This window comes from Pinus tabuliformis, chromosome 4_2, assembly GCF_031772625.1.
Source record: "Pinus tabuliformis cultivar Carrire ecotype Pingquan chromosome 4_2, CPIR1, whole genome shotgun sequence".
NCBI lineage: Eukaryota > Viridiplantae > Streptophyta > Pinopsida > Pinales > Pinaceae > Pinus > Pinus tabuliformis.
The window spans coordinates 498407587-498479675 of record NC_142304.1 but is presented as its reverse complement, the minus strand read 5'-3'; the positions used below and the strand labels follow the sequence as shown (position 1 = coordinate 498479675).

Genomic DNA, 72089 nt, shown 5'->3' with positions numbered 1-72089 from the left:
GTGGATCTCGTAGGTGCTGCAAAACAGAGATGATATTAGTGTACCAAAGGGAAGAGAGGAACCTTTCTCATATCTGCTGAACAACTTCCCCATCATTATCTTCTGATTGGGAAACAATGAAATTAATGTCCAATGCTTGTAGATTTGACTTAACCATCATTTTTGCTAGTCCCTGACCCTTTATTAGTTTAGTAGGCTTAATTTCAACATCGTATTCCAAAATGACTACTATTCACTTACCTCTCTTTCATTTTTTGTCAGCTTGAGTGAGAATCTCCTTTACTATAACATTAGCAATAAAGGCAATTATATGAGAATGCAATATGTAAACCTTGAAATCCTTTAAAGCCTTCACTAATGCAAAATATTTCTTTTCCATTATGTTATATTTCAGAGAAACATCCCTTAATCCCCTACTAAGAAATGCTATAGGCTACTCACAACTTCCTTATTTTTTTGCATCAATACTACTACAATAATATGCTTCGAGGTAAAGAAGAAAATAATGAAATATTTTGTGTAGTCAGGACTAGCCAAAACAAGAGCATGAGTTAAGGCTGACTTTAGCTCATTGAATGACTTCTTTGCTTTAACAATCCATTTGATTTCACTATCTTTTCTTAACATATTTGTGATGACCCTTAAGATTTCAACAAGATTTGGAATGAACCGCCTCAGAAAATTGATCCTGCCAATAAAAGAATACGCTTCCTTTCTATATATAGGATTATCAATCTTCTGAATTGCTTCAATTTTTCTTGGGTCAATTCTGATGCCATCTTTTGAAATTATATGTCCAAGTAGCTTACCTTTTTCCATTCCAAAAATGGACTTATTTGGGTTCAAATAGATACCATACTTCTTGCACTTCTTAAAAACAATCTTCAAATGTTGCAAGTGATCTTCCTTAGATTTGGAATATACACTAATGTCATCAAGATATATAACAATAAACCTGTCTTTCTCATCAGCAAAGGAAATATTCATCACCCTCTGGAAGGTTTCCCCTACATTCATTAGTCCAAAAGGCATATTTACATACATAAATATCCCCCATGGCGTGGTGAAAGATGTTTTATCCTGATCCTCTGGGTGTACCAAAATATGATTGTATCCGAAGAAGCCATCAATCAACTAAATCCTCTCGAAACAACCTACCCTCTATAATATATAATCAATCTTTGGCAAGGGGTAATTGTATTTGAGAGAGACCTTATTAAGGTTCCGGAAGTCAACATATAGTCTTATCTATCTGGCCTTTTTCCTCACTGGAAATAAATTTGATGAAAACCTCAAAGGGGCAATAATATTTGCATCAAAAAGTTTTCTTACCTACTTCTCAATTAAGGGAAGCTTATACTTGAATGGTTTATGTCCTTGCTTGATAGGAATGGTGTGTTGGATAGTGCTCGTATCATAGGCCTTCAAGTATTCATACCCCCGTGCAAAGACATCATATACTCTTTCATGATATAAATATATTTCGACTTCTCTTCAGGACTTGAAGATTTAGAAATTTTCACAATTTTAGTTCTGTCTTTAGTCCCTATGTTACAATATTCCACCTTAGTCTTAGTAGGTATTATTTTAGGTTTAAGAGCCACATCATTGAAATCAAACAATTCCTCTAGTGGAACTAAACCTCTCAGGATCACATTATCTTTCAAATCCAAAAGTTCAAGGTCTAATTCATGCTTGTGAAGACTCTCCCTAGTCTGATTTATGTCAACTCCCTCTTCACCATTATCAAAACTATTTCCAATAATTATGTGCAGATTTGAAAATTCTCCTTTCACTTGCAAAAAATTGTTCAACTATTTATCATTATCAAAAACTTTCCAATACCTTATTGATTCTAGTACAACTGGCCAATGCTTAACCTCGATTTCATACTTTATTCGGATGGATAGGAATCTTAAATGTACTTGCTGAGGTAGCTAACACATCACTAATTGCATTATGATCTCTAAAAATCATGGAGAAATTGTATTCTGGAAAACATTGCAAAAAATATAAAACAACATTTCTATATGCCCTCATTCTAGGATGCTTGGTTGAATACTCACCTTTAATTTTCTTTATGATCAGTTATGAGTCCCCATGGACTGAAATTCTTTTGGCTCCCAACCTTTTCAACAACTGTAGTCCCAAAATCATTGCCTCATATTCAACAACATTGTTTGTGCATTCGAAAGCAAGTTTATAATAATAGGTCTTTGACTTGCCTACTTCTTGGCTCCTAATCCATACACCAACCCCAGATCCCTCCTTACTAATTGCACCATCAAAGTCCATGTTCCACATGCCTTCTTCATCATCATCGGACTCTGCTTTTGCTTCCAACATTTTACCTTCATTATTTTCTTATTTGTTTTCCAAGTTTTGAGCATCTTCTTCCAAACATATATCATTGTATAGAATGAATGAATCCATATTTGAATGTACATAATAAACATGATAATTATTTGGTTTGTCTTGACTACTTACCATGTAATTCATGAGAGTTTCCCTATACAACTTCCTTGGTTGTCTGAACACTGAGATAGTGGCATATGACATGTCCATTTGTAGAGAGCCCTTTAATTTTGCACCCCAAGATCTCGATAACAACATACCATACTTCGGTGGGATGTCAGCAACAACCACATCCATAACTACACTCTTGGCTGGAATTTGTGTGAGAGTGAAACATAAATCTTTGATCAAACCAAGACACTTTACCTTGCTTGAGTCGAAAGAAAAAAGGTCTCTGTATGGCCTAGTTATATCCAAGCCAAGCTTGTCCATGATCACTTTAGGCATTAAGTTGTGTGAAGCACCTGAATCTAACATGGAATTATGAAATATCAAATCATGTATATTAAGGCTGACATAAAATGGTGGCACATTACCTTCCTGTGAACCTCCTTCAACTTCTGGACCAAAAAGAAATTCTGGGTGATCATCATTTAAATTGACAGTGTCTGACACTTCTCCCACCTTCAATGCCTTTAAAATTTGACTTTTATATGCATCCTTCTTCATCAATTCAACTAATGGAACAAAAATTTTAATCTTTGATATCTCATTTTCAAGACTAAAATATGATTGACTCCTTTCTACCTCCTTAACAATTGTATCTTTCTTTTGAGGAATTTCTTTGGGAGGATCAACCTTTGTCTGACTAGTAGAAGGTATATTAAGCTAGACCTTTTTAGGAGGATTTATTGGGACTTTCTTATTCCTCAAATTATATTGTTTTTGGACTTCCATAATAACATTTTGATAACCTTTCTTATAGTCTTTTGATTCTACAAGCATGCTTTCTTTTTTTTATTATAAGAACAACTCATGTTCTTCCTTTGTCAAGAAAATATTATCTACTTCTTCCTCACCAAAGAGATTAATTTGATCCTATTCTTTTTCTTCTGTTGCTTCTTGCTCTTCTTCTGCATAGTTATCTTGAAAAGGAGGTCTGATTTGTTGTTGGTCTGCTGGATTTATTTGGTCCCTCTTCTTAATTTGAATCTGTTGTCTTCTAAAATTAGGATTTCTGATTTGAGGACCTCCCTGTGGTTCTCTTGCAACAACTTTGTCTGTCAGAGTCATTTTCTCCATCATCTTTTCCATGGTTTTCACCAAAGTATCCAACTTAATATCTGATGATGTAGAAGGTTCCTCCTTGATGGTTACCCTCTTTTCAGTCTTCATCTTGGCTTTCTTGGCCAACAAGTTTGCTTCTACATTGACATCAATCTTCTACATGTCCTCCAGGGTAGCTGTGTTTCTTTCTCTTAGTTGGTAGGCCATGTCAGCATCGAATCTATCTGGATAGTGGAGTAAGACCGAACCTGATGGAGGATTTATTTATGCAGGGATGGATTATAAACATTATTGAATCTATTTGAATAATCTTGCATTGATTCTCCTAGAGCTCTCTTCAAGTTTTCATATTCTGCTAGAATTTGAAGAAGGTTCTTTTTGACCTCCCATCAAGAAAGAAAAAGTTGATGAAACTATTGAAGATCAACAATACTGCTTGCTGCTAGTCCCCTGTGTGAACAATTCTAAACAGAAATTCTATTACTACAGTAACTGATTTATTTTAGCTACTTATTTTTCAATAAGTTATTTATGAAATCCCTTCAGTAAATATTAAAATAAATTCTAGTGTATATATCACACCATTATAAAGAACCAAATACATGCACAAGAATCAAACACATCAACACATTTATTTTTTGACAATTGTCCCCAGAAAAACCCAATGTGGGAAAACCAATGCAACAGAGGGTTTTACTAATATTCAGCAAAAATCATTTTTACAAAAAAAACTCACATAGACACTGGGAGAAAACACTTAAGACTTTTCTCTAAGACTTTCTGAAACCCTATAGGACTTCCTTTCCCTGTTGCGTTAGCCCTGCATCATTCTGCTTGGCTCTACGCTACTATGTCCTTCTCTGTGTCATCCACTGCATCTCTATGATCTGTGTCTCCCTCTGCGCTTTCTATTAGTGTCCCTGCATCACCTCTTCTGAGCTTCCTGATTGCTACTAATCACACCCTCTTCCTCCACCTTGCAACTCTCCCTCTAAAATCGATTTTCTCTCTCTCTGAAAATCGATTTTACTTGGGATATTGAGTATCTGTTGGTGTATCTCCAAATGACCCTCAAGTCTTCTCTTATACTTTTCCTGTTGATGAATCAACAATCGAGATTAAATCCCTAATCAATGGCTAAGATTAAAATAGACATGATCCTCGTCTCTTAGAGGCTTCTCATCCTTATCTTTATTAACACCCATTAATATTTTTATTTTCCTAAGTTTAGACTTAGGAACCCATTAAAATATTAATTATTTTAATAACTCCTCATTCAGATGGAATTTCCCAAACGATTTCTGGTTCTTGGAGATCTCATGTTTTTTAGCCTCTCCACCAATTTTCATGGCTAAAAAACATCCGATGCTACCACAAATCAGCACTCCCTCTTAGTGAGGAATGTGCTCTAGTAATGCTCCACCACTAAACATCACACTGATCCTTCCACACCAGTATCTGTGATGATGTTGGGCCTGTTGCCCTACATCCAATGCCCTATTGCCTCCTGTACTATTTCCCATGGCTCTATCACTGCTACATTTGTACTAAAACTCACTCTGCATCCGTATTACTGCTAGTCCTTCCTCCCAACATTGCATCTGCACTGCAACTCTCTCTCAAATGTTGCATCATGTTGCCCATAACACTTCTAACTGTTGTGCTGCAACACCTAAGACTTATCCATTTATGACACTGAAATGGATTCTTTACCATCCCCATCTTCTCCCTGAAATAAATGAACTTTGTTCTTCCAAGGGCCTTGGTAAGGATGTCCGCCACCTATTCTCCTGTAGGAGTGTAGCTCAATTGTAAAGCTCCTTGTTGTACATAGTCTCTAACAAAGTGACACTAAATATCAATGTGCTTCAACCGGTCATGAAATATTGGATTCTCATAGAGCTTGATGTAACTCTAATTATCACACATGATCTTGGTTGCCTCCATCCTTCCTTTGAATAGGTTCACAAACAATTTTCTAAGTCATATGGGTTCACACAAAGTTGTGCAGCAGCCATATATTTTACTTCCGCTGAGCTCAGAGCTATATATTTTTGTTTCCTTCTGCACCAGGAGGTCATCCCCGATCCAATGTTGAAACAGTACCCAGAGGTACTTTTCCGATATACTAAACTTCCAACCCAATCTGCATCAGTAAACCCACTTAGTCTGATATCGTTACTTCTGGCGTAAAATAGTCCATACTCGACTGTTCCCGGTATATCTAAGAACATGTTTGGATGCTGCCCAATGCGCCCTCTTAGCTTCCACCATGAACTGACTGAGGGTGTTGACAACATAGTAAATGTTTGGCCTGGTATTGACCGGATACATTAGGGACCCTATGAGCTGCCTGTATAAGGTGGGACCAACATCTTTGTCTTCTGATGCATCAATTTTCTTCCAGTTGGTGATCATTGGAGTAGCCATAAGCCTACAATACTGCATCCTGAATCTCTTCAGGATTTTTGTAGCATATCTCCCTTATCCGAGGAAGATCTCACCCTTCTGTTGCCAAACTTCCAACCCCAGGAAATAACGCATCTGTCCCAAATCCTTCATGTCGAATTTTGTGGCTAAATTCTTCTTGTAGTCCTCGATGAGCCTGTATGACCCTGTCAGGAAGAGATCATCCACATATAATACTAGGACTAGAGGCTCATTCACTACAACTAGATAGTAGAGATTGGGATCTCCATCACTCTTGACGAACCCCATCTTCTGCAAGTAGCCATAAATTCAACCATACCATGCTGTAGGTGCTTGTTTGAGCCCATACAAGGCTTTCTTCAATCTACATACATGAGATTTCTTCTCATGTGTCTAAAAGCCCTCTGTCTATTCAATGTATACTTCCTCTTCTATCACCCTGTTCAAGAATGTCGTTTTGACATCCATCTGATGAACCTCCAACCCCATATGTGCTACAAGAGATATCACGGTTCTAATAGAAGTATACTTGGCTACTAGGGCAAAGGTCTCTTCATAGTCTATTCCTTCCTTCTGAGCATACCCCCTAGCCACAAACTTGGCTTTGTATTTTTCCACACTGTCATCTGCAGTGTATTTGATCTTGTAGATCCATCTCGAACCTACCATTGATCTATCCCGAGGCCTAGGCACTACTTCCCAGACATCATTCACCATTATAGAGTTGTATTCCTCCACCATTGCCTCCATACAAACTTGATGCTGAGCCGCCTCCTAAAAACTAGAAGGTTCCCCAACCTAAGCTACTAAAACCTAATATCTGTCTAGCTATCTTCACTCCATTTTATTGTTCCTGGGTGCACCAATGAAATCTTTTGCATCTCGTAGAATCTGTCGGAGTTCTCGGCTCATTCTTCCTCTGGTAGTAGGTGCATATGTTATCTCTTATTCTTCCTCTGATTCCTCCTTCTCTGAAGGAGAATTTCTAGTACCGGCTTCCACTGGTTGAAGTGGTTTGACCATCGACTCATCTTTTGAATGCTCCTTGGAAGGCATTTCTCGAGATTTTCTGAAGGCCCTATCCTCCATGAACTTTACATCTCGCTGAACTACTACCTTCATGCTCCCTGGAAGATAGATTCTATATGCCTTATCATTCTCGAAATATCCCACAAGATATCCTTTCTCTGCAATTTGATCTAACTTCTTCCTCTTCTCCTTAGGTATACGATAATATGCTAAACTCCCAAATTTCCTGAAATGAATAACTTCAGGCATCTTCCTGGTGAAGATCTTCTCTGGAGTAATCTTGCCCAATGAACTATGAGGAGTTCTATTCTGGACATAGACTGTTGTGTTGCATGCTTCTGCCCACAGGAATTTTGGCATATCCTGATCATACATCATTACCCTAGTTACTTCCACAATAGTCACGTTCTTCCTTTCTTCTACTCCATTCTGCTCCGGATTGTAGGGAGTTGTCCACTCCCTTCTGATGCCCTCCCTAGTACAAAAATCTATGAAGTCCTTGTCGACATACTCTCCACCATTGTCTGAGCGCAACACTTTTGTTTTACTTCCTGTCAGATTCTCCACTAGAGCCTTGAACTCTTCGAATCAACATAAAAACTCATCATTGGTTTTCAGAAAATAGATCCAAGTCTTTCCAAAATGGTCATCAATGAAGGTGACGAAGTATTTAGCACCACAAAAATTCTATTACTGCAACCACTGATTTATTTTACCTACTTATTTTTCAATAAATTATTTATGAAATCCCTTCAGTAAATATTAAAATAATTTCTACTGTAGATATCACACCATTATACAGAACCAAATACATGCACAAGAATCAAACACATGAACACAATTTTTTTGGGACAATTGTCCCTGGAAAAACCCAATGCAGGAAAACTAGTATAGTAGAGGAGGGTTTTATTAATCTTCAGCAACAATCGCTTTTACAGAAAAAAATTTGCAAAGACATTAGGAGAAAACACCTAAGACTTTTCTCTGAGAATTTCTGACACCTTGGAGGAGTTCCTTTCCCTACTGCATCAGCCCTGCGTCATTCTACTTAGCTCTACGATGCTCTGTCCTTCTCTGTGTCATCCATTGCATCTCTATGATTTGTGTGTCCCTCTGTTTTATCTCTCAGAGTCCCTGCGTCACCTCTTCTGAGCTTCCTGAGTGCTGCTAATCACCCCCTCTTCCTCCACCCTGCAACTCTCCCTTTGAAATTGATTTTCTCTCTCTGAAAATTTATTTTCCTTGGGATACTAAGTATCTGCTGGTGTATCTTCAAATGACCCTCAAGTATTCTCTTATACTTTTCCTATTTATTAATCAATGGCTGAGATTAACTCCCTAATCAACGACTGAGATTAAAATAGACTTGATCCTCATATCTTAGAGGCTTCTCATCCTTATCTTTATTAATACCCATTAATATTTTTATTTTCCTATGCTTAGACTTAGGAACCCATTAAAAATATTAATTATTTTAATAACTCCTCATCCGGATGGAATGTCCCAAAAAAATTTCTGGGTCTTGGAGATCTCATATGCTTTAGTCTCTCCACCAATTTTCATGGCTAGAGTACATCTGATGCTACCACAAATCAACACCCTGCACAATTTTTTTACTTCTCCAGCAAAGATCTAGGTAAAAAGCCTTATCTTAAGATCATCATGATCAACTTCTTCTAGGTCCATAAAGTCATTCATTTTGTACATGTCGTTGTGTTGTAATAGGTCCAATACCATCAAATTAAGGTAGGCATTGTCCATAATTCTGTGGCATATCATTCAATGGTGCTTGCAAGGCCAATGGAGCATAACGAGTTGCTGAATGTTTCTTTTTTGGTTGTTGTACTTGGTAATGAAGGTGAAAAAGATGGAGGAATTGTGATCTGATGAATTGGAACTGTAATCTGTTGGGTTGTTGTAATGGAAGGAGTAGGGACAACTAATATAATCGTGGAAGAACATGATGAAGGACTCAAAGGCAAGGTTGATAAAGGGGAAGAAGAGGTTGGGACAACCTACTGAAATACATATGACTTTTCAGCAGCCTCATGCAATTGACTGACCAAATGTTCAAGCTTACGAAATTCCTGTAAAATCTCTCTATCAGATTTCGAAATGCCAATTTTTTGAGATGGAATATATGATTTTATTTCAGATTCATCAATGACTATCTTAGACACAAAATATTCAGATTTGGATCTGAAAATACTTCGCTCAAATGGTAAGTCAAACTCAATATTTTCAACTGTTACAATGCTTTCAGGAAGGGTGTAAGATCTCTGTAAAGGGTTGTTACTTGCTTCACCTTCTTCAAACTTATTTTTCCTAAGCAATTTCTTAGGATCACTTACAACTTCAGGGGGATCAGGATTTGGATGTGATCTTGTATGGATCTTTCTAGAAGCCAGATTTCCAAACAAACTGCTTACAACTAGGCCAAACACAACTTCCAGGTGAAAAATTTCAGCCTAATGATTTGCTAACTCACTGTCACCTACAGGAACTAGGATTAAGTTTCTCAAACAAAGGATTTACCCAGGAATATTTAGCTTTCGATCCCCGACAATGACGCTAGAATGTTATCATTCAGTAAATTTCCCTAGGCTGAAGAGAGAAATTTCAAAGGTAACCACAAACCACTTCTAGACAAGAATCTAGCCCTTCTAGCCTTGGAGAGGGCTCTCTCACTGAAGTTTCTCAATTGATCTAATATTAGTCTAGGTAAATAAGGCTTGTTGATGAGAAAAGAGACAGATCCATTGGGCATGGAGTCATGTCAAAAATATTTTTTTTCTAGTGATATGATTAAGAGAGAAAGGGGTTTCTCCACAGGAGCAAGGTAGGCAATATTGGGGATGAAATCATGTTAAATTGTTGTATGAGGGTGAGTGTAAGAAGGTGCAAGATAAAAATTAGAGCATCAAAACTATAAATGAAAATTAAATGTTGCTTTAAGAGGAAAACATAGATCACTCAGAAAAACTGAATCAGAGCACCATTACGATGAATTCTGAGTTAAACATCTAGATTTTCCAAGAAATTAGACATACATTCAAGATATTTAAACACTTAATACAAAGTTACAAGAATAGATAAGCACACATCATCAAGATTTGACACAAAAATCCCTACAAATCACCTTCTGTCTTTCATTCATTCACTCACAAACTTTTCAGAAAATGCAATGCACAAAATTTTGTTTCTCTCTAATCTAACCAATAAAACCATTTACTATATTTTTCATCTATATATAGATCATTAGTTTAGATATACCGCTCTAGTTGGTTGAAATTATTAAACAAAACAAACTTCTAACTAGATACATCGAAAATTTGGTGCATATACTTAAAAATAAGAGTGGTTTTACTTACAACCAATCTATGCCTAAAACATCACCAACTTGGAATATTTGAAAATAAACATTAACTACACCTCCTAAGATAATATTCCACCTATAAACATGATCCAAACTACTTATAGAACCAAAAATTCAAAATATGAAGTGAAATGGTGTTGACTGTCGAGTTTCAGAGCGCATCATCCAGTTTCACAGCAAGTTGAAGTAGCCCTCCATGTTCTGTATGGTTCCAACCCTCATCTGATAATATGGAAAAAATGGGTATATTTAAAATGTATGATGGTACTGAAACTATGAGATAAGATTCATAGTGCCCGTAGACCTCTGTATTGACTAACCCCCAATTTCGCAACAAAACTGTCACCGTTCACAACACCTTCAAAATTATGAACATATGATAAATTTCTTGTGGTATAAATTCTAGAGGAATCAATATAAGTGTTGTGACATTCATATAACTCCTCTCATGACAATCAAAACTTCAAAACTCCACTATCTTATCAGCATCAAAGACTACATAAAAAGTGCAGCAAGTCCTTGCTGCATTTTCATAAGCTCCACCAAAACTTTAGAGTTGAGAGGTATCCTCCTAATGAAGGTTTACCTTTGTAATTTCCTCTACCAGTATATCCAACTTTCCCCTCTTCCTCTTTTTTCCAGATTCCTTGGCCTCAGTGAGCTTCTGCTTTACCAATCTGAGTCTTCTCTTTAATACCAAATTTTGTACATACAAACTTCTCACTTGCCTATGTAGAGGAAAGGTCCACTTCAACTTGTATTTAGCTTTTCCAAGGACAGGTTCAACAAATTCTAACTATTTAAACAAATTCAACTTATCCCTATGATCTTTTTCTGCAAGCTTTTCTACCTATTGTTGAACTCCTTCAAGTTGTTCCAACAGTTTTTCAAACTCCTTTTGCGCATCAAAAACCACCCTTTGTTTTGGTTGAATAGTCTCCTTTATCTGCATTTTCACCTTGGGAGAACACCTAGTTTTATGTCTCCTTGATTGTGCAACTATCTCCATTATCTCTTCAACATCAATGATTTGTTTTCTTTTTCCCTTAGTAGCATGTACCGATGTTTTCCTTGACGGTTCTCCTTCACTGGGCTGAACAACTTCTTGTGATACTTTATGCCCAAGTTATCTATTTTCTTGCTGCAAATATTCTATTGTCAGATGAGCCTTATCCAATTGATCTTGCAAACATTTAACACTTTGGCCCCTTTCATCAACTTCTGCTTCCTTATATGTACTTTCTGATTCAAAAATTTGAACAGGTATAGGTGTTGGATCTACAAGCAATCTCTTGGCTGAAGCTCTTATTCTCATTACCATAGCCCCTATTTCTGCCTCAGGTGAGAAGTGAAGCTTCTTAGCACTTATTTTATCAACTGATTTTTTCTTAGTCAAAGGATTTTTGACCGAGTTAGCTGCTGCAGGTGAAGCATCTTTGGTTACAACTGATGGGGTATCTTTCTTGGTGTCGAGCTGTAAAAAGGGTCTTTTTCACCTCTAATTACCTCACATTAACTTGTCAATCCAGGAATGACTTCTTATCTCAAAAAGTGTACTCAGTTTGAGGCTGTCATTTGTCAGAGTAATGCTAGTAGTATAGCTCAAGAAAATACAAGAGTAAACGGATGCTTGAAACAAGACCTACTTACAACAAAATACTTTAAAGACTAAATCATGCACTCAGAAAACTAAAAAATTTATCAGTCAAGGGTTCAATAACAATAACTCATCCCTTTGCAAACTGATGCAAATAAAGGTAATCAAGGAATAGATCATCAATCTGGGGGCTAGACAACAAATGCCAATGCCCACTACAGTTTCAGATCATTCTGCACACCAAAGCAACAATAACGCAGATAACAGGAAATGGAACAACAATTAAGAAATGGAACAACAACTAGAAAATGTAACAGCAACTAAGTCTGATAAACAACAACACCTTAATCTACAGGAACAAGTGCAGCAATCATATCCTATAGAAATCAGATGGCAATCTTTACTTAAAGGATAAATCGAACAACAAATAGAAATGGAACGACAACCAATTACCAATGAAATATAGAACAATGCTTAGAGCCAATTGTGAATATACAGTACCAAAATAAATAACACACATAACACACAGAGATATTAAGAGAAACAGTAATCTGCGTCTGATACCACAAATATTGATCTCAATTAGAAAGGATAACGATCACAATTCATAATGGAACAATAATGTCAATTGAAAAACAATCGTAATGAAGTATAAACCATAGACGAATACAGTAATACCAACTTAAGAATATTACAGCTCGGTTACTCTGCAATTGAACAGCAATAGCATTATGTAAAGAATAGTAAATGACTTAAAGGAACAACAATACATTATAAGGTCAGAATGAACAATACGACTTTCCTGTTGCAGAGAACAATATTGTAAATATAACAGAGCTGTGATATAAAATACACTAGATTACTGATCAAAGATGATAACGGAAACCACACACGCACTAAAGATAATGATACAGGAGCAAGTGTTCCACCAGGGTCGGGCCCTTAGCCTCCAGGGACACACCGCTTGAAATTATTCCAGGATCAAAGATGGAACAACAACCAGATTTATATTAAAGCATTAAAACAGAGTTATAGTGGATCACTTCTCAACGAGAGTCGATGATCAAAGTTTCAAATACATAGCAAAGTTACATAAAAATTAACAGTTCTCCCCCTCGGGCTAGCAGTGCTGCCCCTACTTATAACAGTTGAAGCGGAGATATCAAGGATGCAAAAATAGTTAAAGCAGCGATTCCTAAGGATCAAAGGATCCTGAGGGATTCGCCAAGCTCTTAATCCTCAGTTATCCGGTTGTTTTCTTGCGCCAAGTCGATATCTCCTGTTCCTTTCCTTAGCTGAGATGTTTTAATTTAGATCATCTTGTTTACATATGGTTCCCCGCCAAAGGGACAACAGTTAGCTTGGCCCTGTATTTTTCTTTGGAGCGATAATCTTTAGTTTTTCCCTTTTCCTGCATAAGAAATGGCAATTATTAGCATTTTCATGTTGCATATAAATCTTATAGATTTGTCATGATTTCTCATTATCTACCTAGTTCATGATGCAAAGATGTTACGAGTTCTAAAGAAAAGATGACAAAATAGTCAATAAAAACATACCTTCTTCAGTACTCCACACACCCCCCTGCTTACCCTTTTTCATGCCCTCATGAAAACTTTGTAGTTGACATGAAAGGCAGTGAGAGAGTAGGCTAGAGATGTGATCTCATGTGGTGGTCTACAACCATGATGCCTAACTAGGTGTTCGAAAAGATGGCTTGTTTGACCCTCAAGCATTTCATATAGGGCTTGATATCCAGGTGTAGGGTGCCAAATAGTTGGACTCCGAAACCTATATCCTAACCAAGATGGCCCTGCCCTCAAGATAATTTCGCCATAGAGGTTCAAACGATCAGCGGCTAACTTAAAGTTCTCATAATTAAATGGCTTCCTGAGTTGGATGTTCGGATTAGAGGTCTGCTATCGAAATTTAGCAGCTGCAATGGAAAGGTCCTTAATGGTAAAGAAGTATTCTATCCCTTGCCGATTGATTGTTGTATGAATGGGTCCTAGCGTCAATCATGCCCGGAGTCCTCATGAGGTTCCTGTGTTTATTCCATAACTGTAATGGATCTCTAGGCTCAGCTCTTACCCATAAATCTAATCTGTTTTCTTGTCTTTGGAAGGCATTATAGGCTTTAAGCCATTTGCTTTGATTAACTCCAAACGAAATAAATGCCTGCAGTTGGATATCCCCAACGAAACGGCAGGGGTTCTGCTCTGTCTCTTGATCTAACACAAGGTTATGCAGATAGAATTCACACAGTATTCTTTGAACCTTTACTCCATAGTGCTTACAAAAATTTATAAAATCATCAATGGTATTAATTCGTATAGGGGATCCTGCTTTGACAGCCTTAATTTTCAATTGCAAATATCGTTCCATTAAAAACAAGGAATAATTATTGGCAGGGGCTCTACATGCTAGGACGTCAGTGTACAAAGAGCATAAGGTATCCATCTATTTGATAACTACATCTAATCTATGAGTTACCTTTGCAACTTTTTCTTGTTCTTTTCGCCATCCTTCAAAGGCCTGGCTCTCAGATAAATTGACATTCCTTAGCTGATGTTGTAATTCTTCATACTTTTCTCGAGAAACTGTTTGTTCTGTGAGTTTTTCTACTGCTTGCTGAGCTTGCATCAAACCCTCTCGTAGGGTTACTGTCCTCGGATCGCTGTCCCACGTAGTAGTGGCCAATGGAAGATTTACTTGAATCTCCTTGTTGTGTCGCCTTGTGTTTATAGTTTGTATCCCTTCAGAGGATTGTGCCTCTATCTGAACTTCCTTGTCACAGGGCAATATATCATTTGTTTGCACTTCAACATGAACAACAGTGAAAAATTGTTCCTTTTGCTTTTGAACAGCAGTCTGCATTTCAACAGGGGTTTGAACATCAGACTGTTCTTCAACAACGATTTGAATAGCAGACTATTCTTCGATAGGGTTTTGAACAGCAAACTGTTCTTCGATAGGGTTTTGAACAACAGACTGTTCTTCGACAAGGTTTTGAATAGCAGGCCGAACAGGGGTCCTCCAAACCCTTTTCTTGGGGGGTCTTACCGGAGTGGTTGCATATCTTCCCCCTGAAGTTCTTTTTGCTCTCTTTCTCATTCTCAAAACCTTTGCTGTCAAAGTCGAGCTATCACACTTAGTAATCTTTGTTGTTCTTTTCGTAATTGTTTAATTTCTTCTATTTCCTTAGAAGGAACAGCTGTCTGTTTACTTGGACCTGGACTGTTATCTTGGCCAATTCCCTGGTTTTCCTCTTGGGGTGCTCCTTCGCTGTTTTATTCAGGTTGTTGAGGAGTAGAAACCCTAGCTGGCTCTGTTATCTCCTGGGTAACTTCTTTGTCCACCCCTTATTCTTCATGCAATTCTTTCGGTGTAGTATGGGTGGGAGCGATTTTTCCCTTTCTATATCTTCATCATTTTCTTCTCCTGTCATACTTTCATCATGAATAGAATGATTCTCTTCGTTTTCTTCCTCGTCGTGCAATTCTCCGAGTGCATTTTTGTCCTGAGCAGAATGCTCTTTTGGTTCTTCCTCAATATGGAGGCCTAGCGGGCTGAGAGGCTGGCCATATTCGCCCATATTAGCCAGAATTTTGGCCAGTTCATCCTCTTGCAATGGATTTTGCAATGGACTCTCTTCGCGTTGCTCTGTCTCCGCCTCCACCTTATCAGGTTGCTCGGTCTCTTCCTATGTTTCTCCTTCCTCATTTCCTCCCACTTCTTTCTCATTCTCTTCTCCTTCCAATTGCGGGGGTTGCTCGTCCCCTAAGTTGTCTATCTCCACAGGTTGGTTGGTACTCCCTTGGGTATTTTCTAACCTCCCTCTAATTCGTGCCAATCTAACTGATTTTCTCCATTTTGATGGTCTATTTGGTGTACTAGCAGTATGTTTGCGTTTTGGGGCTGGCGGAGTCGGTGCCCCATCTATCATAGAAATTAGCTCTTCCCAGCTGCTCTGCTGCTGAGCAAGACTGTGGCTAACTATCAGCCATATTAGTCCATAGTGACTTACTACTGATTCCACATGTTGTGACTTTTTCATGCTTTGAGAAACATCATGAAGTAATGAATTTAAAAATGCAGGTAGGTTCACAGAGCATTTCTCTTTTAATACATCTAAGATTTTAAGGTGCCGTGGTCTTACCACATCTTTCCTACCTTCACAGGTGATGTAGCTCTGGATGATCCTCACGAATTCTGCCCATGGTTCTCCTAATGCTGCTGGTAGGACTCCCTTTCCTCTGACTGTCAGGTTCTGGCCTTCATCCTGGAAGATCTTCATGATCTTTTGCAGTCTCTCCTTCTTTAGAATCCACACAGGTCCAGTGGCTGGCAGTCCCGAGACATCTGAAATTACGTCATCGGTAACTGTTATGTGTTTTCCCCTTACTGTGGAGTGGTATTCTTGCAAGTTCTGTAAGAATTCTATTGCCACGGTCTCGTTGGATTCCTGTAAATGATTAAGATAGACTAACCATCCTGCCCTTGGCAGGATTTCTTGTGCAGTGTCAGAAACTGTCAATACCTGTGGTTCTCTTCGAATTGACCTTCCTCCCATGCTTTAGCTCACTGTAAAAACGCAGAGATGGCAATGGAACAGTAGGCTGTTCAAACTGTTAGAAACACAGAGAAAATAACAAAATAGCAAGGCTCGTTCAAATCTTAATAATTGCTGCAGACTATGATACAAAAATATCTTAGGAACAACAAGGCATGCAAATTGAAAAACGAGATACCGTTAAGCCTTGCTATTCTTGAGTAAGAGTTTGCCGAATAATAGCCTGACACGTATGTCAGAAAATTATGAAGTCAGCCCCCCCCCCCCCGCAATGTGATAGGCCATCCTCGGCTGTCAAATGAAGGAGCGGCAGGCCGATCTGTTCTGGTACAGGGTCATAAAGGAACAACGTATGCCACGATGCCATGTTTAAAAAAGGAGCAGGTTACTGAAATCGAGGTGTATAATAGGATCGCTTAATAAATAAGAAAATGTAGTTACATGATGCGAGGCTGGGAGGATAGGACAACTAACATGCACAACAAGTGTAATGCGATCATTGTCTACTTTTCCCATCATGATTGGTTATGATGGATTTTCATGTGTTTAATGGTTCGGGGAAGTGATATGCATAATCTTATTTGACAGATTACAAAGGTATAAGACAGAGAAGGGTATTAATGATTACTATTGGTGTATAAAAAATGTGACTTCAATACCATTAACAGAGCTCTGCTGCCGACAGGTGTCCATAACCTTGGCAGAGTTGTTTGTTTCACCCATGGAACCATGATCCTTTGTGTATGCCTAGGAAGTATTGTTCAGTGTCAAAATGGAGGTCATTATGCTGGCTTGGTAACCAGTTAAATCATAATTCCATTCACCAGGAAGGAGTGAAAGGTGGACAAGCCAGCTCATGATGAGACCTCCTGTTCCAAGGACTCTTTATTTTTTCTGATGTGCCTCTTGGACCATATCCTTGGTGTGGTGGCCATAGTGGGAATGCCACTTCACTTTCTTCCTTATGATCATGGTAGGCTGGCTCTTGATGAGACCCCCTATCCTACATTTGGCAATTCAAAACATTTTTTTTTTTTTTTATAAAATGCTTTCCTATTTATACACAAAGGGTGGTTCGGCCCTCCTTAAGAGTAGGAATGGTGGAAGAAGTCTTAAAATCTCAATAGAAAAATATAAACCCTTTGTTCTTATTCCTTAATAATGATCAAAGAAGATTATGGGAATTTAAAAATAACCAGCATGATAAAAATGACCAATCATGTCAGTATTAGTAGGGTAATGACAGCAAAAGTGATGAATAATTGTGTCCTTTCTTCGTTCCTCTTTATCAATTCACAACAATTTCTTGTAAAAGTAGCGATTTTATATAATTTGTTGATTTCAGTATGCTCTAGCTTTGTATCCATTGTATGAGTGTATAGTTGTGCTCCAAAAGACCTGAAACAAGAGGAACAACAAGTATCTTTAGGCATAAGTAAAAGGAATACGAGAATGTTGTTGTTTGAAAAAGGAAGGGCAAAGGAATACAAGTGTTGTTCCTTTGAAAAAGGAACAACAAAAACCGAAAGTGTCGTTCCTTTGGAAAAAGGAACATCAGAAACCGAACATGTCGTTCCTTTAGAAAAGGAACAGCAGAAATGCAAGTGCTAAAAAGTGTCGTTCCTTTGGAAAAGGAACAACAAAAACGCAAATGTCGTTCCTTTGGAAAAGGAACAGCAAAAATCAAAAGTGTTGTTCCTTTGGAAAAGGAACAACAGAAAACTCAAATGCCATTCCTTTGGAAAAGGAACAACAAAAATCAAAAGTGTTGTTCCTTTAGAAAATGAATAGCAGAAAACTCAAATGTCGTTCCTTTGGAAAAGGAACAGCAAAAATCAAAAGTGTTGTTCCTTTAGAAAAGGAACAACAGAAAACTCAAATGCCGTTCCTTTGGAAAAGGAACAGCAAAAATCAAAAGTGTTGTTCCTTTAGAAAAGGAACAACAGAAAACTCAAATGCCATTCCTTTGGAAAAGGAACAGCAAAAATCAAAATTGATGTTCCTTTAGAAAAGGAACAGCAGAAAACTCAAATGTCGTTCCTTTGGAAAAAGAACAGCAAAATTAAAAGTGTTGTTCCTTTAGAAAAGGAACATCAGAAAACTCAAATGTCGTTCCTTTGGAAAATGAATAGCAAAATGAAAATTGTTGTTCCTTTAGAAAAGGAACAGCAGAAAACTCAAATGTCGTTCCTTTGGAAAAGGAACAAAAAAAATCAAAAGTGTTGTTCCTTTAGAAAAGGAACAACATAAAACTCAAATGTCGTTCCTTTGGAAAAGGAACAACGAAATTAAAATAAAAAAAGAATGGCTGAAACAAAAGGTGTTGTTCTTTTGAAAATGGAACAAAAAAAATATATATATACAGAACAAAGAAATTATGTACAAAGTATAAAAATAGGTGAATCACTTAATGAATCACAGGTGAGGAAGATTGCTCTTCCTCCTGTAGAATTTGCATGTCAGAGTCCTCGCGTAGTTGCTAGCAGAAGGATTCCCGTGTAAGTGGTTTGCTGTATAATCAAACTCGGTGGCCATTTAGTTTGAAGGTATGTCTAGATCCGTCAATAGTGACTAGAGTTAGGGTGCCATTATCATGTACCTTCTGGATTTCATATGGCCCTAGCCAGCGAGTCTAAAGTTTCCCGAGAAATTCCCGAAACCTAGAATCGTATAAGAGCGCCCAGTCTCCTTCACGGAAGATTTTGTTTTTAATGAGAGCGTCATGCCATTTAGATCATTGCTATTGGATTAATGCAGTATGTTGAAGGGTAGAGAGCCTGATTTCATCTAGCTCATTGATCTGTTGTAATCTATTAGTTTGTGCCTCGTTTAGATCTAGGCCTATTTCTTGTGTTGTTCGCAGTGTTTGGATTTCGAATTCTATGGGGAAAATAGGTTGCTTTCCAAACACCAATTGGTATGGTGAATAGCCAGTAGTGCTTCTCCATGTTGTTCTGTAGGCCCACAAGGCTTTTGGTAGTCTTGCAGCCCAATCGCATCTATTTGACGCAATGGTTTTTGTCAAGATTGCTTCTATTATTTTGTTGTTGCTTTCTACTTGACCGTTTGCTTGTGGTTGGTATGGAGTAGTAATTTTATGCTGGATATGATAGTTCTTAAGTGTTGCAGAAATCTTGTTACCAGCAAACTGTGGTCCACCATTTGTAATTATGTCTCTTGGAATCCTATATCACACAAATATATGAAACAGGAACTGTATGACAGAATCCTCTGTAGCTCTCAGTAATGCTTCTGCTTCAACACATTTGGTGACATATTCTGTTGCCACTAGAATATATGTTTTTTGGTTCGAGGATGGGTTAATCAGACCAAAAAAATCAAGTGCCCATCGCTTGAATGGTTCAATAACTAGTTGTGGGTTCAAGGGAATTTTGTCGGACTGGCCACGGCATCCTGCCCTTTAACAACTGTCACAAGCTTAAACAAACTTGTTTGCGTCTTTGAAGATCGTAGGCCAATAATACCCTGTTTGCAGCACCTTATGTCCAGTTCTCTTATTGGAAAATTTTCCGCCACATGGTCCGTCGTGACAAGCTTTCAAAATATCAAAAATTTCATCCTCTGGGACACATCTCCTGATGTGAATATCTGCTCCTGTATGGAACAGGTAGCCCCCAATCCAATAAAATCGAGCACTTAGCTGGACAATTTGTTTTCATTCATTAGGGGTCAAATGTTTTGGTAATTTACCTACTGCTGAGTAATTCGCAACATCAGCATACCAGGGTGTTTTAACAGTGACAACAAACAAATGCTCATCTAGAAATTGATCTTCAACTGCTGCTGCGTCCACTGGTTTCGACATTCGCGAGTGAAAGCCAGCTACAGGATTTTCTTTTCCTGGTCTGTCCTTGATTGTAATATCAAATTCCTGCAATAAAATCAGCCATCTAGTTATTCTACCATTTGTGATTGGTTTATTTGCATAATATTTTATGGCAGAGTGATCTATATACAAAATAACAGGATATCCAATAATGTAATGCTTGAACTTATTGACAGCATGTATTACAGCTAGAAATTCCTTTTCGGTAACAGTATAATTCAATTCAGTAGGGGATAAGTTCATGCTAATTTAATAAATTACATATGGTTTTTTATTTTCTTCCTGCCCAAGGACTGCTCCAATTGCTGTATTTGAGGCATCTGATGAAATTTGGAATGGCGGGTCCCAATTTGGTCCTCGAAGGACTGGAGCTGTGGACACAAGCTTCTTTAGATCCTGAAAAGCACAGTCACATTTTTCTGTCCAAAGAAAGTCAACATTACCTGTCAGTGCATATAGAGGTGCAACAATATGTGAAAAATGTTCTATAAACCTTCTATCATAACAAGAGAATCCGAGAAAACTACGTACCTCTGTTTGAGTGGTAGGAGTGGGAATTAGCAGAACTATTTGAATTTTGGTTGGGTCTACTTGTATGCCAGCTGCTGAGATATAATGGCCTAGAATAAGTCCTTCAGTCATCATCATATAGCATTTTTCATGGCTTAAGCAAAGCCTGGTGGCAATGCAGCGCTGCAGGACGTTTTACAGTGTGCCCAATGCTGGGTCAAAATCATCTCCATATGGTGTAAAATCATCCATGTAGACTTCAAGCCCCTCATTTCTAGGTCTGAAAAAACGCTGAGGATAGCTCTTTGAAATGTGGCAGGAGCATTGCATAATCCAAAAGTAGAACTCTGTAGGAAAATGTTCCCCAGGGACAAGTAAAAGTGGTTTTGTCTTGGTCTTCAGGGGCAATCTGAATCTAATTGTATCCACTGAAGCCATCTAAGAAAGAAAAGAATTTCTTTCCTGCTAGAGTTTCTAATACTTGATCAATGAATGGAAGGGGAAAGTGGTCTTTTTGTGTTGCTTTGTTTAATTCTCTATAGTCTACACAAATCCTCCACTTTCCATTCTTCTTTGGTACCACAACAAGTGGAGAGACCCATTTACTATTGGAGATAGGGTAGATGAAGTTAACATCTAAAAGTTTTTGAAGTTCAGCTTTTACAACGTCTTTTAGATGAGGATTAAGTCTCCTTTGTGGTTGGCGAACAAGTCTCGCATCCTTTTCTATGTAAATGTGGTGTGTACATAACTGGGGGTCAATTCCTTTCATATCAGGGTAGTCCCATGCAAATGCTTCTTTATGTTTCCTCAATAATTGGATGAGCTTCTTTTCTTGTTCGGAAGTCAGGTTGGAATTAATGTTTAAAGTCTTTCCTGGCTCAATTTCCACAATTTTTCTATTCGAAACAGAGGTAGTAGGTATTGTTTGATCATGTGTATCTTTAAGAAGATCCTCTTCTAATTCATTATCAAATGCTGCTTCTATCATGTGACATTGTACGTGGGATCTGGGTTTAGCTTGGCTAATGAAATTATTAATGGCATCATCTTCTGTTTGGTCTTTGAAATCGAGGGCCTCTTGTATGGTTAATGGAGATCTAATATTTTCGGTGAGGTATGATACAGGATGCTTGTTAGTTTTTATTATTGTGACACTTGGCTGCGCTGGGGGGTATAAAGCTAGATTCTTAATATTTGTCCCCCTAGTAATGGTCATATTACCTTGTCGGCAGCCAATATAAGCATCGGCAGTTGCGAGCCAAGGTCTGCCTAAGATCAATGGATGTCCATCAAGTCAGTTTTTGGGGTTTATTATCAGAAAATCAGTCAGATACTCCCAGGAGTCAACAGATACCATAACATCATGTAGTGTGCCCTCTAGCCTAACTACAAATCGATCAGCCAATTCTAATAAAGTGGAGGTCGGTTCTACTGATGTAATGCCCGGTTTTTGGGAAGTAGTGGTTGTTAAGATGTTAATTGCAGCTCCTAGATCAACTAGGGAATTTGAGAAGGTTTGACCATAGATTTGTACGGTTACTATTGGATTTCCTGGGTCTTCGTATTTAACAGGTGTTTCTTTTCCTGATAATAACTCAGATAAAGTGCCAACTACTTGGACTTTTGGGTTATTTGTTATTGTCCTCCTTGGTTTCTTTATACATAGTTCTTTGATAGGTTTTGCATATATCGGGATGTCTTGAATGGCTTGTAGGAGCAGGATTTTTGTGTACAGATTTTGTAATTCTCCCAGAATGTCAAAATCAAGATATTGTATAGGTCGAGGTATAATTAAGCGTTCTGGGAATGGAGGAGAGGATGTGGTTGCTGGATCATGACTTTGTTGTTTGGCCACGTCCTCTTCTTGTAATGGTTGTTCTACAGGCAACTGATTTTCAACTTGAACTGTTTTATCTCCCTTTGTTTCAATGATACGCCCAGATCTTAATTGAAGGTCATTAAACTCCCTTAGATCGGTTCCTACCTCTGGTGTTTCAATTATTTGAATGGACTGGATGAGTCTATTATTTGGATTGGGGTTGGGTTGGGCTCGGAGTTGCGGTATTAAGTTAGACTAGGGGTTTTGTTGTAGGGTTGGCAGTGTAGGTTGAGGGAGCAGGATGGTTCCTACTGGCTGATTCATTGGTCTTTGCCAGTTTGTCTGCCAGGTTTGAATCTGTGAAGTAGGAGGATTCCATTGTGGTGGAAAAACATTGTTTTGCCAAGATGGTGGGGTATAGGGAAAATTTAGCCAATTGGGTTGGCTTGCTTGATTCGGCCATGGAGATGATGAAGGGAATGATTGTTGTGACCAATTCGGGAAGGGAGGTTGATTTTGCCACATTGAATTATATTGTTGAGAATGATATTGCGGAGGCTGGAAAGAAGAAGCTGGGTCTGAAAACATACCTGTTTGTTGTGGCTGTCGTTGATGGCACTGATTAAGTAGATACATCGATTCTGGCTCTTCTTCTACCTCCTTGTATACTGCTTTCAATCCAGGAAGTGACGGGCAGCTTTCTGTGGAGTGGTCTTTTGTACAAATGGCGCAAACTTGAACTGCATCTAATGGACACTCCTTGTGGCTATGTTTCCTTCTACATCTGGGATAGAAGATTGCAAAATTCTGTTCTACTTTTGCTTGCTTTTGTTTGGCCTGCATAACATCAAGTTGTGTTGTCAGTTTCCCCAATATGTCAGTTTTAAAATTTTCCAATAAACTTCCAATTTTTGCACGAGTTACTCCCTCTGCTGAAATTCTATTATCTCTTACAAATCGATCATGTTCTGCTTGTTTTAGCCTTGTGCTGCCTCTCGAGCTCCTGATACATAAATCAATAATGTCAGCAAAATTTTCTTGATAAATATCTTCTTTCCCCATAATGTTTAATGTCTCAATCCATTGTTCGTTCATTCCCCTAATTAATGATGTTTCTAACACATTATCAGGTAAAGGTAATGATGCATAAGGAGATCTTTGAAGATTATACTGGAATCGTTCAACATACTCTTCTAATGTTTCATTTGGTTTAGCTACCATCTGAAATATTTCATCTTTTAACTCTCGAGACCTGCAATAGTCCTGATATTTTTTTAGAAAAGACTCTTTCATTTGATCCCAATTATTTATAACACCACCACCTAATCCCATAAACCATCTTAAAGCAGCTCCTTTTAATGTAGAGGGAAATAATTTCAGTTTCTGGGGATTGGTGGTATAGTCATATCCTCTACACAGCACATCAAATTCAAACAGGAATGCATCCGGATCTTCTGATGTAAGGCCATGGAATGTAGGGATATGCTGGAGGGGAATTTCTTTCATAGGTGCATTAGCTGCAGTATCCACAATGGGGTATTGCAGTGTAGAGGTTTGGGTGTTAGGCTGATTCTGGGCCATTTGGTCAAATATGTGTCAATAGCCTTCTGGGATATCTAGGAGGGTATTCCTAGGTTGTCGAGAGGGAATGGCCCTAATGGGGATGGCCTTGATAGCACTTTCTTTATCTGGGATGATGAGAGTGCCTAATGTCTGGGGGGATTCAGGTTCTTGAATTTCGTTATAAATGATTTTTGCAGCACTTCCCTTATCTGGGCTGCTTAATGGCTGAATTACCCTAAGAGGGGATTTTGGTTCTTCAGCTTCTCCTGTTTCTCCTCTTCCTTCACATAGATTGCTAAGGTTCCCTTCCTGCAATGATTTTAGGCTAAAATTTTCAATTTCTTGAAAATATTGCTCTTCGGTTTGACTATGTACCTCAGCAAAGGCTACAGATGGTGATCCTGTGGCCTGAAGGGAACTAGTAGGATGTATAGAAGTAACTTTTCTAGGTCCTACTAAACGCTGAGATTCTGCTTTCTTAAGGATTTCATCTATAAAGGTCGATCGGCCAAGGGTCACTGGCCCCTTAGCTTTATCAGACTTGGGTAGAGGTTTGGGATTCTTTTCTGGCTTTTTCTGCTTAGTCATGCACACAAATCAACTACTAGGTTCTACCCAAACAAAATAGCAACAAATCTGCAGGAAAGTGGGCAAGGGAGTAGGGCTATTACATACTCCACACGTAGGTTCTTACCTTCTATTTTTAAAACCCAGCTCTTTCCTAACAGGTTCTTACACTACTCTGGAAAAGAAACAAATGGCTACACTCTTCCCCGGTAATAGCGCCAAAATGTCGAGCCGTAAAAAGGGTCTTTTTCACCTCTAATTACCTCACATTAACTTGTCAATCTAGGAACAACTTGTTATCTCAAAGAGTGTACTCAATTTGAGGTTGTCATTTGTCAGAGTAATGCTAGTAGTATAGCTCAAGAAAATACAAGAGTAAATGAATGCTTGAAACAAGACCTACTTACAATAAAATACTTTAAAGACTAAATCATGCACTTAGAAAACTAAACAATTTATCAGTCAATGGTTCAGTAACAATAACTCATCCCTTTGGAAACTAATGTAAATAAAGGTAATCAAGGAATAGATCATCAATCTGGGGGCTAGACAACAAATTCCAATGCCCACTACAGTTTTAGATCGTTCTAGACACCAAAGCAATAATAACGCAGATAACAGGAAATGGAACAACAATTAAGAAATGGAACAACAACTAGAAAATGTAACAACAACTAAATCTGATAAACAACAACACCTTAATCTACAAGAATGAGTGCAACAATCGTATTCTACAGAAATCAAATGACAATCTTTATTTAAAGGATAAATCAGACAACAAATAGAAATGGAATGGAAACCAATTACCAATGAAATATAAAACAACTCTTAGAGCCAATTGTGAATATATAGTACCGAAATAAATAACACACACAGCACATAGAGATATTAAGAGAAACAGTAATCTGCATCTGATACCACAAATATTGATCTCAGTGAGAGAGGATAACAATCGCAATTCATAATGGAACAGTAATGTCAATTGAACAACAATCGTAATGAAGTATAAACCATATACGAATACAGTAATACCAACTTAAGAATATTACACCTCGGTTACTCTGCAATTGAACAACAATAGCATTCTGTAAAGAACAGTAAATGACTTAAAGGAACAACAATACGTTATAAGGTCAGAATGAACACTATGACTTTCCTGTTGCAGAGAGCGATATTGTAAATATAACAGAGCTGTGATATAAAATACACCATATTACTGATCAAAGCTGATAACGAAAACCACACATGAACTAAAGATAATGATACAGGAGCAAGTGTCCCACCAGGGCCGGGCCCTTAGCCTCTAGGAACACATCGCTTGAAATTATTCTAGGATCAAAGATGGAACAACAACCAGATTTATATTAAAGCATTAAAACAAAGTTACAGTGGATCACTTCTCAACGAGAGTCGATGATCAAAGTTTCAAATACAGAGCAAAGTTACATAAAAATTAACAGTTCTCCCCCTCGGGCTAGCAGTGCTGCCCCTACTTATAATAGTTGAAGCGGAGATATCAAGGATGCGAAAATAGTTAAAGCAGCAATCCCTCAGGATCAAAGGATCTTGAGGGATTTGCCAAGCTGTTAATCCTCAGTTATCCAGTCGTTTTCTTGCGCCGAGTCGATATCTCCTTTTCCTTTCCTTAGCTGAGATGTTTTAATTTAGATCGTCTTGTTTGCATATGGTTCCCCGCCAAAGGGACAACGGTTAGCTTGGCCCTGTCTTTTTCTTTGGAGCGGTAATCTTTAGTTTTTCCCTTTTCCTGCATAATAAATGGCAATTATTAGCATTTTCATGTTGCATATAAATCTTATAGATTTGTCATGATTTCCCATTATCTACCTAGTTTATGATGCAAATATGTTACGAGTTCTAAAGAAAAGATGACAGAATAGTCAATAAAAACATACCTTCTTCAGTACTCCACACTTGGTCCTCTGGATATTAGAAGATTGTATCATCCACCCTGAAGATATTATAAATTCTTGCAATGAATTCTCTTTCTTGTCAAGTTCCTTTACCACCAACAGTTTAATTAATGAGAAATGAAACATACTAGGTTCAATAGGACTTCCTTTGGCTTGAAATCTATCAACCATCTTACAAAGACTCCTAAATAAGTAGTAAGGAAGATTCAAAATTTTTATGCTTGTAAAATTAATTAGGAGCCTAATATGACAACGATAAACCTTATTGAACCTCCCTTCACATGTGAAATACCTTTGAATCGCCTCCAACAGTTTACTATGGTGGTCTTGTAGATAACTTCTTGAAACAACACACCTATACCCTTTCTGGTATTTTGGTTTGAAAAAATATTTGAAATGAACCAAATCAAACTCCATACCCTTAAACCATTCCTCACAATTCAAATGGATCTTAATGGCTGTAGGAATTGATTGGTTTGTGATTGGAAAAGTAAGTTTCCCCACCTTTGCCTGAAAACCATCAAAATCCTTGGAAAACTCCTTAGTCAGTTGTAAATGACACCCCTGAATCTTTTCACAAAACCTCATATGCCCCACATGTTCAAAATCCATTCTGATGGTTGGGTCTACATTGATAATTGTGACATCTTGTGGCTCAAAATGAACAATGGCACTTCCCTTGTGCTTCTTGTCTTCTAGAGTTGACATGATTTTTCTCTTGCAATAGTAAATAGTTTAGGGTTATAAGCAATTTGTTTTGTGTAACAATGGAGGATTTATGATATTTTAAACCTTTGATGATGACTTAAGAGACAACAAGCATTACACAGAAGACTAAATAATGTAGAATTTCTCAAGAAAACCCTAAAAAACTTGCAAATTCACAACGATTGACAAAGAACCTTAATGGGACAGTCATAGCGGAAAGGCAAAAACACAACGCTCAAGATATTTTGGTTTTTAACCATTTTAAGCATAAACACTTAGGGCAAGAAGCTTCAATTTAGTTTTAAGACCATGACATACATTTTATGTGGAGGCTACACAGAGAAAAACACGGATTTGGCAGCAGACAATGTGAAATATAGACCATTGTGTGGAATCATAGTGACTAGGATAAAACACAACAAAAGGAAGAAACATAACGATTTCAAAAAAAGGTAGTGACAATGAATTTATCTCTCTTGCAGGCTTTTTACGATTTTTTCTAGCTCCTACATGAAATTTGAGGATTCATCCAGGATTGAGGAACAAATATAGACTTGGATTTGCACCTATGAAGGAGGTTTGACCACAGATATGCGAGAATTGCAGCACTGTGAATTTGTGGTGCTCATGCCTCCCTTTCATAGCGAACCAAAACGAGCATACCACAGATTCTGATTGAAATGGAGAAGAACTGAGCGATATGGAATGAAGAGGAAAGTTCAAATAATCTTGCAAAACGTCTTCGAGCTGAAATGATGTTGATAATCATGATTGGAAATGGAAATTATGAATGCGCAACACCTCCTGGAAAACGCAGCGCTTGGGGAAAAGAAAAGGATTGTCCTTCTAACCATTATCTTCTCACTAAAATCATAACCTGTCATTGAAATGACATTTAAACTGACTCACCACAACCTCCAAATCTATGCCTAATCCATATCATGATTTCTTTGATGTAGAAAATTAAAGCATATTTGATTTTAAAAAGTTAACATTGAATTTCCATTGTCATAATGTGGAAGCCAATCAAAATCCTTTAAAATTCAAAAGAGATACATGTGTGACTAGGCATCGACAATTTTTTTAATAATATAATTTACCTAGCTTAAGCGTGAATGGTGTCCAAGTGACCCAAAGCTACATTAAATATTAAAAATAAAATTAATATCTTATTCTATAAAAGTTATAATATTGAGAATATTTTTAATGAAGGGTAAAATATGGGTTGAGTGTGTTTTTAATGATGCATAACTAATTTAAATTTTAAATTTTAAATTAACATTTTGAATTTAAATTTTATTAAATCTCGTGTTAATAAATTAATTTAAATATAAAATATATGCATATGGTTACTTTCGATAAAAGTGCATTTAATTGAGTATTTTAAATTTAATTTAAAATTAAAATTTTATTAAATCTTGTGCTAATAAATTAATTTATATATATATATATATATATATATATATATATATATATATATATATATATATATATATATATGGTTTTTTTTCCCGTGGAAAAAGTCGTAATTTTATTCATAATGACAAAATTACATTTTGTAGATGCTTAATAGCATATGCATATGGCATGTACCTGTTTTCACAGGATACAAGGCAGACAAAGAGAACAGTAAAAAGTAAAAAAATAAAAAATATGAGAAGGTTAAACTATGGTTCTTTTCTCCCCTTCTTCTTTTCCACCTTACGCCAACCTCCAGTATTTGGGGTGGCCGTTACGATGGAAAGCTGGTTTTCAGTGAGCGTGTCCTTGTCAGATTTGGATCCCTCTGATCCATGAGTTCGCTTGATGCCTGTTATTTCCTTTCCTGTTGGTTGAAGTGTGTTTTGTTGTGGTTGTTTGCTGTATTCTTCTTCCTCCTTTGGTGGGCTCTTTTGATTCTTTTGTTCCTCAGTTCCTGCTTGGTGTATTGCTGTTTCTGCATTTTCGATTTCTTCCTCCAAGGGGGCTGTACATTGCCATCCTTTTGGCTGTTTCTGTTGCTTCTTGTTTCCCTTGGGGGTTTGCTTTGCTTTAGGACAGGCACTGTGGAGGTGTCCTGTTTGTAGACACCCACGACATCAGAAAGCTGTGTTTTCATAATCTAGTGGTTGTATCCACTGTGTGTCATTAAAATTCAGGATGATGCTATCTGGTAGCCCCTCACTTAGATCTACCTCGACACATATCCTGGCAAATGTTAATATCCCCCTTGAGATTCTGTCCTCATCAGTCTTGAGGTATTTCCCCAATGCATTCCCTATAGCTATTAATGCTTTATGATGCCAAAAGTGTAGCGGGAGGTTGTGCAACCTGACCCAGACTGGCATCTTTGATACCACCATTGTATTAGCATCGAACTTCGGAAACCATGGGGACATAAATAGTCCTGCATTGCCCCAGAACCATGGCCCTTTATTGAGAATGTATTCTCTTTCTTGTTCTGTTCTGAATCTGACTATGAAAAAACCTTTTGGACATAAGTAAATCTCACATTCTGGTGACCAGACCTCATAAATCCATTGGTGTAAAGCATCAGATTTTGGCCAAAACCCATTAAATCTACATATGACAGAAGTGGAATAAAGATCTGTGTACAGGTTTTTTACCTCAGGCATGGCAATGGTGAGCGTGGGGTTCTCAGATTTTTGTTCTACTATGTAGGGTCCTGGAAGCTCCACTGATGCTGTAGTTTTGACTTGTTCCTTGCCTTTGACTGCTTCCTTGAAGGAGCCTGTGCTTTTAGAGCTGGCTCCAGCACTTCCCCCCTTCAGTCGCAGATTGATTGTTATGGTTGCATCCGCATTGATACCATAGTCCTTGAGTGTAAGGTTGTCCTGTAAGTTGTTCCCGGAGTAGATTAGATTTTGTAGATGTGCAGGAATACCCAACTGGTTCTGGATTCTATTCTTTAGCTCTTGGATTTTCCTCCCGTCCCAGATCCTCCAACAAACTGACTTGCCTTCCAGGGTTTTTATGAAAATCTTTGTCAGGTCCTCTTCTTTTGTGTGTATATCCATCTGCATTCTAGCGGGATTTGCTGCCCTGACGCCTGATTTTATCAAATCCATTTGTCCATTGTTGTTCTACAGTGCTTCGTCCTGTACTAGCCTTCAATGGTGCCTTCGATCCGCTTGCCCCTCAGATCTGTTGAGTTTTTGAGGTCCTCTTTTGTCAGATCTGGTACATGGGCTGTGAGGGTTAGCGTTAATATTGGGGATTGCCAGGCTCCAGACCGCCCTACCCATATTTTATCTTCCTCTGCACGTTGGACTGTAAATCAGGGCAGATGGGAGACTTTGTATGTACAGGCCTCCAGATCTGTTGGATCGATGCCAGATCTAAGGTTGTAGCGCCCTGCCTTGGTGAAAGGGATCAGCCCGGATCCGTGCAGAAGCCTTACCAGAGCAACGATATCAGACCCTGATTTATAGTGAAGGTGCGAGAAGGACAGGTTGTCCCAGATCTCAGATCCGGTAGCATAGTGGCCAGCAAAACTGACGTTGTCTTCGTCGTTGGTCCCTTTCCTCCTCTCGTCGTTTTTGTTACTCAGGGAACCTAGTGCAGCTGCGAAGCACTGGAGGTGTCGTGTGTTGGCTTTCCCTGCGGTGGGCATGGGTGCTTCATGACCTTTGGATCTGCTGCTAAATGTCTCCTCCCGTCCCCTATAGCCAGAGTACAGTGCAGATGTGGGCACGTAGGGTTCCATGGCTCTATTACTAGGGTTTCCGCAGAGATCTGATCCAGTGATCATCTTTTTAGGTCCTACAAACCAATATATATATATATATATATATATATATATATATATATATAGATGGTTATTTTGATAAAAGTCACATTTCTTTATTTGGGTAATTTAAATTTAAATTGTATTAAATATTATGCTAATAAATTAATTTAAATATAAAAAATATATATGAATATATTGATAAACGTGACATTTATTTGGGTAATTTTGATAAAAGTAAAATAATAAGAATGATATATTGAAAAAATTGTCTACTTGGCATTATTTTATTATTTTCTTAATTTTTTCTTAAGTGGCTATTTTTGAGCTGAAATTTCCTCTAATAAGTTAACCTTTAAACTTAGGTGACCCACTTATGACAACCAAGGATGGTGACTAACCTATAATAACCAAGGATTTTATGATATGACCTTTGTACTCTTTCCATGGTGACCAAAACTTACCTATGATTACCTTTTAATAAGGAAACGTCATGGCTTTAGACATTTGGACCTATAACAAAATAAACAACTTTACATGACACTTAATATAAATCTAAATATCTTTAAACCATAATAGTCAGGTCATCATGACTAATATTTACAAAGTGACTTTAGATAAATAGAAAGACTAACATGACCAAGATTCCTAGACATAAAACCCTAACAGATGATACACACTAATGACACCTGTATCCACTATAAAATGGTAGGTCCATGCCCCTCCCTTTGCATCTATCATGTTTTACATTTCCCAATGACCCCAAGGTTGCTAATGATAGAATTAAAGGTGGTCCTTAGATTCAAAGAAGGGATGAATAAAAGGTTTCATTATAATATTGTTAAAGGGATATGACCTTTCATAAGATTTGAGAATGGGAACTTGCTAATATTAATAAGAAACTTTTCACAATTCCAATTGCGATATTTTTTTTTAATGAATTGAATATAAGCTATGTGGTTAATTGTGTCAGTTTGGATTTTGTGATCAAGTCTAATGTACAAAGAAAACATTGTTGTTAATGACTTTTATTTCAAGAAGTAGGGAAGACTTTTATAAAGTTATGGTGTATTGTGTTTAATATGTATATAACATCATTTTTTAATTTCTTAACATGGATTAGATTGTCTATTTTCCCATGAAGTATTTGAGCTGCCTAATTTTACAAGTCTTATTATTGCTTAATCTTATAAATAATATTATTATTCACTAAAAAGTTATAGTTGTTCCTTTTCTCAATTTAAAAAAAATACCACAATACTCAATACCACTAATTTTACAAGTCTTATTATTGCTTAATCTTATAAATAATATTATTATTCACTAAAAAGTTATAGTTGTTCCTTTTCTCAATTTAAAAAAAATACCACAATACTCAATACCACTAATTTACTATTTATTGAAATAATCTCAAAACTTTCACTTGCATCTAAATCATCATTTAGAAATAAATAATTCGTATCTAAACTAACACATTCATAGTTAGAAAAGAAACAAATCACTACTGCCGTCATGTCGAAATTTCACTGTTAACTTATTTTCTTATGGTTTTATTACAATATATTTTACACCTTTTCAAATTATTATTAATAATAAACCTTTATCCTTTTATATTATAATATTGTCTATCAATCATTTTTGACCAAAAAAAATAATAAATAAAACTAAAGTCCTCATTCAATTACATAAATATAACATCTTACAGAAAAAAATTATGAATCCTATTTAATTACTTTGTCTTTCTATAAGCCTTTATTCTTTTTGTCCTTACAAGATTTTCAATCAATCAATTTTAACATAAAGATGATAAAGAATAAATATACAAAAAGAATAAATCTACAAAAAATAGTGTGACAAATACAGATGCAATGTCCTCAATCAATCATTTTTAACATAAAGGTAATAAAGAGAAACATAGACCCGGGAATGTTTCACAACAATAATGTTTGAGATACAGAGAAACATAGATTAGAAAAGAGGTGAAGTTTTTATTATATTATATATATAAAATTAATTGCTAATCTAATTTTATTTTTTATTTTTATAATATTATATTTGTATATTGATTATTATTTTTTTAAAATAATTTCCAAAAACTTTTTCCTTATTTTACTTAAAAAATTATAAATCAAATTTAATTATTTTTTTATTTTTTTTTAATATTATTATTTTAAAAATATTATATAATTTATTTAATAAAATTTTCACATTTGATGATTTATCTCATTTTAAGTTATTTATAAAAATCGTAATATTACCATTTTATTTTAATAGTATAAATATAAAATTTAAATAGTAAATAAATATTATAATTTTTTAAAAATAAAATTCTGATTATTAAAATGTTTAAATTTCACCCTAATTAGGGTGTGTGTTGGAGGTTGGAAAGGACGACAGACAGTCATGACAGTTATGAAGATTAATGGAAGGGTACCCTCCACTGCCCCCCACACGCTCATGGCGATGGGTGCGGTGGCCTCCCACATGCATACATGCAGAGGTGGTAGGAAAGGTGGCGAGCATGGCAAGGACAAGGTGGGAGGCGCTGCAGGTAAGGAAGGATAGGGGAGAGGTTATGGTATGATAGATTGTGGAGTTAAGGCAGTGCAGGGGAGTGATAACTGCATTATTGCGAACGTTGGTGGGAGCTGAAGCACTGGAGCAAGGAGGCGGAGGTATTGTCGATGGCATCAGTGGAGTGAATTCGGGTATGTTTCTTGGTCCTGCAACCCTCTTGCTATGGAAACATTGTTTGTTTATGGATGGAGGGCTCGAGAGAAGCCAGGGGAGGGGAATTGGGGGGCTAGCCGGGGAGAACACCGCAAGCTTGGGTTGGCTGTTGTCTGGTTTAGTGTTATGGCTTGGAGAGTCTTGAGTGTTGACCTGGTCAGCGGATGGGAAGCCTCCCTTGAGAGCAGCAGAGTGAATTCGCATGACTGTTTTGGTGGAGTGGAAGAAGCACTGCAATGGGGAAGGGTAGGCATGAGGGAAAGTCGAGGAGTGGCACAACTTAACTAGGCAGAGGGGAATGGGAAGGCTCAACCATGTTGGGGGACCCTTGACTAGGTAGAGGGGAATGGGAAGGCTCACCTGTGCATGGGAACTCTTGCTTGGTCGCGAGAGGGGTGGGTCAACTGAACTGTGTATGAGTGGCAGCGGGAAGGGAGTAGAGAGCAGCAAGACAGGGCAAGGCGACTGGCCTCGTTCCCTGAACGGGTTATCACCCAACCTGCGTCTGTCTCTGAAAGCATTAGGGATAGGCAAAGGAATAAGGTTAAAGGTGGTATTGAAATTCACCGCCAGAGGTTAACTCATCGTGCCTTTGAACAGGGTGTGGACAAAGCGGAGATGGCTCGACTGACAAGAGGAAGAGGGCGTGGAAGATGTGGGAGGGAGCCTGCATGGGAAAATGGCCCGAGCACCTCGGAACTGAGAAGAGGAAGAAAACCGGTAGAACACCTCATCAGCGAAGCTATGGCGGCTTGCAGGGAGGGAACGAATGTTGGTATTCGTAAGTTGTTGGAAGAATGGGAGGGAGAAATTAAACAGGAAGGTGAGACTGAAGAGGAGATTGAGAACTGGAGGACTGTAATCCTGGATCCCGGGAATGCTAGAGGAAAAATAACCTAGTTTAAATAGACCCTTTATCTATATTGGCTTATGAAGAGCCTAATGGGGAAGGTGATGGAGCAAATATCAGTGGGGATGGCGTTGACCATCCAAGATATGCCCAACTATAAAAAATATTTGCAACAAATTCAATTTCAGCTTCACAAGCAGGACATCCGCCTGGACAGAATTCAAAGGCACATCCCTTGCATCATCGAACTAGTTGAGATGCTTAGTGATTTTGCCAAGGACCCAGCTCCGGTCGAGTCAGCTTCAGAAGAGCAACAAGAATATCCAATTAATCTGGGTGCTTTTTGTTTTTATGGGTATCATTTACTTTCAAAATATGCATGCTTATGATAGATAGAAATATAGAGTCCTACCATGAAATTGAAACTTATCTAGCTTGATTAAAAAGGCTGATACTTTACTGTTTTTGGATGGCGTATAACAAGGATAGGTGGCTAACAGACTTGGTTTCCCACTGGGCAAGTTGAGGCCACCTATCTCACCTAAGTGGTGTAAATTTGTTGTTTATAAATAGAAAATGAAGGACCTTCCAAGCTTAACAAAAAAAATGTTTAAATTTCAATTATTTACAATAATAATAATATTTCAGTGTTTTTTTTAATTAATATTTCAATTTATTATATTTTTAAATATAATTATTTTTATATAATAATAATAATAAGAAATTATAAAAGTCTTTCTCGGGAGTTTACCTAGTAAGTCCATGAAAATGTAAAGTAAATGTGAATATAAGGTCTTACATTCAAATCCCTGGTTTCTTACTTGTGGTAATGTGTTATGAATTAGTATAATTCAACTATGGGTTATAGTGGTAGTGGTCAAAATCGACCTTGTGTCACATAAGTACGAGAGCGACCCAATTATATGTTTTTTCTTCCAAAAGAAAAAAAATCTAATACTTTTATTACTAGCAACAAAATTACATCAATATATATCAAATGTATTCTAATTAGATTTATATCCATCAAAAAAAGAAAGAAAAAAGGAAAACAAAAGTTGTATGATGAGGCTCCTCCATTCCTTATATTTCTTTATGTTTAGAGTTTTACAAAAGGTCATTAACTCATAAAATAATAATGATTTTGTAGCTTTCTCTGATGAATAGTCATCTTTTCTGATTAACAATAACTTGAGGTTATATATATATATATATATATAAACAAAATCACTTGAGGCTTGCTTTTTATGTAATTTTCCATATTCCTTTATCTATCTTCATTCTAGCTTTTGATAACATAATGTAGACATGATAAAAGAGACGAAAGACATTCACAATAAGTCTGTTTTGAATTTCTTGAAATAATGGGAATAAAGTGAAGTTTTGAATGTTGAAAGCATCTTTCATTTATTGGATGATCACCATAGAATCACCTAAAAGTGGAGTTGGGAGATGTCTCTTTCCTGAGCCAAGTTAAATTAAGGGCCATTAGTTCACCAAAAATATCGGTTTCACTTTCAATGTTTGTTAAAAAGGATATGTAATGATTATTTGATAAGAAAATAATTACTTGCACACCCCCATATGGCTAGTCTCTCTAGGAAGCTCCATAAACAAATGTCTGTGGCATGTCCATGATTATGAGGTCTAACATGGTCCTTGCAATCGAATGTGATTTGGTAGTCTCCAGGAAGGAAAAGAGGATATTTGTACATTGCAAAGTACTTTTTAGAGAAAGAGTTTCTATGTCTTCAAATAATGATTGGTTCTTAACTATCCAAATGCCCCAAGCAATGGTGAGTGGAAGAACTTTATAGTTGAAGGGGGATCATAAAGCTAGAATTTGAGAGCTCCTTCAATATTGGTGCCTTTCTAGGCATTTCATATCCTTATAGCTCTATCCACTTATTTTCATACTTCTAAGGTGAACTCGTAGAAAAGGAGGAGATGAATTTAGTTTACACTTATTACTTATAGATGCAACATCTTCCTAGCCCTTCAAAACTCCTCTTTTATAGATTGTCCTAGATGAGAGTTTTATTGTTTTAAAGAAGGCACGTGAATTTTTTTACTTTTGCTAGACATTTGAGTTTCCACAGTGTTTTCCTCACCATATCCATGATTCATCTATTCTCTTGGGATATTTCTTTATATCTGATCTTTGGTTCATTATTGCATGTTGGGTTTATGAACTAGATGAGTTAGTCTTCTGATTTGAGAGAGTTATAAAATAACCTTGGAGGGATTTTATGTAGGATTTCTATGTGTTTGCATTATCTTCTCTTAGTTTGATTTCTCTCAACCACGTTTGTTTACTCATGACTTGATTCTTGTGGGCTATTTTTTTAATGTGTGGAGCTCTTTTCTATGAAGCTCACAAATTAGATGAGCAATGATTTTATTGTTTTCCTTGCAACCAATCTAAGGATCTATTTTGACGAGTACCTAATCTCCATCTTCAATTCTCTAAATTATCCAATTCCCAATTAGGGGAAACACATACATAATTGTTTCCCAAATGATTGAGGAATTTGTAGTTTCTTTTGGGGCTTAGGAATTCAATCCATAATATATTCTAAAGGGATATATTTTTCCTTAGTCAATTGTGCCCAAACACAGTTCCCTGGAAGAGCCTCAAAAGATTTTTAGCTTCCAACATTTTAGAGAATAGGAATATGTTTCTCAACCCCCAACCTCCCATTGATTTTGGAATTACAAGCCTTTTCCAAAAGGTTAGAACCTTTTTTTTCCAACTTCCCTAGACCAAAGAAACAAAAAGAAAATTTGTTTGATCTTCCCTAAATTTCCATTTAGGACCCACCAATATAGCAGGATGCATTTAAGCATTGCTTTGAACAAGACCAATTTCCCTTCTCTACATAGCCATTTATTACACTACACAATATGTTTTATTCTATTGCTATCACATTTATTACTAAAAAATTATTAAAGTGCATTCATTTTTTTATTTTTTTTTGTATTGAGAAGATTCGACAACTGGGTTAGTCTCATACTCGTGCGACATGAGGTTGATTCTGGATGCTTCCACTATACCTCTAGGGCCTACGACCTATCCCCCTCTCTGTAGACTAGGCTACTTTGGGGGATTTGAACTTGGATATTTTGGTTTAGACAAGAGTACATTTCACAATGATCGCTAATTGAGATGCATCTTGGGGACTAAAATTCTTTATTATTATTATATATTTTAATAAATATCGTATATTATTGTTTTGGAGTAAGACTTAAAATCATTTTTTATCGATTAAGAGTTTGTATTATTTGAATGTAAGGGGATAAATTAACAATCCAATACATATTTTTTTCATATTGGGGGATGGATGGGGTGGTGGGAATGGGATGGGAGTGACACATGGGGAGGGGTGGAGTTTTTTGGTTGCCCCTCCCAACACTAATGTGAGGGAATGTGCTAGGAAACCCACCTTAGAGCTCTTAATTCTTCCATATGTCGATGGGACCTCCACCATGATTCATAATAAGAGGCAACTCTCCATGGCATGAGATATGCCTTTTTTGTCCTATGAAATTTACTCCACCATCGGTCGCATATGCTTTCATGATTTACTAGTATCTTGTTTATCTATGAGTTCTTGGCCCTGTCATGGTGTTGTTGCTTGAATGGTTTTCCTTAGCAACTAGACCTTCAAGCTATGATGTTTGGTTTTCCTCCAGGCCTGGTTATTTCCTCTAATCCTCTTGCAAATTGGGTTGTGGGAGTTAGTAATTCTATGACATTTCCTCTCTACTAGTGTTTATTCTCTTATGCCTTTTCCTCCTTTGTAAGAGCTTTTTTGTCTTCATATTATTATTGGAGTAGCTTCCCCTTTTTAACTAGTCCTTTTGGCTCCTCTTGTGATGTTATTATTAGTCTCCTTGACCTCAACCTCACCACCTTTACTTTCCCCCCATTTCTTAGATAATCTTGTTAAGGTTCTTAGTTTCTCATCGTGCCAACATAATTCTCTAGAAGTTGTTGAGGGGTGGCTTACTATGAGGCCTAGATGAGTTTGCAAGTAAGCATAAAAGCTTGATTAGGCTAATGAATTGAAACATTTCATGCTTAGATGTCGACTTCCTTACAAGTGGGATAACAAAGGTAAAGAGAAACATAAGATTTGATCACAATTGTCTCTTAGATATAGATGTTGTAGGAGAAGTGGTTGCTTGGATCCCTGATACAACACACTCTTTAGTTAGACATAGCTAATATATGCAAATGGTTGACCTCTACTGATAGTTGGAGAAATTGGTGGGCAGAGTTCCATTGAATTGTAAGAAAGTGGGGAGATTCTTCTAGTGTTGGACAAGATATTCCTATCAACCATCACATGTAGTGAATTGAAGGTCATCTAGGCCTCACTCCGAACTAAAGAGGCTCTTTGGGGGAAGGTAAGAAACACATAGAAACAATCCCCTTTGATTCATCTCCTTCAACATGATTTGTTGGTTTTCTTTGGGTTTAATCTCTGGTATTTATGTAAAGTTGTCTAATTTAGATTCTAGGATAGTTAGAGTAGGTCTTAGGATCAAACTTTCATCTCTTTTTGATAGTTTTGAACTCTTGTACATAGTTCTTGGAAAACTTAAGGTTTTTCCATTAGTCTGGTTTCCCTAGTGGCAAACTGAAATGACCTATATTATATTTTGATAACTCATCAATAGAATCTAAAAAGAAATCCAATACAAATTTGGTAAAAGTGGAAGTTTGCCATTACAATCCACCATGATAATAAATCAACACACAATCACACATATTAGCAAGCAATGATTATCTTACGAATTCTACTACTTAAAAAAAAAATGAAAAATCATCACAAACTTTAAACAACCTATTACTATATCACATCATTTAATTATTAACTCATATTTTAATAATTTTATATTGAAATATTATCCACTTTGTACACTATTCAATAGTATTTCTCCATTAATGACACTTTGTGCATCAATCAATCAATTTTGTTTTATAAAAACAAGATATTATAGGATTTTATATTGAAATATGCAAGAGTAAGCTTTTAATTTGGATGATTGAAAATTATTATATAATTGCAAAATTTGATGGTCCCATAGAATATATTTGTTTGTCGTGGTGTAATCCATTGTAAATTCTTTTATAAATACTAAGTTTAATGGTCCCATAGAATATATTTTGGTTTTATAGAATATATTTGTCTCTTTTTGATAGTTTTGAACTCTCGTACATGGTTCTCGGAAAACTTAAGGTTTTTCCATTGGTCTGGTTTCCCTAGTGGCAAACTGAAATGACCTCTATTATATTTTGATAACTCATCAATAGAATCTAAAAAAAAGTTCCAATACAAATTTGGTAAAAGTGGAAGTTTGCCATTACAATCCACCATGATAATAAATCAACACACAATCACACATATTAGCAAGTAATGATTATCTTATAAATTCTACTACTTAAAAAAAAATGAAAAATCATCACAAACTTTAAACGACCTATTACTATATCACATCATTTAATTATTAACTCATATTTTAATAATTTTATATTGAAATATTATCCACTTTGTACATTATTCAATAGTATTTCTCCATTAATGACACTTTGTGCATCAATCAATCAATTTTGTTTTATAAAAACCAGATATTATAGGATTTTATATTGAAATATGCAAGAGTAAGCTTTTAATTTGGATGATTGAAGATTATTATATTATTGCAAAATTTGATAGTCCCATAGAATATATTTGTTTGTTGTGGTGTAATCTATTGTAAATTATTTTATAAATACTAAGTTTAATGGTCCCATAGAATATATTGTGATTTTATAGAATATATTTGTCCTTTGTCTTTTTTGACTTATAGATTTTAAAATAAAATTAAGAATTTCTTAAATTTTAAACTTTAATTAATTGTGATAATTATTTTTATAATTTAAATAATAGGTTTTTTAACAATCTAATAGATTGATAAATAGAATAAAAAATAACTTTTTAAAAATTTAAAATCAAAGTGAAATATATTTTTGTTACTGAAAAGTTACATATAAACTTGAACCCATGATATGTTTATATTTTTCCAAATGTGAACGCATAAACATGAACAGTTCTAGAAAAGTTACGTTTTTCTTGTCTGAAGTGAAAAGTTTTAACGACCAAAGTCCCAAATCCACACTTCGACTCCCAAAGCAGAGAATTTCCAAATTTGACTGGCGAATTCCCATCGCCCAACGAGTATCATGTGGGCCGGAAATTACTTACAATCCAAAATTCGATTTAATTATTTCTGGCTTCTTGTCGCGATCTGAAATTCGAATTTAAAGGTAGTATTCACTTCCTCCGGATCCAATTAAAATTTGTCAATCTGTTTTCATATACCGAGCTCGCACACAGCCTGCAACAAGGAGTCGGAATCTGCCATGGAATCCGAGGGCTCAAAAGATGTCTTGCGAACAGGTATGGTATTTATCCATTTCATTATATTTCTCTTCGATGATTTTTTTATAAGGATGTCTTAGTTTTTTCCATGACTGAATTTTGAAGTTGTGGATGAGAATGGAATGAACAGGCACACTTTGGACAGCAGTGGCTCATATCATCACAACCATCATAGGGGCAGGAGTGTTATCCTTGGCATGGGCTGTTGCCCAATTGGGATGGATTGCAGGCCCTGTGGCCATGGTTGTCTTTGCTCTTGTCACGTTGTATTCCACTTTCTTGATCTCGGATTGTTCTAGGTTCCCAGATCCAGTCTCCGGGCCTCACAGAAACAGTTGTTACAGGGATGCAGTTCGAGCTAATTTGGGTGCTATATCTACCAGATTGATTAAAATCTCTGTTATTTCTTTGAGTTTAAATATACTTAACACAAATGCAACTGAACTCTGGACTTATTAAAAATTTATATATTAAAAAAATAAAAAATATAAATAAATAGAAAATGATAAAGGTATCTTGATTTATTTTATCATTTTTATTATTATTTTTATTCTCATTTTTAGATATATATTTTTCTCAATTTCACATATAAAACACATTTATGTAAACTGAAAATGCACCTCTCTATTCCCTACCTTACCCTGAACATTTTTTCCAGAGTCCCTACCCTGAACATAGTAATTATGTGTCTTGCTTTTCAGGTGCAAAAAGAGCATGGATATGTGGCCTAATTCAGTATAGCAGCTTCTATGGAATTTGTGTCGCTTACACAATCACTACTTCAACCAGCATCAGGTCACTTTCCATTGAAAGAGCTTTGAAACCATAATGCCCTTTGATCTAAACAAACCACCTACTCTAATTTACTTTCATCGCTCAATCCCCTGCTTTGCAGGGAGTTTCCTAAACAGTAATTTTGTAGAGGCCTTCTGCCCATTTTTAAAAGTAGGTTTTCCAGTTACTTGTGTTGGAAGGTTGTAAAGCTGACTCTGATTGATTGAATTATGTAACATTGCAGAGCAATCAGGCGATCAAATTGTTACCACAAGACTGGACATGGCTCAGCAGCATGTCATTTTCCAGATCTCATCTATATGATCCTCTTTGGAGTTACACAAGTTATGTTGTGTCAAATACTAAACTTTCATAAACTATGGGGCCTTTCAATACTTGCAGCAACCATGTCCTTTACCTACGCAACAGTAGGATTTGGTCTTGGCATGGCTAAAGTTATTGGTATTGTTTTATCTTACTCTCTTTTATTACTTTCAGGGCTTCAACCATTGCCCCAGTTGGCCTCTTACATATATGGCCATGATAAGGAATTTCAATCTCTAAGTTACCATGGTCATGACTTTATTCACTTACTATATCGAAAATGCAAATATCATTTAGGTAGTGTATGTGTTCTCTGGCATGTTGAAACTTATGGGTTCAAAGCTCTTTGAAATGACAGAAAATGGAGAGCTTAAAGGAAATCTAGGTGGAATCAGCGCGAGCAAATCTCTTCCTGAAACCCAAAAAGTTTGGAGGATGCTTCAAGGTCTTGGTGACATTGCATTTGCATTTCCATATACTTCCCTTGTCCTTGAAATTCAGGTATAGCTCAGTCTTTTTGTTCATTTGTATATTTGAATCCTTTGGACAACATGAAACTCCATGGATAACTATGAGCCTTCCTGTAATTTACAACTGTGCAGGATACTCTCAAGTCAACACCCCCAGAGAACGTAACTATGAAGAAAGCAAATGTGTTTTCACTGAGCATAACAACTACCTTCTATATGCTATGTGCTTTTCTGGGTTACGCAGCTTTTGGGGAAAAGGCCCCAGGAAACCTATTGACAGGATTTGGATTCTATGAGCCCTACTGGCTTATTGACTTCGCTAATGCATGCATTGTGGTTCATCTAGTTGCAGCATACCAAGTACGATTTTTCTCACCCTTTTTTTCAGTTCTGCTGGATGTCAACTCTAATATCTCTGCTACCAATAGAAACGTCATTGCAAATCATTTCATGACACCCTTGCAGGTGTTTTGTCAACCAATATTCGCTTGCATTGAAGGATGGTTTTCTCATACTTGGCCTGACAGTAAATTCATCAAGGAAGGAATTCCCATAAGCATTCCCTTATGGGGGTCGTGCAGAGTCAATCTGCTGAGGCTGTGCTGGAGAACTGCATTTGTGATGTCAACCACTGGCATTGCCATCTTATTTCCATTATTCAATGATGTGCTGGGAATTTTGGGTTCTCTGAACTTCTGGCCATTGGTAGTCTACTTTCCTGTTGAAATGCACATTGCACAGAATAAACTCCCAAGATGGACACTGAAGTGGAACATTTTCCAAATATTCAGCTTCATATCTCTTCTTGTAACACTCATAACTGCTGCTGGCTCCATAGAAGGCCTTGTAAAAGACAAGGATATATAGAAGTCTTCCTGTATAGTATGTAAGAATTCACAGATGTTGTAATACTCTTTTCTTCTTACTCGGAAGGTATAAAAAGCTGAAGTGAAAAAAGTAGAAAACACTATGAGGATATCTGATCTGCCAGCGAAGTGTTAAGAGTGATGTGCATCATCCAACATACATGGCAATTTATGATAATTTCATAGCTTTAAAACATTAAAGCAAGGTGACAGTAGTGGAATTAAATTATTTGTTTCCATGGGGATGATTTTTAAACACTGTTAACAACATGTTTTGTAACTTTTCTGGCCTGGTAGGCAATGAGGCTCGGCGGGAAAGGTTACGTTGTGGCCTTAAGGGCCAGCCACGTAAGGATTGAGAAATTAAAGGACGAGCTAGTGTGATTTAGGAATTTTGTGTGCATATTATATACAATTAAGTTTGGAATATAAAGTTTCAATTAAAGGAGGAAAAAAGGAATTTAATTATTTGTTTCGATGGGGATGATTTTTAAACACTGTTAACAACAGGTTCTGTAACTTTTCTGGCCGGTTAGGCAATGAGGCTGGAAGCTTACGTTGTGGCCTTAAGGGCCAGCCATGTAAGGATTGAGGAATTAAAGGATGAGCTAGCGTGATTTAGGAATTTTGTGTGCATAGTATATACAATTAAGATTGGAATATAAAGTTTCAATTAAATGAGGAAAAATGGAAGATATATTGTGATGTATTAAAAAGTTGGGGAATTTTAAGTATCTTTTAAGATCTGGAATTTTTTAAAGTAGCTAGTGCGATAGAATAAATTTCCAACATAAGATTTGATACCAAAAGGAAGGTAATAAGGACTAAGCAAAATACCCTTTTTGCAGACTTTATGAGGAACCCATCTCTCATTCATCTATTTCATGAGATTATGTTTTTTTAGTTGGTAGAGAATTTGAAAAAACTATTAAGTTCAAAAAATTGTGGAAGAGCCTTTTAATGGCAATATGCTTAAAAAATTGGTGCAAAAATCTTGTGGCTAAGTCACTAGCTTTTGTCTCTTTCTTTCATTGGTTATTCCCTAGTGTCATCTCCTCTTGCCTCTTTCTTTCACTAAGGTTTCCAAAACATCACTACCTTCTTGCTTCTCATCTCCTTGCCTTCACTCACTTTGTTCTGACTATCGACAAATTGTAGGTGAGGGACATCGGAGGTGTGGTATATTACATAAATATTTATGATCCACATTGAATCATATGGCAATGTTTTCTGGTTTGTTGGAAATAGTCTGTGTTGAGGGATAACAACAAGTCCATGATGTCTTGTTGAGTTGGGCCTTCAGTGTGTTGGCATACTATGACAATGAAACACTTCGAGATTATGGATTGGATTGAAGATCCACATGGGATGGAATGACAATTGAATTGCCTGTGGTAATTAAAGGCAATATTAAAGCCACACCATTGATTCTCACTTGGGGAATATTGTTGGTAGGAACTCAACTTTGTTTGAGGATAACTTCATTCCCCCTTTTTGGTGCACAACTCAAGGTTTGAACATTCTTAGGAGCTTCATGTAGGTCAAAAATGACAAACCACCAAGGGTGGTGGTGGATGAAATCATAGATAGGTTTGGAAGCTATTTCTACTTTGATGGAGCCTCATAGGGTAACCCTCCTATTGGAGGAGCTAGTGAATTTTATATTTATATGATAATCATTGTTTTAAAATAAAAGTAGGTTTAGACACGAGTTCAAATATTAATTGAATTAATGACACTCAAATTGGTTTTATTGGTAACTCTCCAAAAGGAAGTATAAAATATTCAAGTCATGGTAAACTCCCAGATTGTTATAAAATGGACGAGAAGGGATTCCTCCATGGAAGAACTTATTTTTTAATCCTAATATGATAATGTCTTAAATTTCAAATCACTTAGAAATGAAAATTCTTGTTTTCTTGTTTTCAAGGAATGCAATGTTATCATTGATTCTACATTCAAGGAAGGTTTACTCTAAGTGCCTAGCATATGGATCATGTGGGAACATCAAGAGGGTTGTCTTTTAGAATTTGATCCAAGGCATTTCTTTTAGTGTTAGTTCATTTGTAGTTATAATAGTCATTTTAGATATTTTGATAGCCCTATTTACTTTTGCATCCTACTAGGACTACAAGTTTTTGAATTTGTATATGTATTTTATGGAGGCTTTATATTGTACTAGAGTAAAGGTATATTTGGTCCTTGCAATCGAATGTGACTTGGTAGGCTACGAGAAGGCAAAGAATATGTTTATACTTTGCAAAAGAACTTTTTATATGAAGAGTTTTTATGTCTTCAAACAATGATTGGTTCCTAACAATTCAAATCCCCCAAGCAATGGTGAGTGGAAGAGCTTAACAATATAATGAGATTGTAAATCTAGAACTTGAGGGCTTCTTCGATGTTTTTTCCTTTCAAGGAATTTGACAACCCTATAACTCTATCCACTTCTTTCCACGCCTCTAAAGTGAAATTGCAAAAAAGGATGACATGAGAATTAGTTTAAACTTCTTACCTACAGAGGCAACATCTTCCTAGACCTTCAAAACTTCTCTTTGTAGATAGTTCCAACTAAGAGTTTTATTTTTTTTAAAGAAGGCACATACTTTTTTTTTGTTTTTGCTAGACATTTGAGTTTCCATAATGTTTTCCCATCATATTCATAGTTCATATGTTCTCTTGGGATAATACTTTATATCTAATCTTTGGTTCATAGTTTCCTATTGGGTTTAGGAATCCAATGAGCCAGTCTTCATGATCTAAGAGGGTCACAAAAGAACCTTGAAGGGATTTTGTGTAGGAGTTCTATGTGTTAGCATTATCCCCTCTTAGCCCTATTTCTCTCTATGTTAGCCACCTTTGTTTCCTCGTGACTTGTTTTTAGTGGGATATTTGAGCTATTTGTTTCAATGTGTGGAGGTCATTTTTATGAAGCTCACAAATGAGGTGAGAAAGGACTTTATAGTTATGCTTGCAACCAATCTAGGGATCTATTTTGGTGAGGACTTGATTTCCACCTTTAGTTTTCCAAATTAACCATTTCTCATTTAGGGGAAAAACATATATAATTGTTTTCCAAATGCTTGCGGCATTTTGTTATTCCTTTTGGGGCTTGTGATCCAATCCAAAGTGGATTCTTGAGGAAGATATTTTGTCGTGGTCTTCTGTGGCCAGAGGTTAGTGCCTTGGATCAGTCTTCAAACATTTTTAGGTGCCAATAGTTTTGAGAACAAGAATATGTTTTTCAGCCCTCAAATTCCCTTTGATTTTGGATTTGCAAGCCTTTCCCAAGAGCCTAGAACCATTTTTTCCCAAATTCTCAGAGCAAAGAAACTAAAAGAAAATTTGTTTGAACTACCCTAGAATTCCTTTTGGAAACCAAGCTAATGACATTTAATATGATGGGACGATTTTAAGCTTGCTTTGAATATGACCAATTTCCTTTCTCTAAAAAGCTGCACAATATGTTTTATTATTATTGCTATCATATTTATTACTAACAAATTATTTAAAATTCTTTATTATTATTATATAGTTATTAATTATGTTTTAATAAATATTATATATTGTTCTCTTAAAATAAGACATAAAATTGTTTTTTTTTATTGATTAAGGGTTTGTATTTTTCCAATGTAATAAAAATAATTGACAATCCAATACATATTTAGTAAAAGTGGATTTTTTCCCTTACAATCCACCATTATAATAAATCTCCACACATATTAGTAAACAATGATTATCTTATAAATTCTAAAACTTGAAAAAACAAAAAATCCCCGTAAATCTTAAACAACTTATTATTGTATTACATCATTTAATTATTAATTCACATTTTAATCATTTATATGGAAGTATTATCCATTAATAACGCTTTGTACATCAATCAATCATATTTCTCCATTAATGACGCTTTGTATACCATCCAATGAGACATCTAAGTGGGATTTGAATTCTCATTTATTATTAAAAATGTCATTTAACTCAAGTTTGATGGTCCCATTGGATATATTTGAATGTATTTGTTCCTCTTTATCCTTCCCCATGGCAGTTATAGATATCAAAATCAGATTATGTTAAGAATATTTTAAATTTTAAATTTGAGATAATTGTAATAATGTTTATATAATTTAATTAATAAGTTTTTTTTTTTTAAATATAATAATGCGTTTATATGGTATATTATAAGTTTAGTCTTTATATTTATATTTTTTTGGGCATAAACATGTAATCTTTTATGTTGTCAATATAATTTACACAATTGTAATATTTGAATATTATAAGTTAATTTTTACATTTAAGAATTTTTCATTATAAAGGTCAGAATTTTTTGATGTTATAAGTTCAACTATTTTATCTATGTATCTTTAGTTTTAGTTATAAGAACTTGTAAGAATGAAACATAACCAATGATATTTATCATGAATAAAATTAGAGGCTTTTGAAAGTGAAACTTGGTTAATAGTATTTAAATTAGGAAGCACTTGACACAAGGTTTAATTTGTAATAGGTACATGCAAGTCATCATCTCCTTTTGCAATAATTTCAACCCATACCTTTGTATTCCTTAGTCTCTGCCTCAAAGTGCCATGAAATCACATTGGAATGAGCCCTAATCAAGAATATCTACATTAAGGAGGAAGTGGGGTTAAGTGTGGGATATCCACATTGAGGAGGAAGTGGGGGTAAGTTTGGGTTTAAAATATTTAAACGCGTATGTGACTCACTTTAAGTTGTCATAAAGGTTTATGGGAATGGAACATGGTTAGGCTCACCTCAAGGGGATAAAAAGTCCCATGGGAATGAAACTTGGTCAATATTATCCACATATGTGGGAATGAAATTGGATCCAAGATCTATACATGTCAGTCATCACCTCCTCACACCAAAAGTTCAATCCTTGATAGGGGCAAGTGTTGTAAAATGAAACCTCAATGATTTCCACACACCACATTGAAGAAAATGCACATATGAATTTGGGTCCAAAATATGTACACGCGAACCATCGTCTCTTTACACCAAGAGAAACTGCATACACTCTAATGTTAGAATCGAAGAGAAGACACCCTTCACACACCAAAAATTATGGTTGAGAACTCTGTATTAATCAAATGTAATGATATATATATATATATATATATATATATATATATATATATATATATATATATATATATATATATATATATATATATCATTACATTTGATTAATACGGAGTTATCAATATATATATATATATATATATATATATATATCATTACATATGATTAATACGGAGTTATCATTATATATATATATATATATATATATATAAGTACACCAAGCTTTTTCTCAAGATAGGTAAACTATATTTGATCACACAATCTACTAGTTGAGTGAATATCTCAACCACACACCAATCTAGGAAGCTAATTAGTTGGGGAATAATTTGAAATTAACTAGATCTAACCACCTCTTAGAAACTAGGAACATACTCCTTCTTGTAGAGGTGAACTTTACCTAATAATGACCAATAATATAAACTACCAAATATGATCACATATAATCCTAGTAGAAGTTACATACTCCAACAATCCCCCTTAGGGACTAGTCTTAATCTTCATCCGTTGAGGTCTTCAAGGATTTCTTCTCTACAAAAAATGCTTCACTATGACTTGAAGAACCTCCTCAATAACAAAGTATATATCTGGTCCATCCAATTACTCTCATCTTATACCTTAATCATGCAGACATCACCAAACTGTCGATGTCCATATAAAGGAACAACCATCCACTAGAATGCATGGGTACCTAACCACTGAAACCATTAGTTTACTAGGAAGTCCCTTCATTTACATGGTTGATTTAACTTCTTAATTAAATTCCCTAAATAAAAATCTTAACCTCCTCGAGTCCACAACCAATATGGTCCACTCCAAGTGTTAAAGAACTCTATAATAGAGTCTACAACCAATAAATATGGTCCACTCATAGAGTATCTAACCAACACATGTCCCACACCTCTGAGTTTTAATGAACTCCCTAATAGAGGTTACTACACTAAACTAGAAAAGTTATGAAAATCATCTGGGACACATGACAAGTGGGTATGCATGCCTCTCTAGGTATTATAGTGATATTCTCTTTACATGTTATAGATATGGGTACATACAAAAACCCATGGAGATACTAGGTGCTCACTCAAACATTTTCTAGGACCAATACATCAAATAAAAAACATGACATATAGACTTACTTACAAATACAATGTGTGACTCACATTACAATATGGTTGAGTCTGTTCTTATTCCAAACAATTTTACCTAGTTTGTCCACCTTTATCCCACCTCTATTACTACCTAGAGATTTCCCTTATACTTTCATAAGCATTGTTGCCAACTGTTCTTTTATGCTACATTGAGGATCACACCTATGTCTTCACTTGGTATTTCTTCACTATGGGCTTCATCAATAAAATTTCTTTTGCTTCATCTTGTGCCTACATAAAATTTATCGTTGATGTCCACACACAAAGAAATCCATCTATCGATATACATGGGTGCCATCTGCTAAACTTGCTAATTAGGAATCCTTTTCACCTACATGGTGCATCAACATGTTAAACTCTCTTTAACTTGATCCCAACCTTTTCACATTTAGATATTATTCCATCTCACATTTCCCAATAATTGAGACTCAACTTCTGTGATTCCCATCAAGCTATCATACACGTACACCTACCACCCTTGTACCTACCTATTGTTTAATTCCACATCTTGATACCACATCCATTCTATACATGAGAGGGATGATTATGTGTGTTACCACACTTATGCATGTTATCATAACTCAACAGGGCTTACAAAACACATGGGGAAATCAAAACTTTTACAACTTGGACCAAAAATTTGGGGTGTTTGGTATAATTGATCATGTACCTCTTGCTCAATTAAATCATTTCATCTTAGATACAACAAATATTAAAAAATCATTACAAAGCTTACAATCACTCCTGTGTAGCAATCATATGACCATAATATCAACCTGTTCATTTCCTTTACCTCTTTAAGAGATCATGCTACTATATTCATATAATGCATCCTCTAATGTCACTAATTTTTTATTTTTATTTTATTTTATAAAAATACTAACATTTTACAATAGAAACAACGTTATTAATGTACATGTTTCCTGTAGAGATAGTAATTTTGTCCTTGTATATTTCATACATAATTTTTTCTTTATTGTTCAATATTTGTAATTTTAATATCTTTTACTTTTTATTATTATCCTATAATTAAGTGAAAAAGGTAGTATATATGTCATGTCCTATAACTAATATATTGATAATAATGTTTATGTGTTATCGTCATATCCTTCATTAACAATAGGTCTTGTTGATCTTTGTTGATACATTATTTTAACACCTATGTGATTTAAACATTATATAACCATGAAGTTTCATTAACAATCAACCACATTCATCATTTATTCGATACTTAGGTTTAATGTCTATGTGCATAAGAGGTTACATACCATAAATGTTACATTACCTGCACCTTTAAACATTAGGGTAACACTATTCCTTGTGAACATGGTTTATTGTTTGGATATACATTGGAAAATTCGAGTGAGATGAGTCTAGGGTTTGTCTCCACATGTTGGTTTCAAAATCAGACCCTTGGATTGACGATCAACTTTTGTTGTAATGTCAATCAATGGTCATCCTATGATAAGGGTTTCCATATGACATTTTTCATTGTTCATTTATGCTGCTCTTACAATTTTTCTCCTCTTACAAGTTCTTTTGTCCCAAACCAGGGAAAGAACCCTAAGGTGCTATTGAAGGTTGGAACTTGACTACCTCAACATCAGGGAACACCACCTGGTCGCGAGCTTAAAGCAACTCCGTTTCCATTGAAATTGGTGGGTTCGACTGGGTATAAAGGGACTAGTTTCCCGTTTAAAAGAGATTTAATATAATAACATAATGAAAACTGATGAAATGATTTTATAGCTAATGATAAAATTACTAAATAAACTTATTCTACTTATTTCCCAGGATAGTACATCTTTGTATGTGATTCAAAGAAAGATTTCACAAAGCATGTAACAATATAGATCATTCAATACTTTGATGAAAAGAAAGCTTATATGATAAACTAAATTAATTAAATAGTTAATTAATTTAGTTGGCTAAAACTCAATCACATAAAAGATCTCGTTATGTCATACATAATCACAAATCATTCAATTCTGCACATAGATAGTGATAATGACTAATTGTTTTCAATGCATTTATATAACGAAATATCGCATAAGATATTCACTATCTAATTCAGTAATACATAACAATAACATAAAGATAATAGTACTTGATGCATTAGCACACTTCTCATGAAAAGGATAGCTTTTAGGCTCAACTTCTCAATTAGATAACTTTGGATCAAACAATAGTGCAAGTTCAAAGCTGTCTTCTCAAAATTCTGAACCCCTTTCCAAATGCATGAAAGGGGTTTAAATAACCTATTAATATTACAAAAATAGTAAAATTAAAATAAAATTATTCAAAAAAAATTCAACAAACTAAGCTAAGATAAAGGACAGCTAAATTAATGATCTGTTGTAACAAGAACTCATGATTGTGCTCTAGATTGATTCTTCATCTGCTCTATGAGATCATATATGTCTGTGAGCAGCTTCAGTTGGGGGGGATGTACCGGTTGCATGCGCATTTGTCCCATAAACACTACATCACTAAGCCCTGGAAGCAGTTGTATTGCTCCATTCAAGGGACACCTCAACACGAACCACTGACTATGAGGTTTCACTAGAAAATGTCAATAACTTTCAAGGTTCACTTGTGATAAACTTTGAATATCTTGAACCTTCTTCTTAGATGTTTATTGCCGAGATTGTTTTAAAGATTTGGAATATGGCAAGGTGTACTTTGGGTATTCCTGAATTAGATTGGTTTTCACTAAGGTATCTGTAATGTATTCGGTGAAATTTGAGTCAAGATTTATGGCTCTGATAATAGCCATTTTTGCTCGTTTAATTTTGATATCCCAGTCACTGAAAATGATATCCTTCTATGATTCTTCAATTTGAGGAAGAGAAATTGATCTTCCCTGAGTATTGTCTTACCAATCTATTTACTCAGAAATTTTCTCGTCAATTTCTTCATAAAACTTCCTCAAATCGGACAGTTGGTTTACTAAGGAATTTCTAGTCTTTGACAAGTGATGAATTAAAGCCAATTTGTGATAGAAGATGGCCTGTTGCTTTGTTAGGAGTATATACAGTTCTAATGCCTCCTTGTGGACTTCATTTATCTTTGGGTTTTCCTTAGCTGGTTTATCCTTTGTTGTAATTGCAATATCTGTTCATCTTTATCCTTCACTTCAGCTTCAAATTGTAGCTTTAAATCATTAAAAATTTTCTGTAACTCGGTAAGATTTGTTTGAAATTGTTGCTCAATTTCTTACTTTTCAATCTAGAAAGTTTGTTCTAATTGAACAATCCTTTGATCTTTTTCTTTCATTAACAGTTGCATTTTTGCAACTTTATCAATGGTAGCACTAGCGTAAGCTCCTGCAAACTGAGATAATCTGTTCAATTCCTCATCAGGGGCTATTTGAGCTCCTTTCCAAAGGAATTGAAAATGAGTTTCATTTGAAACTAGCGCTTGCAATTGCTCTAACTTTATTTTCTTCCTTGGCCTGCTCATCACTACTTTATGCTTTGGACTGTAAAATACATCCAAAGGCAGGATTTCTTCAATCTTGAGGACTATCTCGGTAGTAGGGAATGTGGGAATTATTTCCATATCATTGGAAACCGTTGATTGATTGAAAATTTCGACATTAATGTTATTCTTGGGAGTTTTAGGAATAATAGTCCCTTGGGAAGCATCAACAGTAAACGAGGAGTCCCTGTAGTTTCTGGAACCTGTTTTTTCTCTTTCCTCACCGTAACTTGTTTTGCTTGTATATTAGTTGAGATACCTATGACCTGAGTTTCTTCTGTTGTTAAAACACGATTGAACTCCTCCCATACTTCATCCAATTTTTTCTCCTCTTTTGCTCAACAACTATATTAGTTGTTTCAGAGACTTGGGAAATAATTGGAGTTTTTGAAGAGGAAGTTGATGCATCAGAAACTTATGAGTTCTATTAGAATTGTTTTAACAGGGATTCTAGAAAATGGGCTATTCTTCGTTGACGATACTGATTGAATATAATCAATTCGTTAGGACTTAGATGATATGCTGCCAATTTTTCTACCATATAATACCCTGGAACCATTTCAAACAAAGCATCGAACTTGTCAGGTTCGCTTGAAAATGGTTTCATCTTAGCTTATGTTGTAACATATTTCGCCACGCCATTAGGGTCACATGGCCTATTTAGTATGGTTGGAAAACTAAAGGCTTTTAATTATTCAATTTCAACTAAGGAATGCGTGAAATTCTCTAAGGAATAGGTACCACAGGGGATAAGAAAACATGTCTAGGCAGATTTCTTGGCATCTTTAAGTACTTTAGTTAAGCCCTTACCAATTGTTTGATAAGCAATTTCCTTGGCCATCAATTTATCTCAGACAAAAAGGGGAAAAATATGAGGATGGGAAAGGCTACCAAAAACCCGAATGTAAGTAAATGATTCTTCCCCAAACCACTTTCCTATAGGCTTTAAGTCTTTATTAGATTTTGTAGTGAGTCTAGGGGTTTTTTTGCCAAAGACCTCTTGGTGGATAGGAAGCATGACCTCATGACAAATTTTGTAGAAGTGAGCATGGTATTTGGTTTCCCAAAGTATATCGAGATAAATAGATATAGGACTAGGAAATTGGCTTGTCCATTTCCATCCTAGAGATAGAAAGTCATAAGAAAAACAAATTGCCTCCATGAAATAGGCACTCATAAAGAAAGGAGGAGCAATTCTTTCGAGAAAATTGTGCTTCTATCTGTAATTGTGGATTTGAGTGGTCAAATTGTTGGACAAAATAGTCACCCAATCCATGATATATCCATCAACAAAGACTTCTATTAATGGTACCCATTCTTAAGATATTTCTGGGTATTTGGATAACCATATAGGGGACATAACATAGAAATAATATGAGAGAAAGGGCAAAAAATAGAGGCTAGTGAATACATACCCCTGTCCCCTTGCTTGTGTTTGTTTGGGTCCCTTCTCCATTCTCTAATTAGCTCCGCAAGATTTAGATTCTCTTCAATGAATTTATGGACAAATTGCTTATCATATTTCTTCTAATGTTGAGGTAGATGATACATTTTCCTTAAATACCAAACTTTAAAAGACCCAATAACTATCTTCTTCAGAGTTATAAACATTCTATCTATAATGTCCATATGGTCAACAAACCATCTCACTATATCTGTATATGGTAGAATTTTGGGGTGGACAACAATTCTATGGAGAAATGAATTGGCCACATCATTCCATGTGTCATTGCTACTTGGAGGAGAATCATCAATAGTAGCATCATGTTTCACTATTATTCTTGGATTTTCACCCTTGAATAGTTTGTATATTGCCTCCCAAGAGGAAGAACCTGCATCCGGAGTGCATGTAGTATCTGTAAACAATGGAGACATGCATCTCAAACACTTATTCATGGGGCAAGACTAGTTCTTGTTGTATTACGGACTTCCTCCTTGCCTTGATTATTCTTGACATGCCCTTTAACTGTTCTCTATTGGAATTTACCTATAAGGAAACAAACCAAGATAAGCAGCAAGAGCTTCGAAAGATGCAAAGAGTCATATCAACTCAATGCGAGCTTTATGGAAAATCCTTTCACATTAACTCAAAATTATTACAATTCATTAAAAAAACTCGAAATTAGAACTACACAGAGTGGTCATTTAATTTTCAAACGTTTGTTCACGTGACACTGACACTTGTCATTATATCAGAAAATATTTTATCAACGTTTGGTATCGGGTGATATTAACATAACTCAGCAATCTGCGATTTTCGAAAAACATATAGGTGCGGGATCTATATTAGCGAAATACTAGAGTTTTAATAGAATGTGATATCGACATCCGTCAATTGACAAAATGCAATATCATCTTTTGACGGATTGTGATGTTGGTTTCAACATTTCACATTTCATCTTTTTTCTATTTCACCTATCGGTTTTTCATTGTTGCGCTCATCAGCTTTTTGTTGTTTTGCTTATCAACTTTTCACAATCATCTTTTCATTATTTTGTTATTATTTGAAACCACTGATACTACGCGTAGGTTTTAATAAGACCAATCCTTTTATGATATTTTCATTTATTTGTTATGATTTCTGGATTCGTAAGACTTGTAATTTATCTCCTAAAACTACAAAAGGATTCCTAAAAGGTTTTATGCCCTTTTCATAAACTTTCTTGTTTTATTCAAAAATAAAAGAGTAATTGTTGGGTGAAACCCACGAGGTCAGGGGTCAAATCACATTGAGTATATTATCCTGCTATGGTGTGCAGATCAAGGAGAAGACTCTCCTTATCTATGAGTCCCAGCTCTTGCCAAAATCATAAGAAATTAGTATATCTGCTTGCAGGTTGTTGGATGTACTCTTGGTGTTATAGTGGCAGCTACGAGAATTGATCCTAGGTCTTCCTTAGATTAGGTCTGGCAGTTACCAATTCACCCTGTGCCTAATAAAAATAAAATAAAAGAGTAAATATAAAACTTATCCTATATTATCTAAACAAGGAATGATTTTGTCCTAATTTTTTTTAAGGGTCCCCATTATTCTTTCTCCTAAGTTTAAAGATAATGGGGGGTTGTTGAGTACCACAACAATTAGCAACACATTGGACGGAATAGTTAATCTTTGTAAGATGTCAATCTTTATCAAGAAATTTCTTTAGAAAGTTTTAAAATGATTGAAATCTAGATCAATATAGATAACTTTTAAATGAAATAATTCATTTTATCGTAAAGTTTCTCAACGTTTGTTATAGATAAAAATCGTTTTTATGTAAACCAGTTGCTAATAGGTTGAAAAGATAAAGTAAAAACTATTAGAAGCTTAGTGTATTGAATAAACTTATTAGTCATTGGTAGAGCCTTTGCTGCCAGTAGGCATTCATAGCCTCGACAGGGTTACCATTTAACCAAAATGAACCAGTATCCCATCCATATTATAATAACATTCTTTAGAGGCAATGAATTTCCTTTTTTCTTTTTTTTAATATAATTTATTTTTTACTTTAAAGTCATTATCCTAGTTTGGTAGCCAGAAAATGATAATGTCATTCACAAGTTGTAATAAAATTGAACAAGCTGACTCGTGATGAGATCTCTTGTCTCAAAGTCTGGTGACTAAGAGCCACTATCTTGGTTTGGTTTCCAATAGTGATAATGTCAATTTTATTAGTTTCCTATGATCATGGTAAGTAGGCTCGTGATGAGACCTCTTAACTTTTAATTTTTTATATTTTTGAATTACACTCTGAATTTTTTTAAAAATAAATGGATGGGGAGGTTTCATTTACTCTTTACGAGTCTTGGATGACCTCTTTAAGTAAAATATGCTAAAGACTTCATAGTAATTTCTGCTTTTATAAAGATAACTTTTCAAAACCAATTCACAACAAATAGATTTTTAAAGAGTTTCAAACCAAAAGATTTCACAACTAAATGATTATCTTATTTCAAAGCTTTAAAATAGATTCAATACTTAGATTCCAATTTAAAGTTTTTCTTTCTAAATTGTTCCTTAAATAAGTTTAACAATTCAAAAATAAAGAGAAACTTCCAATGTGTTTTTCAAAAGCATAGTACTTTTAGTAACAAAAGGAAATGATATATAAAAATATTTACATATTGTACAAAAGAACTTATGTTCTTTCAAGAATTTTTTTTTTTGAGTACAAGACCATTAACAGGAAGAATTTCCTTCTTCACTTGTAAATCTTGCAAGATGAAAGTTGATGGACCTATCTTCTAAAAAATTTGAAAGGAACCAAGCTAGAGTTTTTGAAATTTTGTATGTTTTCTTTTGTCCTCATGCACTTTATCCCATTTCAAAATTAAGTCTCCGATTTTTAAATTTTTATCTTTGATTGAATTGACATCAAATGAAGCTTTGACCGGTTGTTGATGGTGAGCATGGACTAGCTTAGCTTTATTTGTTTCTTCTTCTAGCCTAAGGATTTGAGACATTCATAATTGTAAAGTAGAAGAAGGTTGTTATTCAATAAATTGAACTAGGGCTGATGAGGGGAGAGAGAGATTTGGAGGTAGGATAGCTTCTTACCCGTATACCAAATGAAAAGGATAAGTATCTATTGAGGTTTTCTCGGTTATTCTATCATCCCATAAAGCAAATATTAAAGCTTTGTGCCAGTTCTTTTGATTTTGGTTGATAGTTCGTTTGATGATCCTTATAAGATTTTTATTAGTGGATTCTGCTAAGCCATTTCCCCGATGGTAATAATTTGAAGAATACTTAAGTTTAAATCCTCTCTTTAAAGAAAATTTATTCATTGCATTTCCAGAAAAATAAGAAGCATTATCAAGAATAAGAGCACGAGGCATACCAAACCTGGTAATAATAAATTGATCAATGAATTCAATGATGCTCTCAGAATTGGCTAGCTTAAGAGCTATTGCCTCTAACCATTTTGTAAAATAATATGTTGCAGTCAAAATGTACCTATGTTGTTTGGAAGAATGAGGAATGATCTCACCTATTATGTTCAATCTCCATTGCTCAAAAGGTTGTTTGATGTTAACTAGTTGCAAGAGCATGGAAGGTTTCCTCTGTCTTCGTGAAGCAATTTGAAAAAAATTGCATCTTCTTACATACATGTGGGTATATTTGAATAAAGTTGGCTAGTAATATCTAGCATGCAGAATTTTTTGAGCCGTTGTATCTCCACTATAATGTCCACCTACTGGCCCATCATGAAGTTCCTGTAAGACCTTTTTTGCTTCAGTTTTTTCCAAACATTTTAACAAAACATAATCATATTTTTTTCTAAATAATACATCATTGATGAGTTGATATTGATTGGATTTCAATCTCAAGGCTCTATTTTTCTTAGCATCTAGTTCAAGTGGAGCATAACCATTTTTCAAATAAAAGATTAATTCAACATACTGGGACTGAGTATTAACAAGGAGTACCTTTGTGATTTGTTCAATATTACCTGTTACTTCATCTATTGATGTATCATTCATTCCTATGACTAACCTGCAAAAACCTTGATCTTTTACAATTTTAGCGGGTTTGATTTCTAGATCATATTCTTGTAATGTAGTAACTTAGTTAGCCCTTTTTTCTCCTAACTCCTTTTGAATAAGTAATTTTTTGATTGCTAAGAAAGGAACAATAACTTTAACATAAGATTTTAGAAGAAAGGGTCTAAAATATTTGATAGCTTTGTAAACTGCAAAGGTTTTCTTTTCTACTCCTAAATAATTTAATTCAGCTCCTTGAAAATTTGAGCTAAAAAAAGTCAATAGGAGCTTTGATTTTCTGTTCATTTGGTTGTGTTAAGACTGTTGCATATGATAATTTGGAGGCAAAAGTATATAAAATAAATTGATCATAAAAATTGGGAGTTGGTAGAGAAGGGGCATCAATTACAACTTGTTTGATTGCTTTAAATGCTTCTCTTTCATGATCACCCTATTTAAAAAGTGAATCTTTTTTTACCATTGTTTGTAATGGTAGGACAATTTTAGAGAATTTGGGGGCAAATCTCTTAACAAAATTGATTTGGCCAAGAAAAGGTTGCATTGGTTTGTTGGTATTTGGTAATGGAATTTTTGAAATTGTTTTAATTCTTTCTGGATCAATACAAATTCCATGTTTGGATACAATAAAACCAAGGAGTTTACCTTCACTAAGAGAGAAAAATGATTTCTTGGGGTTTAGGGAAATTTTGTACCTTTTTCATCTTTCAAAGATATTCTTTAAATCATGCAAATGATTATTTATCTTCTTCGAACATATGGTAATATCATCTAGATATATCACAACTGCTTTATTAATCAACCATTTGAAAGCAATGTCCATCTCTCTTGGGAATATAGCTCCTGCATTCATTAATCCAAAAGGAATTTTTTGATATTTTAATCGGTCTTCTAGATGAACAAGGATCTGATTGTATCCTAAAAATCCATCTAAAAAAGACATTAATTCAAAACCAACAACTGATTGCAGAACTTGTTCCATTGATGGGAGGGGAAAATTGTCCTTTTGACATGCCTTATTTAAATTCCTAACAAATGTGAATATCACCACTTCTTTTTCTAACCTGTACAAGATTGGAAACCCATTTGGAATGTCTCACTGGAAAGATGATTTTGGCTTTTAAAAGTTTATTCAACTCGCTTTTAATCTGAGTTTCCAAATTCGGATGTATCTTCCTAAGTTTTTGTTGAATGGGTTTAACATCTGGTACCATTGGGATAATGTGTTGAATGATGGAGGCATCATAAGTTTTCAGATCTTGATAATTCCAAGCAAAGATATCTTTATATTTCTTTAACAGATAAATAAATGCATTTCTTTCTTCAGATGAGAGACCAAGACCTAAGTTAATATTTTGGGGTTTTATATCAGATCCTAGGTTAACTAATTCAAATCTCAAAGTTGAACTTTGAAGTTTGCAGTTGTTGACCTTTTTAAATGTCTTTAAGATCATAAAGATCCTCAAGCTTAACTACAGGTTTTGGCAGAGCATTTTTTCCTTTGATTTATTCAATTGAGAATCATGTTCATCCTCATCAATTACTTGGTCAAGATAGGATTCTTCGGATGTTAAAAAATATAGGATATCTCCATCATCATTGAATACTTTCCAATTGGTAACATTATCGGGAATGGATGGGAGAAAAATCAACTCTATAGAAAATTTGTGGACTAAAATCTTTAGGTGGGATTAATTTAGATGCAATGTTGGCCAAAAGATCAACACTGGCATTTTGTATTCTTGGTATTGGAGAAATATTGAATGCTACAAAATGTGAAGTAAGATTTTGAATTAAGGATTGATAATGCCTAAGGTGATTTGAAATACAATGGATATTATTTCTGACTTGTTTTATAACGATTTCAGAATCACCAAAGATGTGAAGATATTCAACACCAAGATTTATCGCTTTATACAATCCTTGTACTAATGCTTCATATTCTGGAGTATTATTAGTACATTCAAATTCTTGCCTACATGATAGAATAGTTTTTTCAATAGTAGGGCTTATTAATATACATCTAGCTCCTGCACCTTGACTAGATTTAGAACCATCAAAATAAAGTGTCCAAAATAAAGATCCATGAGTATTTACAACAGTATCTACAACATTAATACACCTAGTCAAATCTATTTGTGAATAATTTTCAATTTATGAAGAAACATAATTTGCTAAAAAAGGAGATTCCTGAGTTGTAGAACTTCTAAAGAAAGATTCTGAAGGATAATTGCCAAGGATGTTATTTGTAAAAGCTACAGGATCATTCTCTTCATCCAAGTTAGTAACCAAGTGTTTCATATGGTTTTCTTTGTCTACCCAAATTTGATTTGGTTTGCCATTGTAAGGAAGCCAATTATGTGACCAATCTGTGGTGAAATAACAATGTAATTTCTCAAATCAATCCCCACTTAATATAAGACCATAAAAGTTAGGAATATCAGCATTCAAAATATCAATAATCTGACAAACTCTTGAATTTGAGGATAATCTTATTAAAACAAAGTTTAATTCTCCTAAGAACTTAAATTTGGTTCTATCTAATTGTACAATTTGCACAACAAATTTTCCAGGTGTTGTGTTCAGTTTGAGACAAACTCAATAGCATTATATTTGAGGAAGCACTCGAGTCTATTAGGAAATTGTGAACATTTTTATTGAAAATCTCAAAGGTTAATAAGAAAGGAGGGGTATGAGAATTGGACCGATCTCCAATTAGAATTGCATCTGAGGCATCAATTTTGTTAGGAGTATCATCTGGAGGCTTTCCTTTTCCTAATGAGGCTTTTGCGGTTGGAAAAGGAGATGTAAGGACAACATTTAATTCTTTGAGCAAAAACATTTGTTGTTGCTTAAGTTTACTTACCTCATACATGGAAATATTAGCTTTTACTTTCTTCATATCTTCCACAATATTATACTCTATATCTTTATCAGAAACAATAAGAGTTTTTGATGTAGAAGGAGAATTGGAAGAGGATGGGATGGATTCAGTAGATTTGGGAGGATATTTCTTCATTGTGTTTTTATCCTTATTGACAAGAGTAATTGGTCTTTGTTTTTCACTTGAAGAAGGTGAATCAATGGATTTTTTACTCCTAGTCTCTACAGGTAAGGCTTCTTCTTCTTCCTCATTTTCCGATGTAGTGAGGATGAAATCCCATAATCCATGTGCTTCGACCAACTCTTCTTCTTTTGATTCTTCTATAGATAAATATAATTCTTCATCCTCTTCTAGATCTGATTCAACGTTAGATATGACATTAGGTGGTTGAGATGACAAAGGCTGAGCTTTCTTAAATGGTCTAAAAGGATTTTTTGAGGAATCTGAGACCTGTTTTTTAATCTCGACCATTTCATTTGACATTGTTTTAAGGACTTTTTGTAATCCTTCTAAATCGAAAGGGTCTTTAGATGACTTCTTTTTGGTATCTTCTTTGAAAGTCACTTTCTTAGATTTTCTCTCTTCTTGAGCAGTTTTCTTTTCTAAGGCAAGAATCCTTTTTTCTACAACTATTGACTCTTTCATATTATCAACTAAAGTGGCTCTATTAGCCCTATCTACAAAAATTGTGATATTAGAAGGAAGAGCAGAAATATACCACTCAATTTGAACATCAACACTAGGTTTAGAGGTATTTGGAATTTTATTTAACAATTTATTAAACCTAGAATTGAAATCTTTGATTTTCTCATTGGGGTTGGCTTTAAGATTGGATAGATCATTGATTAGAGTAGTAGTTGTGCGATCATCACCAAAAATGTTCTTCAAATATATCCCAACTAGTGATAGATGCTGGTGGTAATGAGAAATACCACAAACTTGCAGATCCTTCAAGGGTATATGGGAATAATATCACTACATAGTCTTCTTCTACTACTCCATTGAGATTAATGGCGAGCATAAAATTATGGAGATGTTCTTCAGCAGGGAGTCCATCATTAGGATTGAACTTTGGTAACCATATTTCAGGATGCTTAGGTAGAGGATGGAGAGGTGTTGCCATCTGAACATCTCTAGGACTAGTCCACAGTCTAACTTTTGGTGGGTTTTGTTGCTTACGTGCCATTATGGAAATTTGAATAGAAGAAGTTGTAGTAGTAGAAGAGGTTAACTGTGTGGAATAAGTAGCCTCTACACTAGTACTACTCAAACTAGCACCTGTTGATTGGGAATGGGAGATAGGGATGAATGGATTGGTTGGATGAGAAGAAGCTAATGAGGTGGAATGAAATAAAGGTGTTTTTGGTGGAGATTAAGACAAATTCTCACTAGTGGATGATTGAGCTTTAGACTTTTGGATCTTTCCTTAGTGGGAAGGTAAGGGGAACTCAAATGGAGTGATCCCAAATTTCTCACTTTGAGAATGAGTCAAAATATGTGAAGTGGGAAAAGATGACGATAAGCTACCTTCAGATAACTTAGAATGTTGAGGCTTTTCTTGGGAAATAGAGATTACTTCTAATTTCTCAATTAAATTCTGAACTTCAGATAACTCTTGTAAAGGACGTCGATCGATTATCTTAGTTCTAGGAGACTTGGTTACAACTTCCGGTCTAGGGGTAACAGATTTCGATTGAGATCTGGAAATCGGGGGAGATTTTAAGGGCGAATGACTCTTCAGATGACCTTTTGATTTGGGATTAAGCCTTATTTACATTCATAGGCGGGGGCCTTCCTTCTAGCGCCAAAAATGTTGAAGGTTGGAACTTGACTGCCTCAACATCGGGGAATACCACCCGGTCGGGAGCTTAAATCAACTCCGTTTCCATTGAAATTGGTGGGTCTAACTAGGTATAAAGGGACCAATTTCCCGTTTTAAAGAGATTTAATATAATAACATAATGAAAACTGATGAAATGATTTTATAGCTAATGATAAAATTACTAAATAAACTTATTCTACTTATTTCCCGGGATAGTACATCTTTGTATGTGATTCAAAGAAAGATTTCACAAAGCATATAACAATATAGATCATTCAATACTTTGATGAAAAGAAAGCATATATGATAAACTAAATTAATTAAATAGTTAATTAATTTAGTTGGTTAAAACTCAATCACATAAAAGATCTCGTTATCTCATACATAATCACAAATCATTCAATTCTACACATCAATAGTGATAATGACTAATTGTTTTCAAAGCATTTATATAATGAAATAACACATAAGAGATTCACTATCTAATTCAGTAATACATAATGATAACATAAAGATAATAGTACCCGATTCATTAGTGCTCTTCTCATGAAAAGATAAATTTCAGGCTCAAATTCTCAATTAGCTAACTTTGGATGAAACAATAGTGCAAGTTCGAAATTGTATTCTCAAAATTTTGGATCCCTTTCCAAATGCATGAAAGGGGTTTAAATAACTTATTAATATTACAAAAATAGTAAAATTAAAATAAAATTCTTCAAAAAAAACTTCAACAAACTAAGCTAAGATAAAGGACAACTAAATGAATGATCTGTTGTAACAAGAACTCATGGCTGTGCTCTAGATTGATTCTTCATCTGCTCTCTGAGACCATATATGTCTGTGAGTGGCTTCAGCTGGGGGGGGATGTACTGGTTGCATGCGCATTTGTCCCGTAAACACTGCATCACTAAGACATGGAAGCAGTTCTATTTTTCCATTCAAGAGACACCTCAACATGAGCCATTGACTATGAGGTTTCACTAGAAAATGTCGATAACTTTCAAGGTTCGCTTATGATAAACTTTGAATATATTGAACCTTCTTCTTAGATGTTTCCTGCCAAGATTGTTTTAAAGCTTTGGCATATTTCAAGGTGTACTTAGGGCATTCCTGAATTAGATTGGCTTGCAATAAGGTATCTGTAGTGTATTCTGTGAAATTTGAGGCAAGATTTATGGCTCTGATAATAGCCATTTTTTCTCATTTCATTTTGATATCCCAGTCACCGAAAATGATATCCTTCTGTGATTCTTTAATTTGAGGAAGATCAATTGATCTTTCCCGAGTACTGTCTTGCCAATCTATATACTTAGAAATTTTCTCGTCAATTTCTTCATAAAACGACCTAAAATCGGATAGTTGGTTTACTAATGAATTGTTGGTCTTTGAAAAGTGATGAAATAAAGCCAATTTGTGACAAAAGTAGTCTGCTTCTTTGTTAGGAGTATATCCAGTTCTGATGCCTGCTTGCAAACTTCATTTATCTATGGATTTTCTCTTAGCTGGTTTATCCTTTGTTGCAATTGCAGTATATGTTCATCTTTATCCTTCACTTAAGCTTCAAATTATAGCTTTAAATCATTAAAAAATTTCTATAACTCGATAAGATTTGCTTGCCATTGTTGCTTAATTACTTGCTTTTCAATTTGGAAGGTTTATTCTAATTGAACAATCCTTTAATCTTTTTCATTCATTAGTAGTTGTATTTCTGCAGCTTTATCAATGGTAGCACTAGCATAAGCTCTTGCGAACTAAGATAATCTTTTTAATTCCTCGTCAAGGGTTGTTTGAGTTCCTTTCCAAAGGACTTGAAAAGGAGTTTCATTTAAAACTAGCGCTTATAATTGCTCTAAATTTATTTTCTTCCTTGACCTACTCAATACTGCTTTATCCTTTGGACTATAAAATACGTCCAAAGGTGGGATTTCTTCAATCTTGAGGACTATGTCGATCGTAGGGAATGCATGAATTATTTCCATATTATCAGCAACAATTGATTGATTGACATTTTAGGCATTAATATTATTCTTGGGAGTTTTAGGAATAATATTCCCTTGGTAAGCCTCAACAGTAAACGGGGTTGTCCCTGTAGTATCTGGAACCTGTTATGTCTCTTTGCTAACTGTAACCTGTTCTTCTTGTAGATCGGCCCAGATACATATAACATGAGTTTATTTTGTTGTTAAACCATGGTTGAACTCCTCCCATATTTCATCCAATTTGTTCTCCTCTTTAATTTCGCGTGTTTGCTCAACATCTATATTAGTTGTTTTAGAGACTTGGGAAATAATTAGAGCTTTTGAAGAGGAAGCTAATGCATCTGAATCTTCTGAGTTCTGTCAAAATTGTTTTAAAAGGGATTCTGGCAAATGGGCTATTCTTCGCTGACAATATTGATTGAAACAAGTCATCGAACTTGTCAAGCTCGCTTGAAAACAGTTTGAGCTTAGCCTATGTTGTAATACTTTGGAACCATTTCAAACAAATCATCGAACTTGTCAAGCTCGCTTTTAAAATAGTTTGAGCTTAGCCTATGTTGTAACATCTTTCGCTATGCCATTAGGGTCATATGGCTTGTTTAGTATGGTTAGAAAACTAAAGGCTTTTAATTGTTCAATTTCAACTAAGGAATGCTTGAAATTATCTAAGGAATAGGTACCACAGGGGATATGAAAACATGGTCAGGCAGATTTCTTGGCATCTTTAAGTACTTTAGTTAAGCCCTTACCAATTGTTTGATAGGCAATTTCCTTGGCCAACAATTTATTTGGGACAAAAAGGGGTAAAACATGAGGATCGACAAGGCTACCAAAAACCCGAATGTAAGTAAATGACTCTTCACCAAACCACTTTCCTATAGGCTTTAAGTCTTTATTGGATTTTGCAGTAAGTCTAGGGGTTTTTCTACCAAAGACCTCTTGGTCGATAGAAAGCATGACCTCATGACATATTTTGTAGAAGTGAGCATGGTATTTGGTTTACCAAAGGATATTGAGATAAACAGATATAGGACAAGGAAATTGGTCTGTACATTTCCATCCTAGAGATGGAAAATCATAAGAAAAACAAATTGCATCCATGACATAGGCACTCATAAAGAAAGGAGGAGTCATTCTTTCAAAGACATTGCGCTTCTGTTTGTAATTGTGGATTTGAGTGGTCAAATTGTTGGATAAAATAGTCGCCCAATCCATGATATAACCATCAGCAAAGGCTTCTATTAATGACACCCATTCTTTATATAATTTATGCATATTTGGATAACCATAGAGGCGACATAACATAGCAGCAATATGAGAGAAAGTGCCAACAATAGAGGTCAATGAATACATACCCCTGTCCTCTTTGGAGTTAAGATATTTTCATTTATTTGTTATGATTACGGGATTTGTAAAACTTGTAATTTATCTCCTAAAACTACAAAAGGATTCCTAAAATGTTTTATGCCCTTTTCATAAACTTTATTGTTTTATTAAAATATAAAAGAATAAATATAAAACTTATCATATTTTATCTAAACAAGGAAGGATCTTATCCTAATTTTTTTTAAAGGGTCCCCATTATTCTTTCTCCTAAGTCTAAAGATAAATGGGGGTTGTTGAGTATCACAACAGGTCCCAACATTTTCTTTTAAAGTGTGAAGCATTCAAAGACCTTAATTTTTCGGCAGACTCTAACTTTGTCTGAAAGCTTTACATTCTCTGTTTCAAAGGTTATTTATGAATGGTTTTTGACTGGTTTTTGAACTTGGTTCATTCCACTGCTTGAACTAAGAATTTTATGGTGACCATCACAGGTATTGAGCACTAGTTCATTTTTTTCCTCTTGTAATTTATAATTATTAGTTTCCTCTGACATTTACTTACATTTTTGTCTTCAATTTTCTTGTTTACAAGGGCTTTGCAAAGGTTTCCGTCTTTGCATAGTATTTTATAAACACCAATTTTCTTATTGTATTTGCAGTTTAATTCCAACGACGTTTTAATTCCCTATACATATATTCTTTGTTATGACACGTCCTTTGATTAGGGTTCTTGGATTAAATCTTAAATTTGAGTTTCTTTATATATATTAACATACCACTATTTTTATTGATTTATTTGTGGTTGTTGTAGGAAAAATCCCTCTATCTGCATGCATAGACTATAATCATCGCTGGTAGGGGCTTGTTGGCAGGGTTTTGCTTCTTGTATGGCTTATGGGTGATTTTTCTTTCTGTAATTTCCCATAATAATAATAATAATAATAAAATAATATAATATTAAAATATAAACAATAAAGAAAAGATAATAATGATAAATAAATAATAGAAAATTAAAGAAAATATAATAATAGTAAATAAATAATAAACAATGAAGAGAATATAATAATAATTAAATAAAACAGTAAATAATAATATTGGAGTTCTAAATAGATATATATAAAAGTAAACTATAGAAATAGTAAAAATAAGTAAAATTAACAAAAAGTAAAATAACTTAAGAAATAATTAAACTAAGAGAACTATAAAAATAGCAAAAATTAGTAAAGTTAACAAAAATAAAAAAGGAATAAAATAAGAAATAAATAAATTAAGAAAAATATTAAAATAAGCAAAACTTAAAATAAAGAAATAAAAGTTGCATGTTGACACATGGAATGTGTGCATACAGACCCCTTTCCATTGTTTGATCTATATTTAATAGACGGCGAGGAAGATGAGATTCATCATTCCTTCATCCATTCTCTTGAGAGAAAAGTGTCGTGAGACAAGGGATTCCCTGGTAGTAGTACATTGATTGAGGGCTCGGGGGTGGCTAGCTGTAAAAAGATTATGTGCAGTTGAGCCTACGGTTGGGTGGAGAGTCGTCCCCAAAACTTTGTTGCGGATAGCGGGATTCAAATAACATTCAACTCCAAAATCACAAGTAAGGAATATTATCACTACAGGTAAGTCGTCTATGCTTGTGTTTTTGGAAATTCTATGTTAATTAGTGGAATAGTTATGTGTTGATTATTAATCACATAATTGATTTAATTAGTTGCATATTTTAATTTCAAAGTTGTTACATATGGTATCAGAGCAGGTTTCAACTATGTATGACCTCTAGAGAAAAACATAGATTTATTCATAATTTTGTTTGTGGTGAAATTAAGATCAACCCAATTTCGAGTTTTGACAATTGTCTATCCATAAAAATAACATTACTACTTAATCTTTGAGAAAATACTTAATTAGGGTTATCATAAATACTCTAAAATATTATGTTTTTATTTTTTTAAATAATGATTCTAATCCATACTCCCATATTCATCTAAATATTTGTGGGAATATTGAGCTTTATTTAATAAATAAATAAAATAATATAATACTAAATTAATGGTTTAAAAATTCTTAACTATTGGGTTGATAAGACTAATTACACATACTGAAATTTGCAATTAACTATCTTGATGTCTTGCATTTTTCTCTACAACTGTCTTCTCTTTCTATTTTAAAAACCTTAATCTTCCCATAATAACCGCAAATTACTAACAACTAGTATAATTAAATCCCATACTTATTTTTGTGTTAACTTCCCTTCTTTTCCTTTTCGAACTGATATTTAAAATTAGATAGCTCCTCTCTACTGTGCCAACACCCAACTTGAAGGCCCACAAACCAAGTTCTTTAACTATTATGACGGAATTAGAAATTATTTTGTATTAATATTACATGTATTTTTATCAGAATGTTAAGTAATGACTTAGTTGTAAGTGGAAATTCTTAATTAATTTTTTTTTTAGTGATTTTTACAAACAAGTTTCTTAATTATCATCGAAGTGTTATGAGAACGGAGTGATGTGTTTTTTTCCTTGGTCGAGGATGGGTAGCCTGGGTCCATTGGAGTAATATATCCCACTTATTTTTATTTATTTTTAGCATTTATATATTAACGCATGAAATTTTTTCTTGTATCTACGTTTATCATATTTGGGATTATAATTGCCTTCACATAGTTTATCATATTTTTTATTATTATTCACTTTTAGATATATAATGGAATGTTGGGTTGTGTTATATTCTTTTTACGACTAGCCCATGTAGTTAACCAGGGGATTAGAAAGGGGGCGAAGCCCCCCCTTCGTTGCACTGACTGCATAGCAGGGGGTTGCAAGGGGTTTGAGGGGTTCAGGTAACCCCACTCTATGGGGTCTGAGGCAGCGCCTAGGAAAATTTTGATTTTGGACCCTATATTAGGTTGGGCGGACCTACCTATGGTTTTGTGGATGATTTTTCTTACATGGTTTTGGATGCGATGGTTTTCGGTCCATGGTATTGGATGCTTCGGCATGTATAAATATGTACTGTAACATTGAAAAGAACATAATGAAAAATCAAGTTGTTAGTCTTAGTTTTGGGATTCAGGGGAAAATATTTGTGTATATGTGTTTTATGTGTTATGCTCTTGCATTGTTTATTTTCTGTGTTTTAGAATTTGTATGTAGGTAATTTATGTACGAGGTTAAAACCTACATTTGGGATCAGAGTTGTTTTGGATTCAAGGGGACGCCTTTGTTGCTGAGGGGTTTCGCTCGGGTTCATGGTAGACCCTGTTCAGTGGGAGATCTGTGGGATCGATTCTGGTGGTGAAAGAAGATGGCAAGCAGTGGAAAAATAGAGAGCGAGAAATTTAATGGTCAAAGTTTTGAGTTGTGGAAACTCAAGATGGAGGATCTTTTGGTGGAAAAAGATCAGTGAATCACGGTAGATCTGGGTAATAAACCAACGGGAGTGTCCGATGAAGAATGGAAGAAGTTGGATTGGAAGGCAAAGAGTAGAATATGATTGTGTGTCTCAGATTCAGTATTGCTGAATGTATCAGGGGAAGCTACGGAGAAGGCTTTGTGGGACAAGTTAGGGACTTTGTACCAATCTAAGTCTCTAGTGAATAAATTGTTCCTGTGGAAAAAGTTGTATAACCTAAGGATGAAAGATGGAGACTTGGTGACAGAGCATCTGAATGCATTTAATATTGTGGTAAGTCAGTTGTTGTCTATTGATATTAAAATTTCAGATGAATATAAGTGCATCAGTTTGTTGTGTTCTCTATTAGATTCGTGGGAGAGTCTGGTTATTGCAATAGGTAGCAATGCAATTTCCTTGTAGTTTAATGAAATAGACTCATCCTTGCTGACGGAGGAGATGAGACGGAAAAATATGGAGAGCCAGAATGGTGATGCCTTGTTTGTACGAGGACGGTCCCAGAACAGAAAAAAAAAAGGTCATCGAGTGGAAGATCTAAATCTCCAGGAAAACCTGTAAAGGTGGTGTGCTGGAAATGCTGAAAGGAAGGGAACTACAGAAGGGACTGTAAATCTAAATTTCTTGACAAAGGAAAGAGATCTTATGATGCTCCTTCTGTAGAGGCGAAAACAACCTCAGATGAAGGTGGGGATGTGTACTTGGTTTCTTCAAGTACATATGTAGATCATGAGGCATGGTTGATTGACTCAGGTGCATCCTTTCACTTCACTCCCCATAGAGAGTGGTTTTGCGAGTATGAGAAATACGATGACGATGATGTTTTCTTAGGGAATGATAGGTGTCTAGTTAATTTAACATCTTAAATTGCTCTACATAAATTACCAATCCGGGTATCGTAAACTGATGAAGTGTGGTGCACCATATGTGCTTAGTTAACTTTTCTCTTACTTCGTTGTTTTATAGTTTATGTTGTTTTTGGGGTTTTGTTCTTGTTGGTTTCCTAAAGTGTCTAATGCAAATGGAAATCCTATTCTAAGGTCTTAAGAATACTTTTAAAAGACAAGTATGGATTTCAAGACAAGACCTATGTCCCTAATGGTAACTTCCAAAACTTAGCACTTCAAAAGATCTTAAACAAAAGTGTAAATATGCAGCTACTTAAACAAAAGTGTAAATGTGTAGCTACTTCAATTAAAATAGAATGCAACAACCAAACAATGAGCTAGTGACTATGAGACCCAGTATCCTTGCTGTTGTATGAAAAAAAGAAAGTAAAAACTGAACTTAAAGCAAATCAAAGACTGAAAGCAAAGCAACTAATTCATCACACTACTTCAACTCTTCTGATCCTTTACCCTTCAGCTCAATCTACCTTATGGGGAGCAATCATGAACAAGTTGCAAAAGCTATTTTACATCCATTGTTGCACCCATGTTTACACCCACTTTTACATCCCTTTTTGCATCCTATTTTTCATCTTCATTTGCTTCTTTTTTTGCATCTATCATTACATCTACTTTTGTTGTGACAAAATTTGTTCCATGTTTTGCACATACTATTGTACCCACGTTTGCTTCCAATTTTGCATCCATCTTCACATCCTCTTTTGCATAAAATATTTCATCTATTTTTGCATCCACTTTTGTGTTGGGTTTTGCATCTCATTTTGTATCTTCTTTTGCATGTACTTCCATTTCATCCATATTTTGCATCCAATTTTGTTTCTCATGTTGCACTCGTGTTTGC

The 72089-nt window shown here is 35.2% G+C and overlaps 1 protein-coding gene across 2 annotated transcripts; it reads left to right on the top strand.

The window, feature by feature from the left end:
- The first annotated feature begins 41040 nt into the window (after positions 1-41040).
- On the top strand, positions 41041-43883 carry LOC149170169 (amino acid permease 3-like). Of its 2 annotated transcripts, XM_089427265.1 has the most exons (7): positions 41048-41285; positions 41398-41634; positions 41969-42062; positions 42286-42503; positions 42724-42866; positions 42968-43195; positions 43301-43879. In XM_089427265.1, exons 1-7 carry the CDS (start codon positions 41249-41251, stop codon positions 43700-43702), a joined length of 1359 nt encoding a protein of 452 aa, XP_089283391.1. In that variant the 5' UTR covers positions 41048-41248; the 3' UTR covers positions 43703-43879. The 2 variants fall into 2 exon arrangements, with proteins under 2 accessions (XP_089283392.1, XP_089283391.1); XM_089427266.1 differs by lacking the exon at positions 41398-41634 and having other exon boundaries at positions 41041-41285; positions 43301-43883.
- Positions 43884-72089: the final 28206 nt, after the last annotated feature.

What these genes read in the sequence shown, in the direction of transcription:
- LOC149170169 (XM_089427265.1), top strand. Translation starts at nt 41,249, where the DNA reads ATGGAATCCGAGGGCTCAAAAGATGTCTTGCGAACAG. An exon ending in AAAAGATGTCTTGCGAACAG is followed by an intron (nt 41,286 to 41,397) that starts GTATGGTATTTA and finishes TGGAATGAACAG; the next exon opens with GCACACTTTGGACAGCAGTG. An exon ending in ATCTAGTTGCAGCATACCAA is followed by an intron (nt 43,196 to 43,300) that starts GTACGATTTTTC and finishes ACACCCTTGCAG; the next exon opens with GTGTTTTGTCAACCAATATT.